This window comes from Enoplosus armatus, chromosome 2 (genome assembly GCF_043641665.1).
Source record: "Enoplosus armatus isolate fEnoArm2 chromosome 2, fEnoArm2.hap1, whole genome shotgun sequence".
Lineage (NCBI taxonomy): Eukaryota > Metazoa > Chordata > Actinopteri > Centrarchiformes > Enoplosidae > Enoplosus > Enoplosus armatus.
Genome location: NC_092181.1, coordinates 18,660,110 through 18,729,613, shown reverse-complemented (window position 1 = coordinate 18,729,613; position 69,504 = coordinate 18,660,110). Strand labels below are relative to the sequence as shown.

Sequence of the window (69,504 nt, the reverse complement as noted above, 5' to 3'; positions counted from 1 at the left end):
TTCATCTTTAGTATAGAACCCCCCGTGTTGTAGGTGTTTTTGGGAAGAGTACTTATTATCAAGTAAATGTTTGATAATTGGCTGCATCTCTGTTAATTTCTAAATGTTTACTCATGTTTTCTTGCTTCCATGCCACTTTGTTTCCATGGCTCGCCCGGCTCCCACCTCACTAGGATGTGAAGAAGTGCCTGGAGGCATTAGACGAGATCGGTGCTCTTCAAGTCACAACCCAGCACCTGCAGAAACACAGTGAACTTATTGCTACGCTCAAAAAGGTGAAATCCATTTAAAGTAACACTGTTTCAAATTGAACAATCGAGCGAACGAGCGAAGGTTGCATTTCAAAGCAGTTTTGTCGAGTGGTGATGTACATTATTTTTATCCGTGTTCTAGATTCGCAGATTCAAGGCCAGCCAGGACATCATGGACAAGGCCACCATGTTGTATAACAAGTTTAAGAGCATGTTTCTGGTTGGAGAAGGCGACTGTGTCCTCAGCCAGGTGCTCAACAAGTCTTTAGCTGAACAGCGGCAGCACGAGGAAGCCAAGAAAGGAGCATTGAAGAGAGTGGAACAAGCCAAGGAAAACAACTCAGGTATTAATTATTATAGATTAGATCATTCTTTCTTCTGTAAAGAAGTCCATCTTTCAGATGGCTGGAACACATACATACAGGCAAGTATTCTTGGTGTACTCATATGATTTGTTCAGTAATTTGTATACAAATGTCTCACACATCTGCAGTTTCTTTTTTAAACCTTTAAATATAGTTTCACCTCCATAGTTTTATCCATTAGAAATGTTAGGAAAACAAAATAGGAAGCAGGCCGAAACTGTATTGACCAATAACACGTCTGAACACGTGCATATAAATGAACACATTATGTTATGAGACATGGAGCTGACATTGATTATTGTCAGATGTTCTGAACCTTTATTTTATGACAGCGCAACAAGCTGGTAGTAATTCTGTTTTTAAACCTTTGGTCATTTAAGGTTTCTCTCTCTCTCTCTCTCTCTCTCTATCTCTCTCTCTCTCTCTCTCTCTCGACTTAGCCTTTTGATCACATGGGTGCGTGGTTCGTTATAAAAGGGATGATTGTAATTCATAGATAAAAGAGCAAAGACTTTGATTGAATATATTACTGGTCAATGCACACATTGGCACGAATCCTTGGGACATTGGCTCCCTCTGTGCAGTTGGGAGAACTGCACCATGAGCAGAGAGGGCGGTTTTTCATATGACGTGCAGTTAAAGGTTGATTAGTCCTGGAGGTTTTGAAGAACTGCTGGAGGTTCAAGTTCATTACCCCCCCGGACCCCCCTAGCAGGTCTGTGTTTTTCTCTGCTCGCGCATCCTTCTCACCTTTTTCACCCCGAACCAGTTCGCATGCCTGATACAAGTTACAAATGTTCAGGATATGTATAGGGATCGTAAAAAAAAAACCGATGACCTATCTTACCTATGAGCTGTTCTGAAGCTGATAGTATAACAGCATAGTTAAGTGAGAGCTGGCTTGATCCAGAGAAAAAGTTGCATCATAAGGCATGTCTGCTGGTTATTGGTAAATCAATTATGACCAGTTAAACCACATATGAAAACCAACCAGGGAACAGAAACATTGAAGCTTTCAGTCAGTTTCTTAGGTCCTTTACAGGAGGACGTCATAGGATCTGTGTGGTTGACATTCTCAGTAAAAAAGGACTAATCAGAGGTCTGCCGCCACATCCTTGCTCTTTTGACTCACTCCATTGATGTACATACTGTACTTCCACCGAAAGAAGTGTCCCTGTGAAAGGTCTCTTTCTAGAGCAAGGCATGCCAAATGGATGGAAAATCGTATTAATCTCAGTAAGGTCTGGAGCTCGGCATGTGTCATCACATGCTGCTGTGAGGTCTCCTCTCCGCGGTGGTTTAGGTTATGTAGCAACCGTCTGTCTAACTGAGTCTGTGTGTGTCTCTGTGCACCGCCTAAAGACAAGATGACCAATGGTGATATCAGCCCTGAAGAGAAGAAGCAGGAGACGGAGAGAGAGAAGCTTCTTGAGGACACCTCAGTGGGAGAGAACCACAGGTAATTTACCCAACACATGCACAGATAACGGAGTATGATTGTGTTGCCTCTTAATAGTCTCAACTGAGAGATAGCATAGCATAGACATAAAGGGAAGGACAAGAAAACAATGCACAAAAAAACTGTATTTGGTGCAGTATAGGTTTGTACTGAGTCAGTGCTATGGGATCCCAAAATGTCAGCAGCATTGACCTTTTGTTTTGTGACGCACATAAAATAAGTTTTCCCTCTGGGCTTTCTGGCAGAAAGGCTTTAAGAAGTCAGGTGATATAGCATAAAGAGCGACAAAGCCCATATAGGAAGCAGGTTGGGGTGGATGAGTGGGTCAGACGAAGGACTTTCAACCAGGAGACTGCTGTTTGTGTCCTGTGTGAAGCTAAAAGTTAACTTTTTATTTTAACCCAAACCATGATCTTTTCCTAAACCTAAACAAGTCGTTTTTTTTAGAAAGCCTTTCTAACACGGGGTCAATATTGTGAAACGGTCGCAGTTTGGTTGGGTTTAGGCATGAAAACTTGGTTTGGCTCTATGGCAGAAACCCAAGGCTGGCGTTATTCTACATTTTTCTCACTGTTTGCAGATCCCATGCTGAAGATCTAAATCTTTAGAAACGAGTTAAAGGACAGTTTAATTTTTCCAAACAGGCTCAGTAATTTCCTACAGCTGGACATTGTAGTTTTCAGTAAATGGGACTGACTCAACTACAGCAACCAAGTTCATTGTACTGAAGGAACGTGTCAGCCAGTGCAACAGTGTGGCTCATGTGTTTGTAATTGACAACAATGGAGGTCCATGGCACAGAGGAAGAAGCTACACCAGACTGCCAATACTGTCTTAACCTACTTGTTTCTTGTCTTTGATTGTAGTGCCCCAAAAGCTCAGGAGGAGTCCACTTGAGTGTCCTACAGGCCTGAAGAAAAGAGAAGACATTTGCTGCTGTACTCGTACAACCTTTGTCCAAACTGGTTCCTTTTTGATGACTGATAACGATCACTGGTTTCCAGTTAACTGACAGTGTTGCTGCTCAAAGGTTTCAGTACATCAAACCACTCCCGAGATAACGACTGACTGACATATTTTATTTTTTTTTTTACTTTGTGTAATCTTTACCTTTCATACTCGTGGTTTTACATGCATTGTCTCATCCGTTTGAGTAATGACAGTGTAATGTTAAGGACGTGTAGATCTGCAGCACTTAGAACTTGGATCTTGTTCACAGAGACAGGGTTAGTACCACCTGGTCCTATTTTTCAATTGGAGTAGATGGTTTTGATTGTACTACATTGTTTTTGACATTTACAGAATCAACAGTTTGTGCTTCAAATAATCTGCAGGCGAAGTTAAGATCAGAGGTTTAGTTGTAGTTTAGAAGCAACATCCCCACGTCTAATAATGTTGGATGTTTTTAACATTTTATAGACGCATACTCACTTCAGATGCACAAACAGAAAATTCAGCGAGTTTGCCAAAGTTTTCACAACCATGTTCAAGTGTCTGTTTTTAAAGTTGTTTTTGTTTTTAACATAGATGTAAATAAGAGTATTTTTGTGCCTGTCTGATGACCTGTTTCAGCATCCAATAATAAAGTAGTACTTAAAATAAAGTACTCCTTTTGTCTTTAATCATATATTCACATTACATTGCTCTTGTGGTTGTATAGAGCAGTGATTCCCAACCAGGGGGATATGTGGACAGATTGATCTAAAGTAATTTGAAAAAGTAGAAATTATCATTTGATTAAAAGAATATATAAACAGTTAATTAATGCACCTGAACACTACTATAGCTGTTGCAATTATGTAAGAGTGTGAAAACTAGTTAGCAAGCAAGCACTAAGTCTAAACAGGTGGATAAAAGTAATGGATAAATGGTTTGAACATTCAGCTTCACTTAAAGTGGTCGTAGTATGATTGCTGACCAAACCAACCTTAACTCCCTTAACTAAAATATTACAATATCCACTTTTATGTCCTCAATAGTGTTATATAGTCAGTACATAATAGGTGGGAATCGATGACTGGGTAGGTGAGTTAAATTGACAGGGCAGCGGAGGTACCTTAGACCAAAAATCTGGACACTCGTCTTCTTTGATTTTCTATTGATGAAGCTTGAAATTAAACTAGACGTTGCCTGTTTCTGCACAGGGGTTATTGTCATGTAACAGATTTATCTGTTGTTCTTTCCCAAACAGGCAGGCTTACATCAATTAAGACAAAGCCAATGTCCTCAGTAAGTAGTTACTACGAATGGTGGGGTCCTACATGAACACACACCTTTCTGCCAGTATCATATATAAATGTGCACCAATCAGGATCTACCAATATTTGAATGAGAGTCTGATGAATGTTGCTTTTGATGCCAGGCAGCTGTCAATCAAATCTGATCAAACCGCACTGAAACAATCTTGATAAAGCAGATTAGCTGAGTATTTGACTGTTAAACTCCTAATGTGACTAAGGATGTTTTTTTTCCCAAACTTCGGTGCATTTAGCAATAAATATTTACAGTACATATCAGTTTTTAATGAATGACTTAAAAATTAAACGATACAAATGAGCTTTCAAATGAAGAAATTCACAGCCCAGTAAAATACATTTTACAGTAAATGTTACCATTTATTTAAAACAAGAAGGCATTATTATAGCATTATTGTCCAAAAACACAAAACCAGTTGTTCTTTTTAAAGAAAATATACGTCAAAACATTTCTTTCTGAAATATAAAACATTTAACTGTATTATACAGCATTAAATCGGTGATCTGAGCAGTTTGCCAAAGGAGAGCATTAGTTAAATGCACCACGGTCCACATAGGGATAGGCCAGGAAATCTCCCAGCTTGTTGCCTTGAGCGTCATAGTGCAGCATCCGGAAGCATTTGTCACAGAAGAGACACGGGTCACTCGGAGCAAACTGGTCATTGGTGGTAAACCATCTGGAAGGAGTCAGGGATGTTAAACTCGTATTTACAGTTTGAAGATGCAGCAAAGCTGTTAATGCATTGCTGATTTTTACACACCTTCCAATGTAGACATGGCAAACGGCACACTTCTGGGTGATGACCCTGTGCTTGTGTGTGAGAAGTGGATACAGCTTCTTGTCCAGGCAGTCGTTCTGATGGGTCAGTCTGGGATGCATAAAAAAAAAAAAAGAGGAAAAAAAAGACCAGGGCCATTTCTCTGAGTGATGAGAACACAGATTTGTCTCACATTTGTGATATTAAAAGCTGCTTTCATGAGGTTACCCTGTTCACGCTAACGATGAAATCAGCTCATAGACGCATCTACTATTACGCATTTCCTAGTGCGATGAAACCAAATTAGCAGTAAAGTCTTGTGAGAGCAGTCAGTTGCTGTCTGACAACGAAGTGCTTTATTTCAAAAGCTTGTAGTGATAACACACAGATTGAGAAAGTGCAGACAAAAAATCACATCTTGTGACATATCTAACCACCATATACAATTGCACAGTAACAGTACAGTGTATTAAGGTAGAGGGTGAGGATGACCAGTCAGGATTAATCCTCTGGGGACCGTGAATGTCTCCACAGAATTTCATTGCAATCCATCTAATAGTTAAAGAGACATTTCAGTCTCGACCAAAAGTGGCGGGCCGACTGACCACACGCCGCTAGTGTGACTAATAACATAGAAGGGCCTGTGATGATGTTGCCTATAGAATTCTGAAGGGAGTTGTTTGAAAGCTTTATATTTATCATGTTCCCTATCAGCTGTTGCAGCCAGGAGATCCAAAGTGAGGCAAAAGAAAGAGCAGAGGCGTGGTAAGCAAGAGTGTGACAGGCTGAGAGGATTTTTGACGTCATTTTGCGAACGTCTATGTTTAAGTGCAACTGCTCCGTTGAGTCGATTGATTATTACTGCTTTTAGTATTGCAAATAGAAACGTGAGGGCATGAGATATATACGCGTGAACTCAAAGTATATTCCACTGGGTGCTGTGTTTCCTGATTTCCTGCTCTGACAAAGTAGGCAACTGTAAATATTCAGTAGTAAGAGTAGTAGAGTAATCCTTATATACTTTTGGTAAATAGCCACAATATAATATATGGTAGTGATTTCTGACGGTAACATTCATACTTATTACACCTTTTAGTAAAGAGGTTGAGTGGGTTTTGAGATGGAGCTGGATCATACAAGTTGAACAGCTGTTGAACAATAATGTACTAACTCGTGATACACTCACCTGACGTCTGTGATGATGACGAGATGTTCGCAGTCTCCCTGGTGACAGTAGAGGTACGGGAAGCCCACCTTCACTTTCAGATCCGCGAATCGTGTGTCCTCCATCTTGGCCTGGGTGTAGGGTGGGAAGTTGTGGGCCTTTGCCCATTCGATGGTCGTCCTGTATTGTAAACACGCCAAAGGTGCATCAATAAAATGTCATTTTAAAAGACATATATGTTACGCATCTCTTAAACAGTTTCTGGTAGCTTCCATGTTTATCTGTTTAATAATTCTCATTATTACATCACACTTAGATGATCATTTTAACTGGATATATGATTCTAGAGAATGACGACTACAAGAGTGTGTGGTTTAAACTTTTATGAGTTTATCATTCATATGTGTAATATGCCTGAGAACTTCACCTCTCCAAGAACTCTTCCCCAGCACAAGTTTTTAGAACATTTCAGATTGTGAATGGAAGCAGGTCAAGTGCAATGTTCTGCCCCAAATATCTGTAACCGCTGACTCTGGTCTGCTAATCAGCGTGATGATGATTATTATTATTAGTAAATGTGGCTGTAAATCCAGTTGGCAAAGACATCTTGATCTGAACAGGAATCACAAGGAGTCAATAAATATCCTCTCAAAACAAGGTGTCCATCATGAAACATTAGCAGCTGATTGCAATTTGCAACATTTCAAATATCATCAGGCTATTAAAAATTGTGGCACATAAAACCACAGAATATCATAATACTCAATTCCCTAATAATAATAATTTATTCTGTTAAACTTGATCAAATCAAATGAAACATTACATACTGCCACAAGGAGAAAATCCTGTAATTTATACTGAATCATAATTTAAAGCTTTGCATGCATAGTTTAACATTTTGGGAAAACACACTTAAAAGAAACAGTTACAGCAGGCACGTCTCACTAAAGTCACAAATTCGTTTGTGTACACATTAAAACACACAAGATGTAACACACTAATTAGTGAACCTGTGGTGTTGGTATCTTTTAACTATGGCTAGCAGTTTCCCCCTGCTTCCAGTCTGTACGCTAAGCTAAGCTAATCACCTCCTGGCTGTGTCTCCTCCTTAAAACTCAGACATCAGAGTCTCATCTCAGAAATAAAGGGAATAACTGAATCTCTCAAAATGTTGGACTATTCCTTTCAATGATCAGTCAAAGACGAGATGATCTTCACCAAATCCTTCAACTAATCAGGTGCTAAAACTTACATGCTGATTTCCTGACACTCTGGGAATCGCATGTCGTTGTAGAACACTCCTTCAAAGAAAAAGAAAGCAGACTTGAAATGATCCTGAAAGAGAAAACATGAAAAATATTACATTTAGAGGTACAATCACAGTAGATGCGTGACAAAATGAATCGTGTTGAGATCTGTGCATACCTTGCTGATGAAGTCTGGAGCCATGTCTGGCGTGTTGCTGAACTCCCCGCACACTTGCAAGTCGCTGACGCAGCAGATGGCATCCCTGAGCTCTGCCAAGCTATGGGAGCCCGTCATCAGCAGGGTCATGTGGGGTCTGATGTAGTTAAACTGAGGGAGGACAGAAGGAAGATGTCAGTACAGAGGGGGATAACGTTTAAGAAGAAATGGCTGGAAAAGACTGTCAGATTTGGAGGGTTTCTGGCACCCTGAGAAAGGCGAACGCTCACTTTCTCAATAACAGCCGGGTAGTAGATGTTGATGGTTAGAATGATTTCTCCTTCAGGGATCATGTCAGCCACTGCTTCTGGTTTCCTACCTACAGTTAAACGCTCCTGAAAATCACACAGAGAACCAAGCCTCATGTCAAGATGCATGAAAGGTTACACATGTCTGGAACCTCCTCTGTCAAACAGAACAATATTTATTCATAAATATTACATGACTGTTCAAATCTACTGTAGTATTCCAGCTTTGTGATCTTACTAACCACCAATACTCCAATGTACCCACCAGTTCATCCGCGTAGAGGTCGTGTCTGTTCTTGGTGACTTTTAGAGTAGCTTTGTAATCTTGTCTCTTTTTTCTTTGTCTGTTAAAAACAAATCGCAGAGCATTGAATTTTCATTTGTTTGCACGCTGTTGGTTTATCCAAGACACAATATAAACTGTAACAGCTGAGGAGGAGTCATACACAAGTGTTTTCAGCGTTGGGTCTGGAGGTACGACGTCTGTATCGGGCTGCTGGTCCTCAGGATGACAACGGAGCGAATCAACACTTGAAAAGAAAAAGAGAAAGTCATGTAACTAGTTTGCAAACATGGTAAACACTGGCAAAACGAAGCCTTTAACACCATTGTGACACTGCATATTTATACTATAAATCATTGTGACACATAAAAGTTGTACTAGTGTCATAGTTGGAGAAACTGAAAATGAATAACTGGTTTCAAAATGCCGAGTTAGTGCCTAACTTTGTGACTCATACACCTGTTGTCTAGGTGGTGTTATCGTCGTGGTCTTAAGTATCAATACACAGTACATTCTGTACAGTCAGTTTTTTCTGAGATAATGGTGACAGCTACGGTGTGAAATAACAACCAACATGCTCTCTCTTCATAGTCATCAGAGGAAACCAGCTTTACGCCACGAGTCCTGTGCAACAACCCTGCGACACCAAAACATCTACGCTTCTTACATATCATATATATTACAGCTAGATATATACACTGTGCAGTAACTGTACACTCTATCCATGTGCATGCATCCATCGATCGAGGCACATAAACCACCTGTGTTTTGCATGTAAATAACAGTGTTTGTGCTTATCATTTTGTTTGGTTATGTCTTCATGCTGTTTTTTTAATTCTTTTTTAATTCATCTGTTTAACAATTTCCTGGTTTCCTTGTGGTATTGCATTTCATCTGAGCCTGTGAAGCACCTTGTATATTCCTGTACGTTTGTTCTTGGCACAAAATGGAGTCATGTTCTTTGTATGTTTATACATAATTGCCCTATAAAGTTGATTCTGGCATAACATTAACTGTATTTTAGTCGACTGCTTCAGTGCAGTAATGTTTTATGTACATTGTTCCGTGCAGAGAGACAGAAAAAGGAAAGACTTTCATGAGACACAATTGACAATTGAGTTTACTGTTAGCAAACTGGGAAAATTGTTAGCAACCGTTAGCTAGGCTGAACGTTGGGTCTCCGTTGGTGTGACTACCTGCAGATTGTTTTCAGTTCTGCCATGGTCGCCGCTCCGACCCCCATCTGTTTCGCAAAGTTCGCATCAAACGTGTCCTCGTCCTCCGGCTGGTAGGAGTAATGGCTCGGCGACAGTCTGTTCAGCCACTCGTGTCTGAAAGAGCCGATATGAAACGGTTTGGTGTTCACATCAGTGTATTCGTAATCTGGTATGTTTGTGTTTGGGTCTGTCGACAGCTTGGACGCCGCCATGTTTTCCTGAGTTAACGACGCTGTGCGTGGAGGATCATGGGTAATGTCGTTTTGACGACTAGTGGCAACTGGTCATTTTTGGGGCGACGAAGATAAAGGATAAACCACCAAGCAATTAAAAAATAAAATAAAATAAATATATATAATATAAAGGGTGAAAATGTGATCAATGTTGTCATTGTTCAGCAGTAGGAAGTTGCTGGACATTCAAGACCTTCTGGCTGCAAGACAGGTGTGAGTAAGGTAGCTAAGGAAAGGGCCTAAATATGTGTTGGAATTGCAGAAAACTTGACCTGGTGGTAGCATGCAGGCTATACACAGAACAGGGCCAAGAATAGACCCTTGGGGAACGTCACAGGTGATGATTGAATATCTGGAGGAGACATTCCCAACTGATACAGAGAAGGTTCTGTCACCCAAGACTTAAACCAGCCGAGAGCAGTCCCAGTCACGCCTACCCAGTTTTTTAGTCGATCAATTAATATGCCATGATCAACTGTATCAAACGCAGCAGAGAGGTTAAGCAACACCAAAATAGTCAGCCAGCATTTGAGTGAAGCAGGAGAAATGACAAAACCACCAGAAATAATGCGTTAGGCAGGGACATCACATGCATTCAGATAACCTGAAGTGGTAACCAAAGTCTCAGTAAGACACCCCTTGTGCTGTCAGAGTGGAGTTTTAACAATCATTGACTGAACATGGAGCAGCTCGAGGGATTTGTCCCTAGATGACTCCCCCAGATTTATCTTGTGACAAATGGAAGAGGCCTGGACTAAACTATCAAACTGTATCCAAAGTAGATAAACTAGCCACACCTCGACCAGTTACAGAAATGAAACGCTACTTAGGCTTTGTTGCATAAGCGCAAGAATACTTGAATGCAGGAGTTGTGTTGGTATTTTTACCTAAGTAAAATATCTTGAGTACTTGGTTGACCAGTCAGCTACCACTGGGGATACCTGGTGGACCAGTTCACCAGGTATCCCCAGTTTACACTCCTATTTTGCACACCTATTTTCATGTCAGCACTCTTGACCTGCTGCCCTCTGCAGCTGCATCTCCATCTCATTAGTCTCTCAGTTTCATGCCACCTCGACAGATGCATTGTCTTTCTTGGTCTTGCGTTTTCAATTCAATGAAAGTTCCCTCACGCACTTGCAGTTGCGCCAGCTTGTTTAATTATTAATAATTATACTATTTCTTGTAAAGGTTGCTCATAAAGTGCAATGGGACTGCTTGTTAGAGATGACAAATCTGTCAGTAAGTACAATGACGTCCTGTGACATGACGAGACAAGCCTGTGGGCTGGATTTAGCAGATGCAGGCCCCTCCCGGCCCCCCACTTTATAAATACAAATGACCGAGTTTATCTGCAAGTGAGGAGAGAGCGCGTTTCTCACCAAGGCTGCTTCATTTCTGACAAGGAAAGACGTAAACGCTCCTGCCCCGAGACGTCTAGTTTCACTTCTTGTTCTCCGACTCAATTAACAACATCAAATGGAGGCGAACGACAACTTACTTCAACAGGTGGGTTGTGTTTTGCTGCAGCTGCAGGTGTTTTCTAACGAGCGTGTTTAATTTATTTCAGCAATTTTTTAAAAAAAAAGAAGAAGCTGTTTCTGTCTCTTCGTTTTAATTCCATTTTTGGAGTGTGAGAGGAAGGAATTTAAGCTGTTAAAAGTTGTTATCCCCTCAATGCATCGCCTCATGTTAACTCACCTGCACAGGTTTGCTCTTGCTGGGCACGTACGTAGTATAATGTGCATTTTGCAGATAATACTTCTATCTACTTGTAATGGAGCATTTTTACATCGCTGTGTTGGTTCTTTCACCTTAGTGAAACATCTGAGTACTTGGGGGACCGGTAGACTGTGCTGCAGCCCGCGAGCTCGCAGAGGTCTGATCTTAACTCAGATCTCGCATTTTGCTGTTCTTTAAATTAATAAAATAAGCTAAATAAATTACATGTTTAGGCAGGTTACACTGCTCTCTCACCGCACAGTTGGAACATCACAAGGGTCCAGCTTCACTTGAAAAACTGACTTAAAGTTTGTTTTAAAGATTTGTCTTTGTCCCCCCCCCCCCCCCCCCCCCTTTTCAGGTGGACCTAAGCCATCCCAGAGAGGATGCAGTGTAAGTGAAATTATTTTATTTTATGGGTTTTATAGGAATTTGTAATAATCAGGCATATGTAGTTACGAATCAGAGCAAATCCTGCAGAGATATCCTTTATCGCTGCAAATGTGATGAAATCTTCTCATTGCAATGCACTACTAATACACTAGAGGTCAGCAGATACATTTTACTGACACTTATTATTCCTAATTCATTCTTCAAACCCCCTCATTTCACACACTCAACTCGCTGATGTGCTTTTAAATTGTATGTCTCATCCGGGAAGACATTAGGAAAGCAAGAGGGAATGTAGAGTTTGTTTGTTTGTTTGTTTGTTTGTTTAACCCATTATTACAGATGTTGTCTGGGCTTGTTGGCTTTGACACTCCTGCTCTCCCAGATGCTTATGTATGACTTGTTGTCAGATGTGTTGCAAGTCTGTCGGGATGTAGAAGCCTAAATTAATTTGCCAATCTTTCATTCAGGTCACCTACAATGGATTTAGAGACGGCACTGAAGGAATGCGCCACCGCCCTCAATCTCTTTCTGAACAACAGGTTTTCTGATGCTTTGGCTCTCTTAAAGCCCTGGTAGGTCACGGACACTCTTATAACAATCTCCAGCTGACTCACACTGCTGGTTGTACTCTAATTTTTATGTTATAGGCATATGCATTTGAAAAACAACCTCTGAATTTGTCCACTTCAGGAAGAATCAGAGCATGTACCACTCGATGGGCTACAGCAGCATCTTGGTGATGCAGGCAGGCATGACCTTTGACCCAAAGGACATGGAGGCTGCCATGACGTCACTCAGAGAATCGCTGCAGACATGCCAAAGGTATGTCCTAAGAGTTGGAACAATTTCCTAAAAGTTTAGGATGTTAAGTTCCCTCCTCAACATTGGGACATGTGAGCGAGGAAATTAGTCACATACTGTGCACAGATGAATTCATGACTGATCATCTTTTTGAAATTGTCTTTAATAAATCGTCACCCTACACTGTGTTCCTTAACGTAGTTTTCGGAAGAAAACTGGAATAGTGGAGACTTTAACCAGCCTATGGTATAAACAACCTGCTGACAACCTGACAGAAGGTAAGTGGGACTGTACGTTTCACTATCACCTTTATGATGTGATCGCCATGTTGACATGCAGTATATTCAAAGGAATTTGGATAGCAAATGAAGCAATAACAAATTACCAGAATTGACCAACATCTGGATAAATGCCATTGATCCAATATGACAATTTGTGATGTTTTAATTCTTGTTAACAGAAGAGATGCATGCAGAGCTGTGCTATGCGGAAGTTCTGCTGCAGAAAGCAGCTCTCACATTCCTAGATGAGAGTATAATCGGTTTCATCAAAGGAGGGATGAGAATCCGAAACAGTTACCAGATTTACAAGTAAGAAACCTGAAGAGGGCTTTTGTTGGGGACAAAATATGACATTATGTCCCCAGCCAGACTTTCAGAAAGGAAAAAAACATGATCATATTTAAGTATATTTTAAAATGATATGTTGTCTCCCCTACCAGGGATTGCCAGGCCTTGGCAAACATCACAAAAGCCACGGAAAAACAGAAGAGCACACACGTGCATTTTAGGGGTGGTGTCTGCATGGGCATCGGATCCTTTAATCTGGTGAGAGCTATAGAAAGCATTGCAGTCATACAGTAGGCCTCATAAAAATGTATTTATGCCAAATCTTATGGCCATGTTATGCACTTTCTTTTTTTTTTTTAACAAATCTATGCACTTCTAAAAACATTTCAGAAAGCTTTGCTGTTAAGTTGTATCATAATTACCATTTTTTCCCCCCTTTTTGCTATCAGATGCTGTCTCTGCTCCCATCCAGAGTCCTCAGACTGATGGAGTTTTTGGGCTTCTCAGGAGACAGGGTAGGTGCCACCAGTCTATATGTAAAGATGGGGCCCATGTCCTTTTTTTTTCTTTCATAATATACTGATAGTGTTTCTATAGTAAAGGTTAAATCAAAGTCAAATCAAAGAATTGTTTGCTAATTATCTCACAGGAAATGGGTTTGTCAGAGTTGAGAGAGGGAGCAACCACAAACAACCTGCGCTCCATCCTCAGCACCATGACTCTGCTGATGTTTCACCTCTACATCACAGTGATTCTGGGTGAGAACTATTTAATCTAAATTAAATTAAATCCTTCACTTAGTTATTTGTAAATAAACTGCATTTTCTCGTTATGTTGGGATTTTTAATGGTGAGAAAAGTTCTTATTTACTTGATTCTTTTCTTCCTGCAGGTACTGGTGAAGGAAACCTTACTGAGGCTGAAGCTCTGCTGGAGCCCTACACTGAAAAGTTCCCTAATGTGAGCAGTTTTTTTTTTTTTTTTTTTGCTGATTCTTATGTCACTATTTTAGTGCCCCTCTGTGAAATGGCATTATTTTGAATTAATTTGTTTGCATCTTGTCCACAGGGAGCCCTCATTCTTTTTTACACTGCAAGAATTGCTGTGCTCAAAGGAAACTTCACATTTGTGAGTACTGGTAATGTGTCTACAGTAGCCCAGTATTTTCTAAAATGCAATCTCGGCTCATGTTGTCGTAGTTAAAGAACGAAAGCCCATGAGTCTGGGTTTCTCCGCAGGCCCAGGAGAAGTTCCTGGCGTGTATAGCAGCACAGGAAGAGTGGCGTCAGATTCACCATCTGTGTTACTGGGAGCTGATGTGGGCCTACTCCTTCGAGCTAAACTGGAGGGAGGCGTATCGATACGCTGACCTGCTCTGCAAAGAGAGCAAGTGGTCGCAGGTACCTAAAGTCACCTTTTCTCCCTTTTCTGTTTTAAAACTGTACATGTATTAAGATTTTTAACCTCTTATGACAAGCGTATTGCTCTCCTCCTGCAGGCTGTCTATGCATTCCAGAAAGGGGCCATCTTGAGCATGCTACCAGAGGAAGAAGTGACTGAACTGGGAGAAGATGTGGTCGAAATATTCAGGTGTGCTAGAGAGAACCACTATTTGTGCATACAATTGTAAGGTTGTAAGTTCTGTAATCATTATAACTGTGAAACATGTGGTTTGTAGGCAGGTTGATGGTCTCAGACTGAGGATTGCCGGGAAGTCGATTCCAACAGAGAAGTTTGCAGCAAAGAAGGCACAGCGATACTCTTCTTCTAACCCTGTGAAGCTAGTCGTGCCTGCTTTGGTGAGGACGCATGCACACTCCTACTTTCAGTGAATCGACATTTTTATCAAGTCAGTAGTCCTTTTCAAACAACTGTCTCTTCTCCACAGGAAATGATGTACGTATGGAATGGTTTCACAGTAGTTGGCAAAAGACCCGAGTTGACTGAAAGCATCTTGACCGTCTTGGAGAAAGCAGATGAGCAGCTCAGAGATGATCCAAGTGAGAGAAATGGCAGAACTTAAAACACTGACCAATATGTATGTCTAACCCTTTTTTTTTTAGCACCAACATAAAACTAACAGCATTTTATTTCCTGTGAAGACCCATCAGAGTATCACATGGATGACCAATGTGTTGTCCAGCTGCTGAAGGGCCTGTGTCTACGACAGTTGGGGCGTCTGGTCCAGGCTGAGCTCTGCTTTAATCACGTCATTTCCAGGTGCGGCCATCTTAACGCCCCGCACACGTTGATGCAGAACTGAATTAGATTTGGCCAGTGTTATTTATTTAACACTACTGAAGAGACGCACTGAACAGACTCTTTTATATATATTTTTTTTTCAGTGAAAAGGATATTAAGCATGACGACTACCTGGTACCATTTACCATGTTTGAGCTGGGCCTGTTGCATAAGCAGAAAGGTGACATCAACACGGCCATCACCGTGATAGAAAATGCCAAGTAAGTGTTTTTAGCCAATCCACAGTCCTGGGTTGCATTTGGTTTCATGTTTTGTTTGTGTGTGTGTGTGTGTGTGTGGGGGGGGGGGGTGGTTGGTTTGGTTCTAAGTTATATGAGCAAGCAATATATTGTGTAAAGAATATATATATATATTTCTTCCAGCATGAAGTGTATCCCACAATTCACTGCAAGAAGATGGTTGGGCAGGTTGGATGTTATTTTTCCACTATTGCAAACCCTGCCTTTTTATATAAAAAAAACAAAACAACTTGACATACTAACATTTGCCATTCTTCTGCTTTTATTGTGTATTATGCACTGTTCTACAGTGCAGACAATTGCTGTCAAAATGGCAAAAACCTTGTTCTTAATGAGGCAACATTTCCTTTTATTGGTTGAGGGTCTTTAGATTTCATCTTCAGTTGATCCCTTGCTCTTGTAGGGAACACATTTTCCTAACATGGAGCCAAATGCACATGCAAATAAATAGCAGCTACCGTTTTAGTTTGAGTAGCGTCTATGCCACCATATTGAAAAACGAGCTAATAAGTGATCCTTTATTTGTAGGATGAACTACAAAGACTACAGCATGGAGTCGAGGCTACACTTCCGCATCCATGCAGCACTCAACACCATGGGCACTTTTTCAGCCAAACTTCCCCCTTCACGTACGCCAGCTTAAAAGACCTCATGGCTGGAAGCTCAACAAAAAACAAAGCGGTAAACTTGACACAGTCTCTCAACCTCATTTGCTGCCTTCAACTCTGAGACTGTACTTGAAATCCCCCAGATGGGCATCTTGCCATCAGCCCCTTGATGATGCTATACGTCCATACTTGCTGTGTTAGTATGGCACAACACAGCTGAGTTGCAACCCTGTGTAGTTTTCCAACAATTCTAAAATGTGTTTTTTAAGCAAGAACAGTGAAGTAGACTATGCAGGCGGCTATGAATGATTTGGGGATTTCCATTGTGTTACACTACAGCTTGTCAGAAATAGGGCAATGTAAACCCCAGGAAGAGTCTTTTGACTAGAAAAATGTTATATAAATGCATGGGTCAAGAAGGAAAACATCTTGGATTTTAACACCTTTTGCTCTTTGACGTTTCCAATGTAATATAAGTTTCAGACTATTTCACTTGTCGTTTGTTTGTTTTTTTTAGATTAAAGTCAATATTTACAGGATTTTATAAACTATGTCCTGGTACAGTTCAGCCATGTTCTATGGCTAACAATTGTAAATAATCATCAGTGACGATCTAAATAATAATCTGTGCCGTATGAATCTGTGTGGTGTTTCCTGAATAAAAATAACAAATTATGTTCTATTTGTGTGTGTGTGTGTGACACATTTCTCAAAAGGCCCATCAGTACTATGTGATAAATTAATATTCTTCAAGCCGTTCCATACAAGCCTTGATTCAAAATTCCTGTGATCATAAGGAGATATACACTAATAAAGGATAGTAATTATCCCTTTTTGGTTATGAAAACTGGGGACTGTAATGGGGAGTTAGACTGGCTGTCTAATATTTACCTTGGCACTTGGATTTGTATCATTCTGAAACATCGCCACTGTATTTTGAGTGAATGCGGACATCTTTGGTGATTGCAACTTGTTTTTCCATCTTGCCCAGTGTCCATCGCTGTCTGCTTGCTAGTGAGGATATGCAATGGTTCATGGAGGTCTTGCCAGATTAGTTCTCCTTCTCTGGTTAAAGGTGTGCACTGTGTTGAAATTGCATAGTAGTATTTGATTTGGATAAACACCTGAGGATAGTGGATAAAGGGTAAAATCTTGCATCAGTCCATGTTACTGATTTTAGACGGAGCATGGTTTTACTCAGCACGGCTCTCCAGATAATAAACCTGCTTTTTGGAGCAGGGTCCTGCAGCCTGGTCAGTCAGAAAGGAAACACCTGTAACAATAATATGCTGCCGGACTACACAGCAACCATAAAGCAATAAGAATTGTATAAAGAGGGAAATACTGTACTTTTTACTCTTTTACTCTACATTTGTCACAGCTATAGGTAGTTAGGTACTTTCAGATTAAGATTTTACGTTACCCCTTTCACAAAAGTTAGCTGGTCTAGTTGGGACCCCTGGTTTTGTTCCTGTTGTTAGCAGTTCCACCAAAAAGTGACTTTCTCCTCTAAACCTTTCAAATGTTTTATTTTAAATAACCGTTTGAAGACCAAAAAACCCAGAGAAATCCCAACAAATTAATACAGATTTGTGTAGCACAACTTTTTTTGTCTTTACTATTCCATTTGTCTTCTTCCAGGTGTATCTTGTGACTCTTTGGCCCGACCCCTAGGTTGAGAACCACTGGACTAAACTACAAATACTACTTTATGTAAAGTCATTAAAACTAGCTCTACCCTGACCAGCACAAACAGTAGAATACTACTTACACATGGATGCATCAGTATTAACAATTTAATAATGTAATATGTAATAATACATCAATCACAGGGGGCATAGTAGTTTTTGCTGCTCATACTTTAGTTTACTTACTTACTTTTACTTGTAATTGAGTATTTTTACCCCGTTATGCCAGTAGTTTTACTTACTTAAGTAAAGGATCTGGGGATCTTTTTCCATTTATTTAAAACAATCAAACACACACAAAGTAATATATACTGTATAACAGCAAGAAGAGGTAACACTGGAGGGGTTTTAATATGTATCACTGCTGTCAGTGCTGGTGACCACGTGGTGTGTGAGATGATCAGCTGACTCTGCCGGAGGAGGAAGGGAAATGAAGATGGAAGGGAACAGGGACGAGGCAGAAAAATGTATAAATATAGCGACGAAAGCCTTCGAAGCCGGAGATAAAGAGAAAGCGGTGAAGTTTCTCAACAAAGCAGAGAAGCTGTACCCAACAGGCAGAGCCAAAGGTGAGGCCGTTTGTGGTTGACTTGTCTGTTTGGCCGGCCAGGGCTAATCTAGCGAAGTGTTAAGCTAGCTAGTAGCTGACGTTGGTTAACATCACTCACGGTTTAAGCTTACCTGTTAACCATTGTATAACGGCTACACATATTTCTATCATTAGTTGGCGTTAGACAAGACTATGGCTTAACGTTAAGTACAGGAAATCAAGCAACACACATCCGAGTCAGCGTTAGCTAAGTTGTGGGCCTAGCGTTATGTTAGCTAACCTAGCTAGCGCTTCGTTGTAACGTTAGTGGACTTGCTCCATCAAATTGGGGTAATAGATGGTGACGTTAAGTGAATAAGTGTTAGCCTGTACTTATGATAGCTGCCAGTGAAGCACTGTAATGCTTCAGAATACCCATAACTGAACGTCAACCCATAATCAAGCCATCATTCATTCAGTAGGTAATGCTAGCTGTCACTCATTGTAACGTCTCGATTAACTGACCTTCAAAGCTTTTTTGTTAGCTGTAATTTTACTGTCACTTCATGTAATAGATTCTGGCCTACGTTATTAATGCTGCTGTGTAAAGACCGTGGATTTGTATGGATTTCGATGAGGGGGGGGCAGGCAAGTGGAGCCTGGAGAAGGATGTGGCGTTCGCTGAGGATAGTCCTTTCTAGTCCAATCCTTTAATTGAATGACTGACCCGGAGTGAGCCTCGAAGTATAGGCTAATCCGGGACGCACAACTGTCTGTTAACAGGTGTTAAGTAAGGATGGCACTGACAAAAGTGTTTTGAATGGTAGTTCTAAAGGGCTCTTTAATATACAAGTGAGTGGCTGTATAATAGGGTAGATACACTTTGACATCGATGACCTGTAGCTGCACAGCTGTTAAATTGTAACTTGTCAGTAGAGATGGAGTGTAGTTAAATGTCCTAGTGTCTGCATAATTATGTCCCTGCACAGGTTTAATTGTGTGTGTGTGTGTGTGTGTGTGTGTGTGTGTACAAAGTGCTAATGACAGTTCCCAAGCTTCCCACAGGAATCTAGTAGATAACTTGCTGTCCACAGCCAGACCTTGAAAGAATTCAGTAGCACAATTATGGCCACCAATTTGCAGTTAAGATAAGCAAATTCCACTTATCAGTTTTCAGTTATTTGAGCCAATTGTCAAGGAACGTTCAAGGATTTCTACCATCCACATGCACATCACAGAATGTGCACTGAAGAGTGTTCAATAACAAACATTTAAATTAACATTTAAATAAGTACTATATTGGCACTGGTACATTAAGTGTGTATTTAAAGGAGCAAAGGAGTAAAGGGACTGTGGGGGAGTTTGTAACTGTTAATACCTTTGCAGATATCTTGCTAACAGACTGATGAAAAAATAACCTTGTTGGCAGAATTAATCATTGGGTTTCCTACTGATACAAGAGGAAAAAACAATTTGCTTTTAATATTAAAGGATATATACTGATAAAGAAAACATAAAAAAGACTCCTTTGACTGAAGTTCCAACCTTTATTGAGCAGGTAAATAAGCTGTGAAAACAGTAGCAGGAAAACGAGACCTGAACATTAACACCAGTGCCATCAGTACCTCTGGCACTTAAAAGTCAGGGAGTCTCTGAATCTGCAGTCGTGAGATGTCTCCCCATTCCTGCGGAGCACTTGACAAGGTTGCAGAGGGTTTACATGTGCACAGGTCTGGCATTGAGTGACTAGGGAGTGTGTCACATCCCCTGATGTTGCAATCCGGGACATCGCACGTTAAGGGTTGACAGAAGCAGGCAGGCCAAGGCAGCACCTGTACACCAGCATTCCTCATAGCAGTTAAGGTCACAGCAGCCACATGCGGGCTGTGTCTGTATCAAAAAGCATTTTGACTTATCTGGCCTTGGTAAGCTGGTTATCAGCTGACTTGGTTGATCCAGCATTTTCCAGTCTGCTGGGAATATGTTCACATCAAAAATTGTAACAAGTTGTTAATACAATAACATGAAAATACAGAGGAGAGGAGTGAATTTGATCAAATTAGTAGATTAAACAATAAATTAATAGATTAAACTATTGATCACTATGGGGAAATTAGGTCGTTGCAGCTGTAAAAATATACAATTCAGAATGGAAAAAGCTGTAGAGTATTAAGTAGTCAGCTAGAATACAAAGCAGAACAATATCATGCAATATTTGTAGGAAAAAAACATGACATTGTTGTCTTTCTCAACATGTTAAGTAGCCTAGCGTGGTATGGGATAGAGAGATTATGGTTGTGCAAGAGGCAATGGTTGTGTGCTTATGTTACATGAGAACAAACTGTATAATGATGAATAATGCATTGACAAACAATAAGGAACATTAGAACAGTTAAAAGCATTTCTGCTGCCAAGCCAGAGATGATCAGGCTACGTTACTGTTGCTGTACTGTCTTGTTGTGCGTATGTATTTTTGCAAACTTGAATGAGAACTAAACTGAAGAACTGATCTACTGGAGGGACACTGCAAATAGTGTGAATGAGTGAATATAAAGGCTTGAAGAAAAGAGAAGTTTAATCAAGGTCTCTGTGACACACCATGAAATCAGGGGGCACATTTCAAGTTTGGCCGTAGTTTGTATTTATACAATCTTCATCTCAATGAGTCTATACAAAGGGTCTTCCCTCGTGCAGTAATTTAGATTATACTAGTTACTGTCAAAGAATTGCAGTGGAGTTAATATGTAACAGTAATGTTACTGATCATTGACAACTTGGTTATGGTCAACTAGCTTCCCTCTAGTTAGGAATTGGCAACTGGATTTAAGTGATTTTGATTATGGAGGGCAAAACTGGGTCTGTAAACAAAATTCACCGTACACTTGATCACTGTAGTCACTTTTAAAGGTTCAACCTGTGATTAGTGTACAACAATGCTTGTTAGGATGATGAAACTATTTGTTTCGGGAGATGTGGTTGGTGGGAAGGTAAGTTTAAGATAAGAAAGAACTGTATGTATCCTGAGGGAAATTGCTGTACAGCAGTTGCAGTATAAAGTAGGAAAGACTACTTAAACTACCTACCTGATGTAGTCAATCTTAACTTGACTTAGCAACATAGACTAATGTGGTGATCTACTCTGGTTATAAGTGAGCTGCTGCTATGACACAGTAATGGCAGGTTGCATCCAAAGTTAACTTGTTTACTCACTAATTTCACTTCAGTGGGAACCCCTCTGGCTTTGCCCTGTTGCACATTTGTATCATGTTGCATCACATACTGATGATGCATGATTTGCTGCATAATCTTGCCTCTATAACACTTATCGTAGTGATAATGAAATGATAATCTAAATGAAATCAAGTTTATTTATCATTTGCACAGAAAGAATGGCAAGTTTGGCTTTAGTTGCTGCAGTGTCACCTGGAACAATGTTTTTAAAGTTTTAGTACGACTTCTGTCCTTGTTTCTCGCAAGCTTCTTCGTTAGATGATTGATGCAAGTACTGCCTTGTACACTTGCCAAATTTGATTTTGTCGGCTGTTTTTTTTTTTTTTGGCTTAAGTGCGGCCTTTTCATTTATTGACTGAGCTTTAAATGAAGAGCTTTTTAAAGGTCTAAATGGGCATCGCTCCAACTGGACCATGTTAGGTAAAAGTGCACCTAACAACACATCATGACACTTTGCCGAAGTGCTGTCTTTCTATCTTGGGCCACTTGAACATCTTTCAACTGCGAGAAACTGTTGTACTTTGTGTTTTTCTGAGCAAAGCTGTGCTGTTATATAATCTAGAGCAGTGTATCGACATTTTATTTAATCACGATCTTAAAAAAAATCATCAAACTGTGTCATTACAGAAATGTACGTTGTAAACAAACCATCTCATCTAAAAGCTTGGACACCTGTAAGATACTGAAGGTAATCATTTGTCTCTTCTTCAGCTTTGTTGGACGCATTAACGAAGAATGGGAGCTCAGCGGGTAATGGGGCATATCGTAGGAGACCAGCAGAAAGCTCAGAAAGCACCGATGCTCAGCCAGAAAGGGAAAGCCAAGAGTCTGGAGGAGGTGACTCTACCAAAGGCTTCACCAAAGAGCAGGTCGAAGGTGTGCAAAGGTGAGAATTTTAGCATTCACCAAGTCTTCCCCTTAATGCTGTGTTTCTTTTTCCACCAGTTGACGCTGTAATCTGTCCCACTTCAGTTGTCTATTTTGGTGCTTTCCTACAATTGGCCCTGTGACAGCAGTACTGTTTCTATTATTCTTGATTAGACCTTTCATCTGTGGCTGCAGTGTTGTGCACACACGGCTGTTGCCATGGGAACCTCTTTAGCTTGATGTCATGCCCATGAGGGGAGAAAGTGAGAGACATGTAGCGGTGTGAACTAGATACCAGGTAACCACTACATGCTCTAATTTTAGACCACGAGATAGGACCGCAGAGAGAGAGAGGTGGGCAGTCAGTGCATTTAATCCACTTCCAGCCTCCAATCAGGTCATAGAAAGTTGCAAATGGCAACTTGAGTTCATTTATGGCTTACTGCTCGTCATTACGCAATCTTACCAGTGTATTGCACAAACGTAGGTGGTCCCTTGTGTTTTTTATACTAAATGCTTTGGGGAAGCTTCAGTGGGTTCATGTCTTCTAAGAAAAAGTACTAGCGGATGTGCACAATGTTTACATTAAAAATGTCTCCCGTGAGACCTCATCAGTGTTACCCCAGTCATGATTCAATGATGGGTAGACTGGGTGAGAGCTCAATATTATCGACTTTAGGTATATCAAGATGATTTGATCATATCATTAACGTTTAATAGCATTCTGGTGTCCAAATTAATGATTACATTTTTATGGAAAGAATCGTCATTCCTCCGAAAGAAACGCGGATATAGAGACCCCCTGTTTCTCCTTTGAATAATGTCAAGTGTTGGAAATAGAATATCCTAAATACAGTGTGTACAGTCTTAAGTCTTTCACTGGGTCTTGCTAAATGCATTAGTAGAACATATGCATGGTAAATGGAACAAATTAAACTTCAAATTAGTAAACCACAGGGGATGTAAAGATTGGTAACCTTGGTAAAGCTATGAACTAATTTTCTCTGGGAGATGTGGTTGAAAGTCACTCATCTGTGTGACTAAGACCAGGACCATCAACATGTTACTTCCAACGGCTGCCTTTCTGTCAGAGTAGGAGAGGTCAAAGAACGATGCACTTGTTTTCAGATGTTCCACTCTCTGTCCCTGTCTTTCAGAATAAAGCGGTGTAAGGACTACTACGAAGTGCTGGGAGTCAGTAAAGAAGTCGGTGAGGACGAGCTAAAGAAAGCCTACAGGAAACTAGCGCTCAAGTTCCACCCAGACAAAAACCATGCACCTGGAGCGACAGAGGCCTTTAAAAGTAACTTTACTCAATTATAATTCGATTTGTTTTAAGCTTATTGAAATGTGGCACGCATGTGATGTGAAATACTGTACATAATGTAAACTTTGAATATCTAAAGCATTGTATTTGAACACCTAGAACAAAAACAGTTTGAAATGGTGTTTGGTTTATGTCCATAGCTTTCCCCCCCCTCCTTTGATACACCAACTGTGTTCTCCTTCAGAGATTGGTAATGCATATGCAGTGCTGAGCAACCCAGACAAAAGACGGCAGTATGACCTGACAGGAGGAGAGGAGCCGAGCAGCCCGGGTCACTCACACGGAGGAGGCTTTGACTTCCACAGAGGCTTTGAGGCTGACATCACTCCTGAGGACCTCTTCAACATGTTCTTCGGAGGCGGCTTCCCCTCCTGTAAGTGAGCACACAGACTCAAACACATAAAGTTTATGGTTACTCATTCATCATTACCCACTTAGATTTGATTTTTTTTTTTTAGTGTTTAAGTGAGAAATATAATCACATTAACTTGGCTTTTTGGTGACTCTTGAGATCTTAAGATAACAACTTTTATGGGTTCAGTCAATGGACTACGTCATGTGGTAGAAAAAATTCACTCATCAAATGCGCTTGAATGTGGCTCTCTAAATTATGCCACCATAAGTCCAACCAGTAGATAGTTTGTTTGTGAATGACTGGTGCACCATTTTCTTTTCCCCTTACCTTAAATTGCACACCAGGTCTGATTTCCTGCACAGTGTTGAACACGATGAACGTATAATTTTGAATACTGATCTTTGAGAGTAGGTGCAATTGGTGACATATTCCATAACTTTGTCTCTGACCTAAGTCATAATATTTTTGTCTACAGCAAGTGCACACACCTTCACCAACAGCAGAACGAGCTACAGCCATCAGACGGATTACCGACAAGAGAGAACAGAAGAAAGGGGAGATGTACGTTGATGGGTTCGGATTTTGTATCTTATATTTAAAAAAAAAGATTTATTAACATTTTATTTGTAAATGTACGTTTAGAATTTGAATTGATGTGCACCTATAGACACAACATGCTTTGACTACATTGTCATAGGTGTGTTTGTTGTTGAAAAGTACTCATTGTACTGTGTTTGCCTCTAGGGTGGTTTCTCAATGTTTATCCAGCTGATGCCCATCGTGGTCCTGATTTTGGTGTCAATACTGAGCCAGATGATGGTGTCCCCACCACCCTACAGCCTCTACTCGAGACTGTACGTGCACACACAGACACACAGACACGCACATTTTCTATTTTTCATTGCTGAGGCAAACTTGTAGGTAGCTAATCGCATCTTTTCTATGTCCGTTCTGATTGATAACCTGCCAAAGAGGCTGGTTGACAACTAGAAAGTATTTAGTCTTTTAACCTTCTACCTTTTTAACACGTACTGTGAAATGTTGGCACAAACAGCTCATCCTGGTGTGTCAGTAAACTGTTCCATACGTTGTTTTTAGGGTATTCTTATTCCATCTTTATCTAACCTTTCTTTCACACTTGTTTTCACTGACAATTTGGTCTTTTCACACTTGTTTTCTATGTGATCTGCAATTTTAAATACCTTCAGGATTCTTGTCACCATTTTCCTCCATCTCTTCCAGGTCCACAGGTCAGACTGTAAAACGGCAGACAGAAAACCTGCATGTCGACTACTACGTCACTAGAGATTTCAAGTCGGAGTTTAAGGGCTCAGCGCTGCAGCAGATTGAGAAAAATGTGGAGGAGGACTATGTATCTAATGTCAGAAATAACTGTTGGAAGGAGAGACAGACAAGTGAGTAACCATGGTTATAATACACCCTCAGAACTAGCTTACTGAATTGACTCTTTTGTTTTATTAGTCACATTGTTTTTCTGCTTGCCTCATCCAGAAACAGACCTGCTGTATGCTGCTAAGGTATACAGGGACGACCGAATGCGCAAGAAGGCAGAACTCATGACCATGGATAACTGCAGGGAGCTGGACAGACTAAATAACCTATTCAGAGGCGGATGAGTTGGACGCTTTTAGGTCATGTAAATGTACATGAATAGATGTGTATGTTCATGTTTTTTTTAAGGAAGAGTCTTTACACTAGGAGCAAAAAACGTACAGAAATAATTTAGCTCTATCGTTGAAGTTTTAAAATGTCCCTCTCCTCATACCCCCCTGCCAACTCCTCTCCTTCCTCACTCCAGCCTGACCCCAGGAATCGCCTTGTTGCATCTTAATGAACCAATCTACACACACTGTAGGAAGCCCCAGACCTTTTCCTTTTTTTTTTTTACACTGCTTTTCTTGTGTTATCCTGGAAACAAGAAGGACAAGGACGCTTGATTGTAAAGGCATGTACTTCGAGTAGTGAGAACCCAAGAGACATTCTGCACAAGCAAATCACTGTCAAGAGATCAACAAAGATCAACAAACGGCTTTTGGCGTCATCTGCTTGATTCTGTAGGTTCATCTGGAGGTGCTGTCCTCCACCCAAATCCATTTCTTGAAGAACACAGGAACAAAAGATGGAAATAAAATAACATAAATGCTTCTTCTAGCTTCCTGCTCACCTCCAAGTGTGGATGAAGATCAATGGATCATGAAGCGATACCTGTCATTTTGCTACTAGAGAACATTTATGTTGTTCAAAGCCCCCTGAGGCAAATTTGTGATTTGTGATATTGGGCTATATAAATGAAATTGACTTGACACTTCATAATGTGAAGTTGGTTGGGACTAAACATGGAAGGACATTGAAACAGTTATTCATAAATGGTTGTACATTTTCATTTTTGAATGTTTGAAGTTTATGCAGTTATTTAAGTAACTATGGAAGAAACAAAGTTTTTCTTCAATGCTCGCCTAATCATTTAAATAAAGTAAAATTATTACCATAGGCTGGATGTATTTGTGTCTCTCATTCAGATGTCAAAGAGTCAATTCATCAAAATTACAAAGAAAATATACAAGTTTTCTCACTTATATTTATTGGTATGTAGCCATGCAGATAGTTTGGGCTTTATTTGCCCAAGTTTTTTGTCATTTCTGACTGGAATTTTTCATGCAGGACTTTTATTTGTAATTAAATATTTTTAGACTAAAATAGATAGAAACAGGACTCATGGCCATTTATTTTGTAACAATGATTCTTTTATTGCTGTAGCAGTAACTAGCGCTGATTTGAAAACGCTGGTTGCCTAGCAACAGTTCGCTGAAGTCTGTGGCTTTTTGGGGGCGGGGTTCAGTGGACAGATCTCTGACATCACATTCTAGAATGCCTTTTATGAATGATGTAAGAATCACCGGAATACATACAGAAAGGTATAAGAGGGCTTCAACCTGCCAAGACATTCTTCAAATCTTCATTGCTGAGTTAAATTGACCGACCAGTACGTGACAATTAAGCCATTGCATTCATTGCTGTGTTAAATTGACAGACCAGTACGTGAAAATTAAGCTAAGTATAGAATCGAATCGATCAAAATACAAAAGCATTTACTATGGGTGTTACAGTAGGTTCATCGACAGAGGAGGTACCGGAGGTTAAAGTAGATGCTATTCGGCCTCTCATCGAATCCTTTTTTCAAGCCTTGACAACGGAACAGTGGAGTGGGTTGAAGAGAGGTACCCCTGATGATGCCACAAAAGATCTGTTGTCAGAATTACTTTTGGACTTAATAGCATTAGTGTCAAACTTCTTGTTGATGAGTCTTAGTGGCATGACAGTATACATGTCTGAGGCGTGTGTTCGGTCCAGTCTGAGCGACACACTCCCTCAGAGTTTTGCACAGGTTCTGAGCGTTAAAGACCAAGTCCACTGTGACAGCTCAGAAAGGTTGACAAATATGGTTGTCAAAGAGGTTGCAGAAAATATTAACTCTGCCCTCTCCGCTTGTGTAGAGCATGAAATGCCGCCACGCATCATTCCCCCGCACAGACTTTACATTATGGTCTGTCATGTCTGCGAAATGTCAAAAGCATTCACAGGCAAGATGAAAGATTTGGGCGCTCCTCAACCACATATGCAGAGACCAAGTACGACTGCCGCCGTACAGGTGGACGCTGACGGACACCTGGAGACGGCAGATCTGGAGGTGACGGAAAATGATCAGTCACCAGCAACATCTGTGGAGCCACAGGCCCCGGAGAAGGGCCAAGGAGAATCAAAGGACAGCTTTAAGATTCCAACAACTGTAGTTGTCCAGGAAATAGATAGCAAAGCCGTCCCTGAAATCCCAGAACCTCTATTGGACAATATGACAGACTCTAAGAACGAGTTGCTGCAATCTGACACCTCTCTGGAGATTCAAGTTATTGCAGATGACATCCCTCAGTTAATCGCTGAAGAAGTTAAGAGTTTGGAAGAAAGAGATGTTACACACCCAGCATCAGAACAGAAGAGTGAACTGCACAGTGACGGGGCGACGCTCGCTTTAAACGACAAGGAGTCCGTGTCACTGACACAGTCACCACAGGTCACCGAGGAGAGTGTACCTTTGGCAACTCAGTCCAAACTTGTGCAGGATGCAACAGCACAGGCAAAGGACAAAGAAATTTCTGTCAGGATACTTGTGGAGAAGGTATTTTTACGAATCCGCAACTTTGGAAAGCCTGAAACCCTCATTGATCACTACTTCAAAAAAATATGGGCCCAAGTCAAGGATGTAGATTTTCACATCACCCCAGACACTCTTAAAAAACTCAACAAGGCCATTTTCAAGGACCTGTGCAAGAAGTGTGGCAATGCAGAGATCTTGCTGGTTTCCATGAATCTAGGGGAACCAGTAATTGATGATTTTATTGTGTCCTCTTTCAAACATCGTCTGATGACACCACCAAAGCGTTCCATCATCCGCAGATTCTTCTCCTCCTTGGGAAAATTCATCTCAGAGCCCTTCACAGAAACCTTTAAATACAATAGTGGAATGACTGGAATTCACTTTGTATGCTGATTGATGAAAAATGTAATCATAAAATTTTAGATTACATATATATGCATTCATCTTGAAGTAACAAATTGTCTGGGGTTTCTCCTTTTTCCCTCAAGATGAATGCAATAGAGAGTTCAAGTCCAAGAGCTCTCAGGGCCACCTCAGCAGGACCAACTCAGAAGGGCATGTTGCCTGCTTTGGTGGCGTGGGTTTACTCCGGGTGCTCCGGTTTCCTCCCACATTTCTCAAAACCATGCAGCAAATGGACACCATATATAAGTTTAATTATTATAAAAAATATTATAAAAATCAATAAAAGTTTAAAAAATGTAATTTCTGCTTATCTCTCTTATCATTTGCAGTCTGAGCTGTAAATATTCAACTCAGGCTTCTGCTAATTCACTTTCAGTCAGGTCAAACGTTTTGTGTAGAAAATACGAGGGAAACTTGCAACTTGCTTTTGTAACAGTGTTCCTTCATGTGAAAACCACTTGCCCTAGCATTACAGTAGTAGTCATGATAAAATAGTTTGTAGGTGAGTCAGGGTTAGGGGTGTTAAGCTAAAATATGTTTGCAATGCTTAGGTGCATCACCCAATTCATGTGTACATCAACAATTAAAGTTCTCCAGCTCATTTTCTCTAATATTATGGTTTTATTGTTAGAAAGTCACTCTAACAGTTGCATTCAAACAAATATATATAGTTCTGATGGTGGTGCTACAGCAACTGTCAAAAGTTTAAAACTTTGAAAATTCATAACAAATCAGTCGTACGTGCTACCACTTTGTAACTTTCACCAAATGTCGGCCCAAGTGAGCAGAAATGTTCAGATACTTCAAGCTGGCAGGAATTATGAAGGCCATCACTCTGTTTTTCTCAAAAATTGTAAAACTAATTAAACCTATTTCCTCCCATATTTTTGACTAACACTAAAGTTGTTACACTGCGTCTTCAGACTGTCCTGAGCCGGCAGTGCATCAAAATGTTTTACTGTAAACAGATCCTGCAAATTCTCGCTAAATAAATCTCCAATGTTCATGAAAATAAGTGAAACTTTTGATGATATTTGTTTTATTATTAGCCTACTGGTGCCTTAACCTTAAAGCAATGTTGCAGCTGGTGAAGGTGGAGGTATTTTAACAACTACATATTTTGTTTTGTAGTTTAATTTACAATAAATCATATTCTTTTTCATGTAAAATCTTAATCTGCAGAGTAAGCAGGAACTGCAGCTGTCAAAGTAGTGTGGTGGACTAAAAAGCACTGTATTTGCTTTTGAAATGTTGTGGACTATAAAGTAATATAAAGTACTGATAAGAACAAGTAGCTCAATTTTGTACTTGAATATAGACTTGGTATGCACCAATCATAACTACAAGCCGTTTTGAGCAAGGGCACTACAAAGATATGCCTTTTTTCATTACATGAAATGTTTTAGCTGTTTGAGCCTGAATCTTGTTCTAAAAGATGTTATAGCTCAACTCATTGAAATGTAGTCAACACAACAGGGACCCTCACATCCTACATGGGCTCCTTTCATGGATCACTAGTATACATATAATCTGATTTATATTAGAAAGACTTTCAAAAAATAGAGGTTTTTAAAAATGTATCTGCATGCCAAACTTCATTTTACGACTGATGATGGTCTGGGGCCCCGGGGGATCTGTGCCTTGTAGCTACTGTGGGTAATGAGCTGGTGAGCAATGTCGAATAAATTACTGATTTTTGATGTTCTGATTTACAAGAAAGAAAGTTTTCAAACTTCTATCATACATTGAAATACCGTGAAATTAATCTTTAAAATATCACGGACTTTTTGTTCACTTGTATCATGGGGGTTTCATGATATTATTATAACACGTCTTATTATACATCCATGGCTTGTTAGTCAAGTATTTTTCTTTACTGACAATGCGACTTGTGACATCATCTTCATTGGTTTATCAGCGGTCACATGACGGCGTCAAACCCGGAAACAATATCTACACCCGGGGCAGGTCGGCAGGCAGGCTCGTGCCTCCAAGGTGTAAGTAGTGAAATGAAAACAACCACAAGTGAAACTTGAGATGCCATCGAGACAACATTTTGAGGAATAAATCAGCCTAAATGAAACCAATGTGCCGGGAAACGCTGCTTTCTGGCGCTGACGTTAGGTGGACTATGCACTACCACAGCTACATCTGTGTTTTTCTCTTGGCTTTGTACTCTTGTGCATGCCTTCCATATGTGTCTGCTTGTAAACATGAGCCAGAGACTCCAGACTGGAGGATGACTCTGAAAACCATCCGTAACGGAATACACAAGATTGACACGTACCTGAACGCAGCACTGGATTTGTTTGGCGGCGACGACGGGCTGTGCCATTACAGGTGTAGTGATGGTAAGTTAAGCTAGCTTCTTTCTTCTTTCAAGCCTAACTACAGATAAGTCGTAGGAGACACATTTAATGAATGCTGAACCTTTGCAACACGCAAGAAGATATACATTGTCGCCCCTTGAGTGTCACAGTAAGCCATTAAGTCGTCTGTACTGATGTGCTTATCTCTGACAGCAAGATAACTGACTGTGGCAGAACAAGGAACATCTTCACCTTTGCTCCTCTCGCACAGGTTACAAGCCGATGCCCCGTCCCGGGTACAAGCAGCCACCACCCAACGGATGTGGCTCCCCGCTGTTTGGATTTCAGGTAGTCTGACAGTTTTGGGTGGTTGGAGGTTTCATATATGTCTGGGACAAGCAACATTGGTCACCATGTGATTACTGACGCACACAGCAACCCAAACTGCGTTATTCTTGTACACTGAATGTTGCCTAATATTTTAGCTTTATAGTTTGATGTGTAATAAGTATGTAAATCCTCCTTTGGACAAACAGCATGTAGAATTCCTTACCTACAGAACTCAAACTGGATCCTGACTGGGATCATTGTAAACTTCAACTGAACAGTTTGGAGAGGCATCAGTCTCTCATGTAGTCATGAATGATCTGGTGCTTCTTGTTTTATGGTGCTTTATTATATTAGTTTTTGTCTGTACTTTTTTTAATGTACGTACCTATTGTTGAGTTTGTGTTTCGTACTGTCTCTTGTGTATTTGTTGTTGAGTTTTATGTATTTTAAAGGCCCATCTCGGGACGGGCATTGCATGAATAAATGTGTACACACACTATACAATATGTTTAGTCCGTATTACAACAAGGTACTTTGTGGATATAAAATAGAGCCTGACGGATAAATTGTCGCCAGCCTATATTTGGTTATTGCATATATATTGGTATCGGCATATATGATAAGTAACAAGAAATTAAACTACAGACATTCCAAATATATGTTCGAGATAATTTACAAACAGTGTCAACCTTCTATAGATAGTCCCCCCCAAGGGTATTGTAAGTAACTCTAATATGTACCACTTAGTGCATATGTTACAACTCTTGAATAACCATATTTAAGGGATACTTATCAAAAACATTAAGCTATGTTATGCATTAACATTAAAAGAACAAATATCTGCCCACATATACCTCAAATATTGATATCGGTATGGTGCTCCAAAATCCAGCATCAGTCGGTTTTCGTTAATAGATACTAAAAGATACCCAATGCTAAACAAATAGCATCCTTTATTTTACTAATTTTCTTCACACACTTGAGAATATGAAGGGCTCTCTTTTTGTTACTGAGTTATGTTTTATAAAAAGACTTGGACCATTGTATTGTCATTGCGTTTTGTCATTGCTGAAAGTTTTTTTTCCCAGATTTTACAAACCAACCACTGAACCATTATCACATCTTTTGCATCAGGGGAAGTTCATGTCTCCTGCAGGCAGTATCATTTGAATGTCAGTCGAAAATACAGCATAAAGAGTGACAAACCTGTTTTTTCCAGTTTGACATAGGCATCCCGTCCATGACAAAATGTTGTAACCAACATGACCGCTGCTATGACACCTGCGGCCGTGAGAAGCACGACTGCGATGAGCAGTTCCAGGACTGTCTCGAGACCATCTGCAGGAATGTGCAAAGGACTCTGGGATTGGCCCAGAGTGTCCAAGGTAAGATGCTGAGCCAATGTGTTCAAATTAGATGCAGATGGAGTTGTATCCTATACCACGGTCTGTAGATGATTGTAGATTGTAAGGCTGCACAGTGAATTTAAGAGTAGATGAGCTTTCAACATTCAGTTAAGAAGTTCCCTTCTTAAATTGTTGTTTTTTTTGTCCTGATGTCAGTGAGTGTTGTTTTAAAGGTGTTACCATTTGGTTGTTGTATTTTAAAAATTGAAATCCTGGTGCAAATCTGAATTAAATCAAATTCTAAACATACAAATGAACAATGAAATTTCATTGTTTTATTACTTTGTGCGTCTGGAATATAATCAGCACCTCATTCCTAATGGTGACCAGTAATGTAAAAATCTAAAACAACCCTAAACTAAACTAACCCTAACCCTCCCTTGAGATTCCTGTACTGAGTCAGTGTTAGCACTCAATCAGCAGGGCCAGTTTTTGAAGTATTTAGATAATGTATATTTACAATTAGTGTTCCACAATAGCATACAATATAATCTGATGTAGTACAGGTGCACCTGAGAAAGCAATCTACATAAAAAAGTGGTTGACTATGGAATACTTTTAGGACAACATTTAGAAAAGAAGCTATGCTTCAGTGCTAGATATGTGTAAAATACATTTACATCTTATTAAATGAACAAATCCATTTCTACTGTGTGAGTGTAAAACACAGTATTTCCAGCAGAGGGCAAGATAAAGCTAATTTTAAAAGTTTTTTTAAAAGTCAATTTTAATTGATTCACTTATAGTCACATGATAGCAGGTACCTGTTTTTAAACCAACTCACCTTTCCGCTGTTGTGTATTTATGTTCTTCTTGGCAGCTTGTGAGTCAGCAGTGACTCTGCTGTTTGACGCTGTTATGCACTTGGGATGTAAGCCATACCTGGACAGCCAGCGAGAGTCTTGTGTGTGTCAGTATGAAGTGAAGAAGGAACTGTGACGCCACCGCAGGATCAACGCCGTGGAACAGACTGATTCACAAGCACAACACTGACAGAAGGATGGCAGCAATAAACTTCTTTCACATTTTCTCAGGGATAGAGCCTCTTTGGCCTACACTGACTTGTGTCTCTCGCCTCCCTTTATTGGAGTTTTGAAATGTAGACATCTATTAGACAAAGTGAGTGTGAAAATACAGTTTTTAGAGTGAACAATTAATATCTTTCCTGTCAGTTAATTATTTATATTTTGTTATACTGTGTAATGCATTTTTCCCGTAATGGACTGGAAACAGATTTTGGATGCTTGGATAGCGCCCAACACTTTATTTTATGGGTATGTAATTTCCAAATCCTTGACTAAGAAGTTTCATGGTAAAACAAAACCTGATGTAATTTTGCATTGATTATAGGTAAAACAGGACAGTGTTCAATAGGTACAATTAAATGCTAAACTAGCTAAACCAGGAGTTTTATATTTAATGCACAGCAGGTCAGCTGAACATTCATGTACATATATACATTCATCAACATATATGAAGAATAATTGTTCCAATAATAAATTAATGATGAATAACTATTTACTTGGGTGTAAATGGAGCTGTTTTTTTTCAAGGATGTTCCTCTGGAAATCAGCAACTGCTTTTAAGAACTAAACTAACTAAACAGTCTCAGAACTTCGTCTTTATTTTCCCTGTAATTACCTCCAAATTGACGTAGTTAATTCTAGGAAACTTTCAACAAATTATTAAGAAAATATGGCCGCAAGCGTCAATGATCAGGGTCCAAGCAGATTGCAAGCATTTGGATGCTTGTTTGTTATGTAATTGACAACAAGCAAAACTCTGAACATGGAATCAGAGTGGGCCCGAGAGGCTGCCGCTAGGAGTTTTGACCAGAAGGTTGTCGGTGCCTGTCGAGGCAGCTACCTGGTGGACATAAGTGGAAAAGGAGGCCATCAAGCTGAAGGAGGAGGCCTTTCGGGCTTGGTTGGCCTAGCCGGTGTCCTACAGCAGCAGACAGAACAGAAGGGCTGCGGTTTTTGTGGTCACCAAAGAAAAAAACCTGGGTGTAGGAAGAGTTTGGGGAGGCTATGGAGAAGGACTTTCAGCTGGCCTCAAGCATGTTCTGGCAAACAGTCAGACGACTCAGGAAGAGTAAGCAGGGGAGAACTGCTGACCCTGACTGAGGAAATTGTAGAGCAATACAGTTTAAAGCCTCTGGAGAAGTCCCTCAGCAATGCTGATTCCAACAACCAGCTCCTTACCCTCGCAGGGTAGTTTGGGGGGTCATGGGAGTATGCTGGGGAGATGTACGTCTGGACTACCTTGCTTAGCCTGCTGCCACCACAATGCAGCAGAAAATGGATGGATGGATAAATGGATGTTGCCCTTTGACTGACAGAGGTGAGAGCCTATCATGTTGTCACACTCAGCCAATATGATTGAGGGGGAGGAGCTAAATCCTGGTTTATCGCTGTTGGATTGACAGAGCAAATTAATCCGTCAATTGTGTCAGTTTAAGTGAAGTCAACCTGTGAACATGTCGACTACGGCAGAAGACAGTTGTGGAGGTAACAACTTTACATGTATGCTTAAATGTAGACGTAAGTTGTGGACTTTTTCAAAGTTGGAAAAATAAATGCAATGACTTTAAATTTCCAGTGTAATTTAAGTATCATCAGTCAAGCTCTGTTTACTATTGTTTACTATGTTCTTACATAAGTGCTTTCAAGCCTTTACTCCAAGTCTTCTTGGGCACAAGACAAACAGTAACCAACTGTAAAGTTGTAAAGAAATCTGGTTTTATTGTCAGTAAAGCCAAAGTACAACCAACTCAAATAGGCTGCTATTAATCATCAACTGACTTGAGTTGGCTTGATTATTACTTTATATCATGTACACTGTACTTTCGCTTCACTGGCAATACATAATACAGTGTCCAAAATGATCACCTTTATGAAATCATATTTTTGATATTGAAAAAAAGCTGTAAAGCCAGACCTTTCAGTGCATTATTGTTCTGTGATTATACATTGTTGCATGGGTTATTCATGTGTGTGTTGTTTGATGCCTGATGCCTAGTTTGTGTGGTTGGATCAGCTGAAAATTCTCACTCACAGAATTAACCTTATTGACAACATCAAGCTCATCCTGTCTGTCATATGAAATTAGAATATCTGTATTGTTCTGATCTTAATCAAAGTTTAAATAAGTAAGAGAAATTGAATTATTTATATTTTGTTAACACTGTGTAATGTGTTAGGGTTAGGGTTAGCGATGGACTGGAAACAGGGCGTTTCAGGGTTTTCCTGGCTGTTGGATGCTTGGGTAGCACCCGACACTTTATTTTATGGGTTTGTAAATTCCTTATTACATGCTAGTAAGTTAAAAAAATATATGTAATTTGGCATTGATTACACTGGGGAACACAATTTTTGTTGAGTTAGGTCTGACAGCTGTTTTTAACTAATTTTTGGGTGCGGAATCCAAAACTGATCTCAGTTTTTCTCTATCACGTCAAGTTTTTGAACTATAGGATCCCCGTTTTCTTAAGAAATATGAAAAATACTGTACTTAACAGATATGTGTGTGATAGTACTGACCTATTGGGAGCTGCACACACCTCTCACCGCATTGTCTCAATTGTGACTGCACAAACAAGTTGCCACGTAGCTGTAGATGAGTCCAATTGTAATCAGCTGGCAAGTCTTACTACAGCTGATCAGTGGAATTTTGCTTATCTGGAGGGTAAGCTGTGGAGAAAAAACTTGACGTGCCAGAAAAAAACTGATTTTGGAATCAGCATGCCAATTTTAGTTTTAATCAGCATAAAAATCTAACTCTACAGAATTTTTTTTTCAAATTGTTCCCCAGTGTTATAGGTAAAACAGAGACAGTGTTCAATTGGGTAACTTCAAATTTATTAATTCCAATTAACTGTTTAGCTAAACTAGCTAAACGAGGAGATTTTTATTTACTGTACAGCAGGTCAGCTGAACAGTCATGAAAGCATACAATTCAACATATATGAAAAACAATGTTTCCAAAAATAAATTCGTTATGAATAATGTTTTACTTAGGTGTAAATGAAACTGGTTTTCAAGGACATTCTTCTGGAAATCAGCAACTGTTTGACTAAATTAATGGTCTCAGAACTTTGGCTTTATTTTCCCCGTAATTACCGCCAAATTTTTGTAGCTCTTTTCAGGAAAGTTTCAAGAAATTATTAGGAAATAATGGACTGTAAAATTAAACATTACTGCCCAGTCCTCCCTCCCATAACGCGAATAGGAAACATGTGATAAATAAGTAAGTCAACAATGTGTTTCTACAGCATTTAAAACATTTTAGTTTTCCCTTTATAATATTTGTAAATTGTTTGTAACATATCACTTGGAGGGGAATACAATGGTGCACTTAACTGATGTCAATGTGTTAACACTGTGGAAAAAACGTATGTTAAACTGTCATAAAAATAAAGACACGTTTTTATTGATAGTTGTCATCATTGACATTTTTGTAAAAAACAATTTATCTTGTAAGCAGCCTCCTCTAACACAGAGGCTCAGTCTCGGGACAACTGAGGATCTGTGACTGGGCTCCCATTGATTCTTCATCTAAAAGATGAAACATAGTTTTTCAATCACGTATTTGAAGTTGTTGTTGTAAGAAAAGGCCACCGAATTAAAGTCTGGATTAGATGTTTATCTCTCCTAATCTTCGGCTGTGCCAACCCTAATCTCACTTTTATTGTTTGTGATTTATGAAATCCCTGTTCTTAGAGTTGCGGTTGCAATGTGGCAAACACGGAAGTCCTCGCGGTTGACCTTTGACTGACAGACGCGAGAGCCAATCGTGTTCTCCAGTTGTCACAAGCAGCCAATGAGATCGAGGGGGAGGGGCTAAATCCTTTCTCGTCGGTGTTGGATTGACGAAGCAAATTTCATTTGTCAGTTCTGTAAGTCGGAGTGAAGTCAACCTGTGAACATGTCGACTACGGCAGAAGACAGATGTGGAGGTAACAACTTTACATTTATGTTTTTAATTAAAAGTCGGCACAAGTTGTGGACTCCTTGCGTATGGCATTTTAAACTTTAGAAAAATAGATGCAATGACTTTAAATGTCCGATGTAACTTGAGTATCATCAGTAAAGCTCTGTTTACTATCCCGTACTATGTTTTACACAAGCGCTGACACGCCTTTACTCCAAGTCTTCTTTCTCTGAAGTCAGTCACCAACTTAGCACAACACGTGAGGCAGGTTTTTAATGTCATTAAACCATTCTCAATGTCAGGATTTAATTACTCTTTGTCTCACCTTCCCAGGAAGTGTCGCTAAAGACAGCAGGACAGCAACAGACCGGGCAGGTGAGTGCTTTACACTAAGTTACATACTAAAGCTTGTGTAGTATAAACGTTTCTTGTGAATCTTCAAAACAGGAGAGGAGAAAAGGTTTTCTTTTATCAAAGCAAAAGTGAAACAGAGTCAAGCTGTAAAGAAATCAGGTTTTATTGTCAGTAAAGTCAAAGTACAGCCAATTTACATAACGAGGACATCCTTTTCCCACATTTCCTCTCACCCTTTGTTAGGAGGCTGTGTTTGTGGTGCTGTTGAGTTGTATCGTGTTAAACTGAGAGGTGATTCTGATATTGTGTTCACCCAGTTTGACCGTAAAGTTAAATCTACACCTCTATGAAACGGTTTGAAAAGAGACTGAACCGTATAACCTTCATTACTGCAGGACTGTAGTAAACCGGCAACTGAGTGTATGAACAAACAAATGCAACACAAGCAAAGATACTATGTATATACTGATTTACATTACAACTGGCCAGATAATACTTAACCCCTAGGCTGCTGCCTTTAGCACACACAGCCTAACCTACATATCTGTAGGGTGGGGTATGGAGGTGTCACTTTTGGCCTCTGTTCTTTTAGCAGCCTTTGCCATCTTTCTCCACCTGTCACACAGCTATTGAAGGCCGTGAGGACTCTAAGCTGATGGAACAATGGCTGCTTGACCCCATGCCAGCAGCAGTGGAGTAATTCATGCACCTGTAGTTGTACTGCTTAACAAAGAAGCAAAAGCTTGAAAAGCTCAATCCTTTCCTATGTATTTTTTGCAACTTCACATCAACAATCACATATTCAGAGTATTTTTGATGTTGAGAAAAGCTGTTCAGCGCATTATTGTTTAGTAATGAAATTCTACATTGTTGCATTGGTTATTCATGTATGTGCTGTTTCCTACAGCATGCACGGAGAACCTAACAGAGACCGATTCCTTCATCAGCAGGTAAACTCTTCTTATTTGCGTGGTAATCAGCTGGAAATTGTCACTTTCCTCCGGTCCAGTTTTCCACCTAATATTGTCTTTGTTTCTGTGCTCTTTTTAATCATACAGCTCTTTAGCTTTGGATCCTGCAGAGGAGTACAAGATGGACAACAAACGACGAGGCCTTGCACTCATCTTTAACCAGGAGCGCTTCTTCTGGCGCCTAGGGTTGAATGACAGGCATGGAACCAATGCTGACCGCGCCAACTTGGAGAGAAGGTATCACTTCCCAGCCAGCTGCTGGAGAGGGAACGCTAGATTTTGTGTGCTTAAGAACTTGTCTGTACTTGTTCAGCGACTGTAAGTCTTTCCTGTGGTTTTGTAAGAATTTCCCTCGTGTGTCATTACATGCTGAACTTTTTATCACTTCTCTTTTAGACTGAAGGAGCTAAACTTCGAGGTGAAGACTTATGAAAACTACAAACAGGCAGAAGTCTTAGATAAAATCAGTGAAGGTAAGCACATGCAGGATCAGAATCAGAAACTGTTTATTGCCAAGTAACATACATTACAAGGAATTTGATCATTACTGTAGTTTAAATTCGTACCCATTTCCTTGTTGTCTTGTGTATGCAAAGATAACATATCCAAAGTGTTCAGTAGCGAGTTTAACAAATACCTGATGTCCCACCAGCTGCAGAGGCCAACCATTCAGACGCAGACTGCTTTTTGCTCGTCTTCCTGAGCCATGGCGAGAATGACCACGTCTACACCTACGATGGCAAGATCAGCGTTCAGGATATCACATCCCTGTTCAAAGGAGACAAGTGCAAGAGCCTTGTGGGAAAGCCAAAAGTCTTTATATTACAGGTAAATGCAGGCAAAAAACAAAACCCAGTCAAATCCAACAGAACATGAAGTATTAGCTGTTTTTAATGCTTTATTTGGAAATCCGTAGTCCTAAAAAATACTAAGTGAACGTGGCTGTGTCCGTCACTAGGCGTGCCGCGGAGACAAGCATGATGATCCAGTGACTGCCTGTGATGCCGTGGACAGTGAGTTGGAGATGAATGAGGTGGTGGTGGACGCCAGCGCCGTACACACCCTCCCTGCTGGGGCTGATTTCATCATGTGCTACTCTGTGGCTGAAGGTGAGTCGGCCGGGATGTTTAATCTTAATCTGCTCTTCTCCCAGCATGACGGGTAGAGTCATACTTCATTTGACTCAGTTGATACTTTGAAGATATAACAGTAATTCTACTTAGACACTATTATTTAAGACATATAATTAATTTTAAGTGTCATTTTTGCTGTTCAGTCAATAACCATCTTGTCCTGTCCCCTGTGTTGTTTGTTAAGGGTACTATTCCCACCGGGAGACCATCAACGGCTCCTGGTATGTCCAAGATCTGTGCGAGCTGCTTCAAAAGTACGGGAACTCCCTTGAATTCACAGAATTACTTACGCTGGTAAACAGGAAAGTGTCGATGAGGAGTGTTGGGAACAGTAGTGACCGGAATGCCATTGGGAAGAAGCAAGTACCTTGCTTTGCTTCAATGCTCACCAAGAAACTCCACTTCAGACCAAAAAAGTAATGGTTTCAGACCTCAGTCACAAAATGAGCTGGTTTTATATTAATGCTTGGGAAACAGGGTCTCCTCGAGGGAGAATTCTTTCTTTCTAGTCCTCCAATGTATGTTTCTCATGAACACTGTTATTCACATATGCATTAAACAGTCCGTTAATTGGCAGCCGTAGAATTTACAGTAAAGTCAGTGGTAATAAAATAACAGGAACAACTCGTATTCACACAGTGAAGAACTATGAATATTCTTGGCCTTAGGCAATAACGTCATTCCTCCTCATGCCATTTAAAATTGTGGTCCCCATTTCTTCTGAAACCAGATTTCTTGGCAGGGTGAAACCTTGTCTTGGTTTATAAAGGGTTTTTAAGGTTTTTGCATTCGCATGACAGAGAATCAAGACAGGGGTAGTATCTGTGGCAGCAGTGAGGAGGATGGAGGAGAAATCTGCTAGTAAACATATTACAGTATCTGATTTACTGGTTTATGTGACCCATCTGCACCTGATTTCTCACACTAATCTGGCTTCTTGTGTGAAAGCAAACATACAGTAGACATTATAATGCAATCTAATACAACAGCCGTGCAGTAATTCAAAGTTAGAAAGGTACATTAGAGGGCATCACAGCTACATGTATGAATTGACATGTGGTGAAAAAGGTAAAAGCATCTGAGGTATCAACACAGCAGAGTACAATATCACAGATTGAGCAGTCTTTAAAAAGCAGTTAATTTATAATTCGACTGTAAAATATCTTCCTTCTAGTATATATTTGTCACAACTCGATGATAACCAAATGCGAGGGATCCCTGCAAAAAACACTAGGGTTTCACCACAGCAGAGGTGGGCCAAAAACAAACAAACCCACCTCTTTAACAGAGTAAAAGTTTATATACTTTTCTGAAATATAATATAAACCTTTAGGGAAAAGAGCAGAGGCACTATTTTATTTTTATTTTTACAGCAAATATCTGCTGCGGTAATATTTAATACTGACTTAATGTGAATTCTTTGCTCATTTGTCACAGAAATGTGTTGACTCAAAGGAAAGATCATTTTTGAGGGCATAATTTATGGTCTTGTTTTATTGGATTGCATTATGTTTTAAGGTGTTCCTGTTATTTTGTCCAACTCTGTTGATGATTACACATTTTGCACTTTCAAGAAATCGATTTTAAAATGCAGGATTATTATGGACCACATTCTGTGTTAGCTACTTTTCTTAGCCTTTTGTCACATTTTTTTGCTTGCTTGTTTAATCCAGTTTTACCAATTGTACCACACAAATGTTTCTTAACAAGCCAAGAAGACCGTAGTAGTCGACATTTCCGATGGCCTTGCACAGGGAAGCTTTCCTCAGACTTAACATTGTCTCTGAGGAAGATGGAAATGTCAGGTGAGTCTTTTCTTGACTGTAAAGTCAGTTGCAGGTCTATAAGCCATACAAATACTTTCCAACTTACTGTATCTTGTGAGGCAGGTGACATAACAGCATGACAACCAGGTACTTCTAATGACATAAGAGTTTAACACTTAATTATCTCTCTGTAAACACCAATGATCAAGTAATATCATTAGATTAGAGTAGATTATCCAGGCACCATGTTTGTCTTCAAGCTTGCTCCATCAAAAAGGGAATTCATGTTTGTGCTGTTCTTTGTGTTGTAGCAGTGTACAGGACTAAATTTAATGATGCGTATTTGCACCCAAAATGGTAAGAAACACTAAAGCACCTCAGGGAGGAGGGATGTTTTTAAAGCTGTACTGTGGACCTAAACACTTCTAGCTGTGTCACATGATCTATGACTCAGGAAAAACAAAGCTACCAGCATACACTGATCCTGTATTCTTATGGTCTTACTGTTGTGACTTTGTGTAATAAATCTGTGTGACATTTTACTAACTGTTCTCTCTCCATAGAGTGATTGTTTTATTTCACCTGAAACTGTTGACAAGTCTCCATCCTCTAAAAGAACTCAGGGATATTATTTATTTACCAGCAGTGAGTACAATCGCAACCAGATTTCCATAATGAGACATCAGGCAGACAGGAGATTCTCCCAATGTCCGGGAAATACTTTTTATTTCAATAGTCCTCAGTGTTTATACTTATACTTCTCAAAGATATAATTAGCATCGTTATCAAGACTGTAAACAAAACACAGAATGATGTGGATTCCTGGTTAAAAAGGCGCCATTATCAAAATAAAGCCAAAGATTTGTTTTTGCTCTGGAGTGTGTAAGTGTTGGTGACAGTTATTCATGGCTTGTCTTCGTTCATGGCTTTGGCTGGATCTGTTCAAGTGGTAGCTGAAGTTGAGTTGGATCTCTCAGACGCCTCAGGTCCTCCTCCACCTGACAAAGAAAACCGTCACACAGACCTCTTATTACCAACGACGAATTCAACAGGATTTCCAGAAGGCAGTGGATCATAATTGTTAGTGTCTTGAAACAATGAATGAATGAGTGCAATTTTCTTAAACTCTTAATCTTGTTTTAAGCCCGCTAGCGGCACGATGCTCTGACTTTTCCTCTAGTGCCAGTACTTTGGTGCATGACCGAATACCTAATGACATTCCCATCAGCCTCACCACTACTTTGTGATTAGTGCTAATTAACAAATGTTAGCATGCTGATACGCAAAACTACGATGACTAACATGGTTAACATTATATCCACGTGTTAGTATTGTCATAGAGAGCAAGTGTGTTATTTGATTTAAATACTGGATAGTGGGTCACTGGCATTTCAAAATTACATAATTCATATTTGTACGTAAATAGTTCAATTGTAGCACATGCAGTTTTCTTTACTTCTTCCTACATTTTTATGTGTCCAAAACATGTTGGTGAGGTAGATTGTGACTATAAAGCGTCTGTACCGTGTGGCTAAGGATTTAGCTAATGTAAAAAGTGAAATCAATCAACCAACCTGACTCAGTTCATCCTTCAGTTCATTGTATTTATTCACGTTGAATTTATTTTTGCTGGCCCCCCTATAAAAGTAATGCAGGAACTGTCTGTCTTTAACATCTGGGTATATATAATCCTGAGGGAAAGAATAAAGCGGGGTTGCTATTAATGTGGGGAGGAAAAACACATCTGCACACATATGCATGACTTTGTACAACTGAGATAGAAATTTAAATAACTTTGTTAAAGGAATAGTTTGACATGTTGGGAAAGGCACTAATTTGCTTTCTTGGTGAGAGTTAGATGAGAAGAAGATTGATATCATTGTCATATCTATGTGTTAAATATGAGCTAGCTAGCAGTTAGCTTAGGATAGGGACTGGAAACGGTTAGCCTGGCTCTGTCTGTAGATAAAAAAAACAACAATTTGTAGTTTTATGGTCTGCGGATACATGCCAAGGTACTTCTTGGACTAGTGCGGTGACTTCCTGGAGTCTCACCGTGAGGCCAGTGTGGCCGGCCAATGAATAGTCCAGCACATAACCCCACATAAAACCACAAAATTGTCTGGTGCTGTTAACCCGCTTTTGTTATCTTCAGACAGCCAGACTAGCGGTATTCAGTCTTTATGCTAAGCTAAGCTAACTGCTGCTGGCTGCAGATTACTATTTAATGGATGAACATGAAAGTGATATCGATCTTCTCATCTAACTTTCTGCAAAAAAGTCAAAATGTCAAACTATTCCTTTATATTAAATCAGTTCATGTCAACAACAGGAAAAGAACAAAACTCATGTTTTTTGTCTTATGTCGACTTGCCTGTTTGGTAAGGACATAATAGGCAAATGCTCCAATGCTGGTGGCGTAGGTGATGAAGTAAGTGACGGGCTCCATGACATCCCATGAATACACCCACCAGGTGAGCCAAGCCAGAGCGCCACCCTGCACAGATAGCAGCGCCATGCCGGTCCAGATAACCCTGGAGGTGTGGAACTCTGCTGTATGGGACAGCTGTGCCTTCATCTGTCAGGCAGCAACAAAAGGAGAGATGAGTTACCAGCCAATTCGTAGAAGCCTGTCCAGCATAACTAACAGGACACAAATGTAATCTGTCACTTTTAAAACTTCAAAAATAGACTGTGAAGGGGATGTAACGAGGGAGAAAGAGAGGTTTAATGGCAAACAGATGTTGAGACACATATACTACCTTCTCCAGAGGTGACAGCTCCTGTTTGAGGATGTCCAGTCTCTCCAGCAGATGCCTCTCTTTCAGCAGGTGGTGTTCAGGCAGGTGCAGCGCTGTGTGCAGCAGATGCACAACATGCTTCATGTCCTCCAGCCCCATGGCATGCTCACTGGACGTACACACTGCAACAGAGGGCACAACAAGGTGGATGAGGATGAGAAGGTGAGATGAAATGTGCGATGAGTCACGCCTGCAGAGATAATAACTGCTATTTATCAGCAGGCCTAAGTTGTAATTGCGAAGCAGACAAAATGAGGAACGTTTATGACTGGAGAGAAATATGTTTGTACCCTTTTCAGGAGAGCAGACGTTATGAACTGCATCATTGATGACGAGCTGGAAGTCCTTGTCCAGCAGAGCGTCTATCAGCGTGGTGTTGGCTACACGCTCTCCGTCTGTCAGAAGACAATCACATAACTTCATTTTTATAGCCCAGCAAAAAGGGTTTTCTGACAGACTGCCCAAATGAACACAATAAAAACACAAAATACAGACAAAGAAAATCCATTAAAACATAATGAAGTGCTAGACAGGTCACCCCTGCATACATTGCATAAATCACCTGAGAGGGAGTCAGTAATTTACAGCCTAAACAAAGTTACTCATCACTGCAGAATTACAGTTCTTGGTATGAGATACATGGGGAACACAACACTACAATGGTGTAGAATACAAACATCTGTGCACCTCAGTTCTATTTCCTGGATTAATAGATAATGCCCGTCAACCTGCACCAGTTAATGATTTCAGGATACTTTTTCAGCGTGTTCTGAACAATGTGCCTGCATGTGTTGCATTTGGGTGGTGCAGATGGACAGAGCGATTGCTACAGAAAAAAAAGCACATTTTTCCAGTCAGGAGAATGTGAGTCACAGTCGTACTTAAAATGCACTGCGGGAGTGCTGCATTATGGACCAACAAGGACAGCTGAAGTACTTGACTTCATTGTAACTGCCGTGGAGAAATACTGGACACTTTTACCTCTTCAGGCCTCTAGAAATCCTTCAATTTGACAATGCAAGGTACATTTCCTATCACTGTTTTGAGGTTAGGGCTGATCCCTTAGTTATGCAGGCCAAGACTGCTGAGAGACTTCCTATGATGCACTGAGCTCCTCTCTCCTCCTGTCCCTCTCCATCTGTTTCTATCATTGTTATTATTACTATTATTATATCAATATTAATATTATTATCACTACCGTTACTATTACTATACATCTCTATGTGGAACTTGCATCGTGAAAACTGTAGATTTTCTCTCTCCGACCACCAAGAGCCTGATATCGCCAAGTGCTTTCTTCATGGTGGGAATTGTGGGGTCTCTAAATAATATCATAAAGAGTACGGTCCAGACCTGCTCTATGAAAAGTGCCCTGAGATAACTTCTGTTATGATTCGGCACTATATAAATTAAACTGAATTGTATTAAAAGCATGCTACAAGGAATTACTGCTCTTTCTCTACTACTCAGAGCGGATTAACCTTTTAAAGCCTTTAGGGTGGATGTTAAAGCAATGCAGCAACAGGAAAATTAGTTAATGGTTTGTAAAGTGATATTCTGCTGGCATCATTCCAAACTATTAACTGTGTTGCTCTTCGGCTTTCACTCCTGACAACCTGCCAAACCAGTCTGCAACAAAAATGTTTAAACCAGACTGACTGAAACTCAAGAATGTGATTGGTCTGGTTTGTAAATGGCTAACACATATCGTGTCCTACCCTTGGAGAAAACGGAGGCAGTGGCTCCGGGGTCCTCTCTCTGCAGATCTGTGATCAGGTCTCCCACACTCATCAGCATGGGCCGGAGGAAGAACAGACACTGCTCATTCCTGGACGGCAGCGGGACCTCCAGAACCAAGCGGCCATATTTGTACTTCAGAGACACATCTGCAACGCAATGAAGGGGAAATCTGCTTTCAGAGGGTTGAGCAGGAGTAAAGTCACAAACTGGGGGCAGCCATGTGACATACAGCAGTGTGTTATCATGTGGATGTAGTAACTGTATATTACCACTGGAGGGTAGGAGTGTACTGTAGAAAAGAGCATGACAATTTCCAAGTACAGGCAGCCTCTGTTGAACCTGAAAAAGAAAAGCAAAGAAGAAGAGCATTACCAGCTTATTCACCGAGTTCTTTGTATTCAAAAGTTCATCCCTCCCTTGGTAAACCGTCATATCAGGTGACACTGGAGAATAAACAGATCCACAGCATCCTGAGAAGAAGGATCTGGAAAAAGATCCACTCAACAACAGTCTGCCAAGAACTATATCAATTGAGTTTTCTGGGTTTTGGCTTTGCTCTCAGAATGCTTTTACGCTAACATGAATTTATTCGCTGACAATCGCTGGCTTTTGAACTGCTTTTCTAAACGGTGTGTGTAATCTGAACAGCTGATTCCTCTGATTAAACCAGCTCCTTTTTGCTGATGCACGACTTAAAGTTAATTAAATTTTAGGCTGCCACCTTTAATGCTTAACAGAATGCCAGTGTGCCTCTCAATAAAACGTACAATCACTCTGCAAGGCCTCAACTCTCTCCCACGCTCCTGATAATAAAGAGTGCATCTGTAAGAAACAGTTCATTATTCTAGTCTACAGGTGTACTTCTCTGTCCTGGGTTTCACATTCTGTGGGCGTTGTCTTTTTTAGTTTACATGCAACTCATTTTTCTACTCAATGTTTAAAGCCTCTGGGACGCATGACGCCACAAGCAGTAAGAACATCAAACCTAACTTACACGAATGTACAAAATGTAATCCGTATAACAGCATTAACAGCAATGATATGTTCCGATTCAGAATAGAAATCATTGATTCATGATATTATGTCCTGCAGTTTCCTACTGAAAGCTCTGAACACCAGTTTCCTGGTGTACTCCTCCACAGTATGTCCTATTTAGCTGAGAGTCACAGGGGTCCCACTTGAATACATCTTTGTCCAACTGGCATTTAGGGATGTGGCAGCCACTCTCTCCCACCCTTTTGTCCTCCCGTTCATTCAATCAATATCACATTAAAGAGGGACAAGGGAACCGTCTATTTTCATGGGCTGAGAAGCCAAACAAGCCTTGAGGCACAGTGATGGAGCAGAGGCCAGATGTGCAGAAGACCCTCACGCTCCACTGGTTAGGAGATGGGGCTTTAACAGGACAACATTCGTATGCACATGCAATGAGTAACTGTCTACATGGCCAGAGGCTTTAGTGTGTGGTAATATGAACCATGAAGACAAAAACACAGAATGGACTACAGTGGCTAGAACCAGAGAGTGAAACAGAAAGAAGCATTATTAAGGGCAGCTTGAAAAAGCTTTTGTTATCTGGAGATTACATAAAAATGTTTGTTAGCTAGCTCGCTAATGAAGTAGTGCAACACTCTGTGACGGAAAATGTGATTTTATAAATATGGCCCAAAGAGAGCCAAACAAAGTGACCCCAATGAGACGAGATTTAGCTGATCAGCTTGTGTGAGATCTCCAGATGTTATCATACAGTTGAAAGCTGTCACAGAGCTTCACCACCTACGCATCAGCACACCAGCTCTCCATGAAAGATTGTTTTAAGTGATGATACATACAGTGCAGTATAGAGTGGGTGATGTGGATAAAATCCTCTATCCCTGTGTATGTGTAATTTCATATTTTCCTATAGTAGCTACATTTTCTGGAAATGACTTAAGAAACCATTTCTGGCTAATAGAGCAAATTAAATATCCGACAGCCCAAGTACTTCATCACATTGACTCATGCAGTGGTTTCACCGGATGATTAAACACGTAAGATTGAACATTATGTAATGTATTTTTCTGCCTTTTCTCAAATTTTTGCTTTTCTTATGCAATACTATATGCTTACGGCGTCTAAAAATCTTTTAAATATAACAATCTCAGAAGGATTTGGTTGAACTGCTCACAACTCACGTACACACAGACTGCAACAAGGGTTGCAAGTAGACATTGCTTTGTTTTAAGGGGTGACAAGTCCAAAAGGTTGGGAACCACTGGCCTAACACAACCAGAGAAATTAAATGGACAGTTGACAAATTAGTAATATTTCAGTGTCATCATACCGCTCATCTGTAGTACAGCTGTACATAACCATGCTGTCCCTGAAACCTAAAAGAGTCTTGTTATTCTGTGACTCCTCATACTAACCTCAGACAGCAAACACATTACCAGTATGTTAAACAGCCTGGAAAAGTGTTTTATAAGCTGCCCCTACTGCCGCAGCCACAGCGCTTCATTAAACTGAGTGGTGCAGGCACTGACTGCCAACACATACAGTTCGTGTATGAGAATAAAAGGCTTATAACATGTCACTCTCATTAGCAAAAACTTAATGTAAAAATTGTTTAACAGGGCAGTGAGTCTGAGCTCACATTGCATGTTGGTGCCCTGCGAATGTGAAAACAGCAGATCTGGAGCTAAGCATCGAGGGTGATGCGGGGCTATTTGTCTCTTTACTGAATGGTAGTGTGTGTGTGTGTGTGTGTGTGTGTGTGTGTGAGATCATTGACCAGAGTCAATTCAACAGCTGACTGACTCCAGGCAGTTTGTATGCTATACGCACACATACCAATCCCGTTCTAAATCAACAGAACGTGGCTACTGTGGCAGATAATGCATCTTGAAAGCTGTGTGATGAATAATAGTCCATTTCCAAAGCCATGCTCCTCGCCCCATGTTATTACAGTCTGTAGCACACTGCATTATAAATACTGACCCTTTTAGTTCTCTCACCTACATGTGGCAGTTACAAATGCTCTTACGCAGCAGTGCGATAACATTAAGGAACCATTTGGCAACAGTATGTTATATATTTATGGTGAACACAGTCTATATACATTTAAGGGGGGGGGGGGGGGGGGGTTATGTAACAGATGACCCCTAATGTTCATTTTTTGTAACAGACTATTGAAAAGCAGCGGACGAGCCCCCTGGCTTCCTTACACTCAGTGACAGACACATAAGGAGTGAGTGCAATAATGCTTTATGTGCCTGGCGGGGGTCATCTGACTGCTGCTGAAAATTCCCTCGAAGCCATTGGAGAATCTTTTAGTCATTTATCCCGAGGGAAATTGTTGTGCACCAGTTGCAGTACAAAGTAAGACAGAGTGCAAATATACTATATATATATACATATACATACAGTATATACACATATATACATATACATGTATACATACATATATACATATATACACATATATACATACATATATATATACACACACACACATATATATATATATATATATATATATATATATATGGCGCAAGTATATAAACATCAATAAGCAAATATCCAAAATCCACTAAATCCAAAATATAAAAAATGCCAAAAAAATAAAGTAAGAATCATAAGTCAATACCTCAAGTTGGTTCTTGATGAGCTGCATATAGACATGTATGAGAATTGCCATATAGCTATGCAAGTACAATATCAAATCTATAGGTAAAGTATAGGTAAGTATGTATGGTTAATTCAAAATGTTAAAAGATTATGTTCATGATATTGCACATTAACAAGCATGCCAACATGCTCACAATTACATACTGGTGTTTAGCAGATAATGTTAATAGTGTACAGCTAAGCTGAATGTTATTAGTTTTGCAGGTATTTGGTCATAAACCAAAGTAATAGAAAAATTAACATTTTAACCTAATGATGGCGCTAGTAGAAAATTCAGGGAATCAGCAATAGTTGTCAAGATATTTCACTTAAAACCAAAAATGTCAACTTCATGTTGGTGCTAGAGGAAAAGTGAGGGGATCACAAAAGTCACACAAAATTTCATGGACAGATCTATCCATTGTGTATTGAAATATTTCAGTCTGGACTAAGGTGGTAAAGCAAAATGAACCGAGATGCTAATTAACCTCCATAACACTTACCAACACAGGCACTGGACAAGTTAAGATAAAATCTGGAAAAATGAACAAACTGCTTTATGTTTTATGCAATATGGCAGATGTTGAAGAAAAAAAAGACAGTGGCCATTGACACTATTACATGACTTACATTGATGTGAATTTAGTTGGTTTTTTTTTAACCTGTTTAGACATGCAAGATCTCACAAACAGAGATTACAAGAAAGGTCAGCTTGTGTGTTGAAGGGCTACCAACTACTGGAGTAGTTCTAAATCAAAAATGACCAACCTCAGTGCTATACATGATCTATTGTTACATTGGGGCAACTCCCATGCACGGAGACAGACACACCCGTAGATTATAAAACACATAACAAAGGGCTTTAAGAGACTGCAGGTTAAAGACTGTACTGCCTGAACAAGCCCACAACCAGCAAACACATGAGTAACATCAATCACGCCCATGCATGTCACAAGACACGCATACAGCCTGCAGAGAGGAGTGGAGCCCTTCTACTCCACATGATGACTAATGTCACCATTGGCTTCTCAATTGAACATTTGTCTGCTTATCAAAACAAAACACACTTCCCAATTACACAATAAATCAATATTTAGAGTGCAGGGTGGTCGCAGTCTATTCATTGTCCTTCACACATTCCGGGAGTCAAATTGGAGCTGCAGGGATCAACGCTGCACACCTGCTCCTCATCGCCAAATCATTTCCTCCAACTGTTCTTTCTCAAAACAATCAGCTGAAGGTATATTTACCCCCTGAGCTATGCGTTTCTTATTTATGCCATGCCAACAGGGAGAAGACGGGTAGTGAAAACCGAGCAATGTGGTGATGAACTGCCAGGTCCCTCCTCTGCAGTGAAGCAGGCTGGGGCTCGAGCAATGAACAGGGTTATCATGGAGACAAGCAGCATCATTTTCCCTGCAGTCTCCCAGCTGGTCGCTCCATTATGAATCCTGTCACAACTGAGCTACGGCTTGTTGCATCGAGACTTCCTGAAGGTATCTCCTCCCACTCTCGTCGAGGGTTTGATACCACTAAGCAAAGGGAAAGTGACTTTTCCTGCATACACACACGTGATCACACTGTGATGACAGTATGATTACAGTATCTTGCGGGCATGACTTGAAGCAGGAGGAAAGGAAATTGTGTGAGAGTGATAAACGGCCAAAAAACGACAGCTGTCAAGATGAGAAATTGAATTACTCCCTGTTGCCAGCACTGTACCATGAAAATGATTTGCATTGAAGCATTTGTCTTCCGTTACACAGTTAATGATCCGGTCGAGTTAGAAGGACGAAGAGGAAATACAGTGAAGGTGACTGCAGTGCGAAGGCATGAAGGTGGTGGAAAGGCAAGGTTTGTGTTTGTACAGCTCTTATAAAATGTTTGGTAACACTGTGACAAATATGTAAAAATCAAAAAATAATAATTCATGAAGGGATAAAATGAATTTAATGCATGCTGGAGATGTGAAGTTGGCCTTTAGTCAAGCAGGTCCAACAAGCAGAGCCTTTAAGTTTCTGACAGCTTTTCAAATAGTTATTCTGCCATGTGAAGAGGGTCTGTTTGAAAGAACTTCTCATCTGTGTCTTCACTGTAGCCAGGATGGGTGGTGCTGGATAACAAGGAGGCAAGACTTGACCCTGCAGACTAGCATAACACCATGGAGGAGCTGAATACTGACAAGAGGGGGACAAAAAGAGGGACACTGATTTAAGAATTCATGTGGTGTTCGCAAAGGTCCAGAACCTGCCAGATGTAAAAGGAGCTAATTTAAAAAAGGAGAAAAAACAACTCTTCCGAAGCAAAATCCAACTTCCCTCCCCGATTTAAAATTCAAAACTGCCACAAAAAACTTATTTTTTTGCCTTTGCCAACTTGAGTGAGTCACATTTCCCCTTTGGTCACACATAGCCTAGCAATGCATCATCACAAGGTCACTGTGGGACAAGACGTGCACTCAGTCGATAACTACTTTGTTGGATTAAAACTACCTTGAACTGGCTTTAAAAACTGTTAGTGAGCCAAATCTCAGGTTAACATTAGCAAATTAATTCACTTGTGTTGTTTCACTGTTAAGAGTCTCTGGGATTCCTTTGTCCAGTGAACACACTTAAAACTTTCAGTATATAAAATGTGAAAAAAATTTATCACAATTTTCCAGAGCCTAAAGTGACGTCTTAAAATTGCTTCTTTTGTCCACCCTGCAGTCCAAAACTCAAAGACTCTTCATTTACTATCATAAATGACAAAGAAAAGCAGCAAATCCTCACATGTAAGCATGCAAACAGTTTGTAAACTAGAACATCAACGCATATTAAACGCCCAATGTTGTCAACATGATCACACTTACTTGTTCTAATAGTTAATGATAACTAATCAGAGGCCATTGTATTTACCTCTGGTACTAATACGCGTTCTTGTTATTTCAATATGCAATTTGTGGACTGACTTGCTGATCGAAATATGCAAATTAGGTAGGTTGGGCTGGTTGAGTGTCCCAGGTCAAAGGAAGCAATGCTGCTGTATTGACTCTACTTATTTTTGCAGAGGAAGAGCTTTTTTTTTTAGCTTGTTGCCAGTCCTGCTTGAGACGGGAGGAAGAGGCAGAGTTCGGTCATCTTTCAACTTGTGCAGATTTTTTTATTTAAGAACGTGGTTAAACGTTCTGCATGCATATACACCTTTTCCCTTATTCACATTAGATATCCCGATACAGATTGCATGTTCTTTTCTGCATTTTTCCTCTTTACTGGAGTGTCAGTACAGAAGCAGACAGGAAACAAGGGGGGAGAAAGGGGTATATGACATGCAAACAAAGTCCCCAGCTGGAATCAACCTGGGGACGCTGCAGTTATAGATATATGCGTCTTAATCCAGATCCCAGATCACACGTTAATACGAGGTGTAAATAGAGTCTAACACTATTTCTCTTACTAAAGCTCTGTGGAGGAATTTTCCACACTGAGCAGCACTGGTCCTGAATTCAGCACCTTGATATCTACTGAGTGAAACACAAGTCTGAAAGAGTCCCTACGGGTGATGCTTTTTCCAAGAGTCCAGTCCTATTCTATTTCTGTGGATGCTGCCCTAATAAAGAGCAGCCTCTATGCCTAGCAGGGCAAGAGAAACAGGCAGTCAGGCTTGCTGGAATGAAACCTCTTCCAATTTACAGTATAATGCCAGTCCACACGATGAAAGGTGCAAGACAGCAGATGGAGCCAGCTGTCAGACAAAAATGTCAACTCTTTCGGTGACAAAATGATGCTCATTTCAGTTATCTTGACGTTTTGGGGTTTTATGGTTTCTGTGGAACAGCAGACATTTGTCTCTATTTCAGGCACAAATGTTCAGCACACTCAAACTATAAATGTGACAGAATGACCATAACAACAAAACAGTTTCCTCCTGATGTGTTCCTGTATAAGACTGGGAGCAGGAGGAACTGTTACCCCACCTCTGTGGAAGTGAAAAAAATACATATTTCAACAACTCCTGAGCTTTTTTTCCCCCACATGTTGAGACTTGTTAGCTATACAGGTAGTCACCAACATATCCAGCAGTCACAGAAATTTGTTCAGAGCAGAGTTATGACAAACCTGGCAACCCACTATGAAAACAGGACTTTAAATATCATGTGTGCAGTCATTGTGCCCAGCGATTTTCAGAAAGAAGCCGCAAATTAGAACTGCTCCTTAAACAATGGCAAATAATTTTAGGAGATACTGCATATGTTGAATACTCAGAAGATACTGTCAAAAGAGATTTATACTTCAGATGGAGCTACGCTTGTAGTCTCCCTCTTCGTCATCCTGTTTAACCTCCTGAACCTTTCATTTCTGGATGCACAGCAGCAAAGCAGATAATGATCTTCTCATCTGGCTCTGATAAAAAAATTGCAAACATGCATTTCCAATAATGTCAAACTGTTCCTTTTATGTGTAACCGTAAATACAGGAATGAACAATGACTGAATGCTGCAGAACAAACTATCACTTATTTGCATTGAGTGTACTGCAAGCAGTCACATTTCTCTCAGCTCTCCTGCCCTGCTTAGTAATATTTCAAGCTTCGTCATAGTATTGTTTACCTGTAAAGCATCACAGTATTTACCGTAGAAACAAAACAAATTATCTGACAACAGCCTCACTTACAGACATAAAAGCCAAACTCCATAAAGCTTCTCTCATAAAAGTGAAAGTGTCTGCCTTGATAATATTTTCCCAGCGGCAAACCTTTGCTGAGGGCAGTACAAAAGTAACAGCAGATGTTAGAGTGTTGTTAGAAGTTTTATCTCCTGTGGAGCCTTTGTGGATGACGGCTCATTTTACAATTTCTTTAAGGAAATGTGACAGAAAAAGACACTTTCCCTGACCACATGAGAATGGGTCTCAGGCCCAAACAGTGCACGCTCACACAGCTCGATACTAATTCATTCAAATGAATTAGCAAAGAAGGAAAAGTCAAGAAAATCCATTTTCATTTTCTAATCTACATTCTGGAGTGATCCCTGTCTCTTTCACTGGCTAATGCCGATTATCTGAATTCAGTCTCTTTACTATTTATTGGAAACAGTCTCGTATAAAATGGACAACCTGCCATCTGGATTCCTAAAACTGGTTTTGTGTGCAGCAGTATTCTCTGCCTTGTCAACGGCTCTCTTATAACAGAAGCCTATTCAAAACAAGCTGTTGTGCAGCCACTCCTGAGAGTTTAAAATGTTATCACAGGCTTTTGGGAGGGAAAGTCATTGAGAATACTCTCGCAGCTTGTACAGTACTGAGTACACAATACAGTCTTTTAGATAAATTGCACTGAATCAGCCTTGATTTTCCACCCAAAATCAATCATTTGAGTATCAGCCAGTCACCCCGCCTGTATGTATGCATGTATTAAGGTGAAATATGACTTGTTTGGACCATACTGAGCATACCAATGAGTAAGATGAGGTCTAAATGGGGTTTGCTGTAGGAACACTTTTCCTACAGCATGTCATTTGAAAATAGGAAAGCTGCAGCTCCGATTTTATATATGATTCAGCCTAAAAATAGAACTCATCTTGGTCATTCTCGCATGCAGGAGTGACTCATGACAGCTTGCCCATCTTATGGAAATAATGGGTTATTCCTCAATCGCCCAAACTGTACGTCAATATTCACTCAGTATGGAGACCGTCATGGCATTTAGCAATACAGCATGCCCTGTTCCCCCTGCACTGGCCGAGTCTGAGGCGTCCACTTGGGAGCTGTTTGCTCATGACTTAGCTGACCTCTGCAATTTCTTGCAATGGATGATAAAATGGATAATAAAAGAAGGCCCAATTAACAGATGAGCCACACAATAAAAAGTCTCTTGGTGATGCTCTGATGCAATGTGGGGTTTCACTTTATGCAGAATTTCCCACCTGCACTAAGACACTTACCGACATGATGAACTATAGATACAGACAAGCACCTGATGATGCACAGTACTGACATATGATACAATAAGCTATCGACCTTTATGGTGAACACGCTGTAAGTTAGGTTGCAGAGTAAAGCAATATTAGTGGTGTCTCTAGGGATTGTGCAGGGCAAGGCCCTACTTAAAGTTTAGAAGTATATTTAGCAGCCTAATCATGGTCTCTTTCTCCAAATGGATGCCTGAACAGCGTCCTCAGAGGAGTAATTGAATGAGCACAGCTTTAGTGATGAGATAATGTACAGTAATGCTCAGTTATACACACAATTCACAGCTTGATCAGTCACGTAAACATGTTTAGACTACCTCAACCCCTGTGGAGTTAGGTAATGTATAATTGAATAATTTATTTGTTGTTCTGTAAGTCCTGAATGAAAATTACAGGGCACAGAAATAGAGAGCAGATAGTGACTCACAGACAGAGGCAGAAAGAGAGATGCCTGTCATAAAAACCTTCATCAGAGAGAAACTGATCATGTTGAGGACCTCCAGCGTTTAGCTACAAGCAAAAACAACCAACGTTTGATCTCAGATCGGTCGAGAAACTTGGCCTGATGTTACAGGACATGAAGAGTTGGAAACTGTGCCCTCAAATGACTGAAGTTAGCTATTCAAACCGACCGCAGTTAACCAAAGTACACTGGGTTGTGTTCAAAAAGCAGGAAACCAGTTACGACTTAATTAGTTGTACGGTGGTGTAACAGTTCACAAACCTACGACGAATTAAATTAATTAGCTAAATGATTCATTTACCTGGTGTAGAAATGTAACCGGACGAGTAGTTTTGAGACCGTAGTGAAGAGGCTGAATACTTCCCAAAAGTCTCGCCGTAACTTTGCCGACCATCCGCACCGAAGCCATCTTCAGCCGTTAACCGTGTTAGTTGTGCTGTTGGGGCATACCGGGTAGAGATACTTCCACAATATGTCCCTAGGAGCCCGGTTTTCCGGTTGAAAACGGGCTGTGGTCTGTGTAAACAACAACAGATGAGATGATAGCTGCGGGACAGAGGGAGGCACAGCCCAGCCTCAGCTGCATACCATTTCCTCCTGACGACCGTGCCAGACTCCGCTTCCCTTTTCGCCTTTTTTTTTTCTCTCGTTGGTCTGTTTTGCATGAACCGTCCAGCAGGGAAGCTGAAGCAACTGAACGTTACGTGCCGTCCCAACCCAAGTGAACGTGAGCTCCATGCACGGCATACAAGGCACCACACTCCTTGTTAGCCAAAGGTGTGCTAATCGGCAAAACAGCAGCTGGTGTGTAGCATTTATTTGATTGCATGTGAAGAAGTACCACCAACTATAAAGTGCTAATATACATGATGCACTAGACAGGTAGTTGTGAAAATGAGGCTCGACGACCATCAGGGGTCGTGCAGGACTCAAAAGCTCCAGTCACCCACCAATCTACCTGTTGGTTTCTCTTTATGCCAAATTAGCCTTCAAGATAGGTTTACTATCATGTGCCTGAAACCCGAAGAGATAAATGTCTGAGCGGTGTGTTGTAGTGTTAAAACATGGTAGAATAAACAAACAGAACATTATTTCCGCCATCTTGGATTTTGCATGGATGTGTAGAGTTTTGATGGGATTAACCTCCATCAAAGTGGAGTGTTTCCATTTTCTATATTCGCTCAATTAGCAACTTTATTTAATGGAATGTCCTCAACTGGTGCTCACAAGCATTATTGGGCAAATTACTTGAAAAATTACATTGTTATTATTAATTACAATAAAACAATTACATTGCTTTACTCATTATGCAGCAGAAATTGCATTACTTCTGTTAACATTACTCTCACGTCCAGCCTCCATATGTGACCTCGGCACTCTGTACACTCTTTCACACAGGCTTCTCAGAGCACATCTTTTTTTTTTTAACCTGTTAACTGGCAGCGATTTATATCTTGCAAGGTATTTTCGTATTCGTAAAGTATTTACTGTCTGCCCAGGATGAGGGCCTGATTCTCAGGGCGAAACCAACGTTAAAGTCCCGTATTTCCACAAACTGTGCCCAGTTTTTTAGAAACGGAACTACAAACATGGCCCCACTGTACTTCTTCTTCTTCTTCTTCTTCTTCGTCTTCTTCTTCTTCTAATGTATTTCTCGCAGGCTGTACACTGAAAAGCGCAGTGCTGCCCCCCACGGATGAGGTTTTGCTGTTTTTTCTATATTCTCACATACAGCCCAGTTGGGTGGAGACATTTTAAGATTACTTACCAATAGGTTGAAAAATTCATTTCAGATGCAAAAATAGACTTGAAAGAGAAAGCTGAAAGATCCAGATCGGACAACCCCCTGAATAACTGCTGCCTTTCACTTCTGTATTTGTTACATGAGAACACAACATGGCTAGACCACAATGCCCCAATCTCAGCCTAGTTGAGACAACATCATCCCTTCTCCCAGATTTTATCATCCACCTCTTACTTTTAACAGATGACTGCAGACAGAAATAATGCCTACCCCTTCGTTCTTTTGCCACTGAAGCTCTAATTTTTCTTTGCAAATGCTAAAGCAATCACATTTTCCCAACTGAACCTTCAGATCAATAGTTTCCTTCAACAGAGATCCAATTTGTCAGAGATTTCATTTCTCTCAACCCCCGAGTGTCAAGGTACTCACAAAAAACCCACATGGCAGCCCATATTCTTGATAAACTAAACTAGCAGCATAATATCTCCAGGAGCAGGTCCAGTCAGGCCCTTGATGTCCCATCTCTCAAAGCTAACAAGGCAGCCGCAGAATCTGAGCAGATGACACTTTTAGGGGGTTTGACCCGCTCTACCCACCACATGGCCCATCAAACTGCCGGTATGTCAGCAGAAAAAAACAGACATAGAACTAGACTGACCTTACCTGATTAACACAATGATGAGTTCATTTGGTAAATGTGTGTCTTCATTTGTGTGAGAAGGAGCTGAATTGCTCATTTTTTTTCTGATGTTAAAGACCACAGCACGGGGAACATGCATGCTTTTTTAATTTTAAACAGGCTTTTAGTTAAATAAAGGTTATAAATATATAATATTTGACTGAGAATGATGTACAACTGCCTGTAAAAAGAGGAAGCACTTTAATTATCAAGTAGTTTTAATTAAAAAACATATACTGTGCATGCGTCATTACATTTAATCAGTCTGATTGATGACTTGAGTTTTGACCCAAACCAAACCCTTCCCTGATTCATGCGTCTGGACCTATTTGTAGTTATTTGCCTCCAAACTAATCAATGCTGTGTGGTCAATAAAGGAGCAATTTGCTTGTGGCTCTCATTCCAAAGACTGACATCATGTGGTGGACAAAATGCCAGTCTAGAAAATCACATTTAAGATACCATTGATTCTGGTGACTGCAGTTTGCACATTAATACTTGAGCATATTATAGATAAGCTGAGAAGATGCACTTGGCAGCTGAGCCTGGTTAATAAGGTCTGTGTAACTGAGCTCAACAGACAGCACGATATCTAAGTTTGTCTTTTTGCCTACAGACTTTTAAGCCCAACAAAACTATACAACTCCTTTGAGCACGTTCTTCACAAATATGTCTAACTATGTCTACATCTACGTTGGAGACTCTTCTCTAGCTTACATACAATACACTGCAATAAGATCTGTTGTTTGTATGGTATGTTGTGATGGGAAGTTACTGTGGACCTGTGTTTATGTTAATAATAAGTGCCCTTAAGTGCCCTTAAAGAGCGATAAGTGCCCTTAAAGAGCGTGTTTCTTAGACTCAAATGAGTTGTAACACAATGAACGGACGCAAATTGAGACCTTCTCATAAAATACATTTTCTACTAAAACATATTAGATTCAAAGGAGAAGAGGTATTATTCATGAAAGCAAATTGTCAGACTTCCTTTCCATATGTCGTACCCTACAGACCAGTGCACTGAATCCTGTAAGTCATCAATACTCCCCGAGTGAAGACAGGGAGGGATGACAGAGCGGCTGGATGCAATCAATATGCTTTTGGCAAGACGGTTGTTTATTTCCTTTCGAAACAAACAGTTTCACAGAGAAAGAAAATGTTGCCTCATTGTTGAACACAATAAAGTCAGCATTTATCCATCACCCGCTGCTAGATTTATCCTTTCATATTGGCCATAAGCTGACTCAGAAGGACTGCATTCAGCTCTCCTGCTCAATTAAGTTATTTATGGGATATGTGCCAAGTTTCTTTTTCCAATGAGTTGGCTTGTGTGCTTTAGGCCATTGAGACAAGCTGTACTTTAATAACAAAATCTGCTTGCACAGACATTTGTCTGCAGGTTAATTATTGAATAGCAAGGTGATGCATGCAGTAATTCTATATTTGAGATGACAGAACCCTTTAAATGTAAATTATATCGCCACATCTGTCTTTTCTGTAGACTTTAATGTTAATAACGTAATTATAATGATTAAGAATCAGAAAGAAACTCTTAAATGTTCTTTCATACTTCGTGGGAGATTGTAGACAGTATACTACACTATAGTGTGGAATTGTTGTGACTTTCATGAGGTTCTTACAGTATATTAATTCTTCCACTGGTCTGTATTACAGGTTGGGTGGTTCAGTAATATGGACTTGGAGAACCTGTTCGGCGACATGGTTGCTGGGATTGACAGACAAACAACAGACACAAACAAACAGCTTGAAAGGTGAGTTTGTAAGTTTCACGTCATCTTCTGGGTGGTCTAACTTGTTCAACAGACAAAAGCTCCCACCTTGTGCTTTTGGATTAGAGTTACAAAACTATAATGAATAATACCATCACAGAAATAAATGGTCTGTACAGCTACTATAGAGGTGCTGAACTCATACAAATAAGAAGCAGGACTCACTACTTTATCATAAAAGTCTTTATTTAAGCATACCTTGTTGAGGTCGTGCTGTTTAAATTGATGGAAAGGATTAAAGAGTAACATCACAGTACTCTGCATAAGGCTTACACTTTGTGGATATTTGGCACCATCTTGTGGTATCAAACAGTCAGATGCCCTGAATATGTTGGACTCAAGTAGCAGATCGAAAATGACATATCAATGTCTGCAACACCCGGTAAGCTAAGTGCATGTCTGTGTAAAACAGTATGGATTTACATCACTCACAAGCACTGCTCAATATATTGTATTATATATTATATCCTCAGCAGCATGAACAGTTTCAAATGATTTGATTAATTACATATGCTATAAAAAGGAGGATATGTGTCAAAACAATTTACAGTTTCTTGATAATGATAAAAAAGAAATAACTAAAATCTTCACAAAAGTTTCCTGCCGTTCTGTCTGCATATCACATCAAACCCAAACCCCTGTGTTGAGAGACTGTTGCACACACACAGGCACACAGGCTTAGAGACAAGTTAACCCTGAATCTTTTATACCTGCAGACTGCATATGAAAGGCCTGTGGAAACTTCTAGAAGACCCATAACAAGTCAAATCCATTTGAGTTAATTAGACAGAAAGACAGAGAGAAATCCAGAAGACCTCTGTAAAACCTGTACCGATTTTTCTTTAACTCAGAGTATACTGTACCTACACTATATCAAGTTAATAGATGTAACATTACAGGACTTCATCGATGGTATGTGTATAGTCTCAATCCACTCTTTACAGATTGTTTGTAGTCAGTGTTAACTCCTGTAACACAGGATGAAGTGTTGTTGCTGTAGTTTACTATAGTTTAATGTATAGTGCCTGTAAAAAGTATTCAACCCCCCCCCCCTGCTTGGAAGTGTTCATGTTTTCTTGTCTTGATACATTAAATGAAAGCAGAGTTTGTTTTTTTGTCACTGATCAACAGAAAAAGGCCCTTTTCTCAGAGTGGCTTCCAGTGTTCATTTGTCTTCATGGTGCAGCTTTTGATGCCACAATACTGACTCACCAGAGGTTGGACCTTTCAGATAAATGTGTATTCATATTGCAATCAGTTGAAACTCTTAACTACACACAGGTCATATAGGCCTGCCGTGAAAGGTTTTCGTTATGTTGATCTGTGTCAAAAAAGCCACATAAAATTCCCTTTTATTCAATGTTGTAAATCAATAAAACATGAAGACTTACAAGAATACTTTTTTATAGACACTGTACCTTCAGCTATTGACCTGAGCTGCTGCTTGTTTGAGGTGATGATTTTAGCATTTTTTTTTGTTGTTGCGGCAATGTTTAAATATATGATTAATATCCAAGCTTGTGATGTAGTTGGAGAATGTGTATTGTGTGTGTGTGTGTGTATGTGTGTTGAGTGGAGCAGAGGCAGTAGAAAGTGGAGGGCTGTCAGAGGCAGAAGGACGGGCTGTTGTTTGAAGTGCCGGGGAGCTCGGAGCCGAGGTAATTGTGTCTGACGGGCGGCGATAATGATGAGGCGCGGATCAGATCAGCTGCAGATCCCCTGCCTCCAACCCCCCGCTGCTCGCCTTCACTTTTCCCTTCTCTCCTAATTGACCGGGCCGCGTCTCCCCGGAGCCCCTTTGTTATTATTTATTAATAATTCATCGCTAAATAATTCACACCCTTGGACCCGCAGAGTTAATTGAGCCGGGTGGGGTGGCAGTGCTGGTGGGTGTGTGAATGTGTGTGTGTGTGTGTGTGTGGGGGTAGAAGGGGAGGGGGGGGGGGCTTAAAAAGTAGGGAGGAAATGGGAAGTGGGCCTTCCACAACTTGTAAAGCAACAAAAAGGGAAAAGGTTTGTTTTGTTGTCCGCAGGGATGAGGGACTGGACATTACAGTTGTACCTGTTGTGCTTTGTGGGTGTGTGTGTGTGTGTGTGTGTGTGTGTGTGTGTGTGTGTGTGTGTGTGTGTGTGTGTGTGTGTGTGTGTGTGTGTGTGTGTGTGTGTGGGTGTGTGTGTGTGTGTGTGTGTGGGTGTGTTTGTGAGAGTGAGAGAGATGAGTCAATAAAATTCATCATGAATGGAAGTAAGGCGCTGAAAAGCACTTGCATCTTAATTCTCACATACTGAGGCTCACTAATAACATTAAGGTTCTCATTCTCCTGTTTTGCAAATGGCATGAAGGGCGGTAAATAAATACATTTTTAATATTTAACTGACACTGCATTTGAGCTCTGAGGCTGCTGAGTCTTCATCGTCTCACACATGAATACTCGACTGTTTGGAATTTACTCGACAGTAGAGCAAGAGCTGAAACAAGTAGTTGATTTATCGATTTTACCAATGGACAGAAAAGTTATCAGCAACTATTTTTGATAATCAATTAATTAATCGTTTTAGTCATTTTTCAACCTAAGAATACCACACATTTGCTTTTTCCAGCTTCTCAGATAGTTTCCACTCTGATTTATTTTTGGTTGGACAAAACTTGATGACGACACCTTGCACTCTGGAAAACTGTGATGGGCATTTTCATTATTTTCTAACTTGTATAGATAAAATGGTAAATAATAATAATAAAAATAAGTGCTAGTTTCAGCCCTACTGGAAAGCACAGATAAGGTGAAACATATAAAGACCCTGTAGAGACCGATAAGTGAATATAAAGCAGCTAATAAGTTAATATGACAATATTAACTTATTGCAGATGTATCGTATAGGCATATATGTAATCCAGTAAATAACTGCGGTACAAAAATGCCAAATGTTTGAGGTAATGTAGAAACAGAAGATAGTTGATCCACCAGAGGGCAAAAAGTGCAGTAAAATGTTCCTCTCAGTACACATCTTAGTCACAATTCTTTGACAAACAACTTTAAGGAATCCTCAGCAAAAATGTTTGTTTATGTTATTCTTGTGCAAAGAAATATGAATACTGACCACTACAGTGTTTCTTTAACTCTCAAATATCAGTAGCGGCCTCAAAGGTCCAGTGTCTGTGGAGCTATAATATGAGAGCCGTCCAGTAGAGGTCAGCATCAGACCAGCGGAACATCTGCCGCGTGTGGTGGAGCTGCTTCGTGTATTTGCAGAGCTGCACTTAATTTGGAATTGCATGCTTTGTTTATGTTAAATTATTCATGCAACCTTTCATTAACACCCTAAACAAATACAAATTGTACAGCATAGAGGGAATCATAGCAGTCACACTGTGCCAAGGAATGTTTTCTTAAGAAAATGCCTGCTTGCTGATTTGTAAACCTGCTTACTGTATATTATTACTGAGAATCACACATCCTCGCCAAAAAGACCCACTGGCCGGCTCTTTCGCTTTCTGCTTGCTGACTAGTTTGCAAGTGATTAGAATACATACAAAATGAAAAGGTCAGACTTGAGACTTTTTGTTGCCTCTGGCTGAATAGCTCATCACACTGAATCCAATGTTTAAAATTTAAGATGAATTTAAAATTGAAAATGCTGACTATTTCATAACAAGTTACAAAATCATTCTCTCTGTCTTTTCTTCCTCCTCTCTCCCACTCAGTCTTCCTCAGACTCAAACACTGGCACTGTGTCGAGTCGCTTGGGCAATGCTCGTCTTCAGAGCATTGCCTAGTTGCTAAATCTCTTTTAAGCAGAGCAATATATCAAAAAAAAAGAAAAAAAATCAAAGCAACTGTGAACCCAGTCTTTTAAAAGTTTAGATTTTTTTTTGTTGGGGGAAATTTCTGGGTTGGGGGAAAAAAAACAAGTTTGTGAAAAAAAAAGAACTCTCCAGTTTGTGTTTCTTTGGGGAATGGTTCATCTGAAGCTGTCGACAAGGTCCATACAAGTCTCCTGCTGCCATGGAGCACACAGACTGTCTTTCATGCTGTGGTGGTTTGGGACCAGAGAAGAAGGGCCAGCAGAGAGGAATCTGTCTAGCAGAGCTCAGTGTATACGCTGCATGTATTTTTGTAGACATCGCCGTAGACTTCACTTAATCTAAGAGTACATCAAAGCATCCTCTGCTCCTCTTCTTCAGCTAAATCCTTCTCTGGTCCTTATTACCAAAGTGCTCATAAACGCCTTTGGGGAGTTGAGAAGAGGAAAAAACACAAACAAAAAACAAACATGTTTGCTTTTATCTTTCAAATAACTATTTATGCTCGTACAAATGAGCATTCTGAGAGGGGATCATATTGTATCATAGTGGGTGAAGATGTAAAGATTCATGCTGACTGAAAAAGAACAAAAGGAAGACAGTGTACAACAGAGCAAATTGTGTCTGTGACGTTTTGCCAGAATGTCATCATCGTTGGTAGACGATAAAGTGCGCTGCCAATCTCAAAAATGATGCTTTTTGATTCAGCAAGTGGTTTCAAAAAGTGCCAGCGAACATGAGATTAACAAATGGCTTGCACCAATGTGTTTTTGATTTATTTTTGATGGCTCTGATGTGAGCATGGAAGTGAAGGGACTGGTTGTATACTCCAGCGGACCGCGGGGCCGGGGAGTAAACAGGCTCTCAGCGGCGCAGGAGTCTTTCCATCAGGATAGAGAGTGTAACCCCATGGAGATCCTAGAGAGTTCTGAAGCCAGAGATGGTGAATAATAGAACAAAGTGAGGATGAGTCTTCTGAGGTTCCACTGCTCTTCAACATCCCTCCATCGCAGGGAGAACGTGTGTGTGTGTGTGTGTGTGTATGTGTGTGTGTGTGTATGTGTGTGTGCGAGAGAGAGAAAGATGGAGAGAGCGCTGATAGCTGCAACTTTTCCGTCCATCCTCACTAAACTATGAAGAAAAGTTACCTGACATGTTTGTCTCTCACCAAGTAAAACACACCACCAAAACTTTGCTCAGAAAACAACTGTAATTGTAAAGTGGCATAATGACAGCTATACATAGAGACAAAGTCTGCATTCATATGACAGCATCCAAACCTGATCCCATGGGACTGTGGGCCCCCTTCTCCTTTTTTTTTTTCTCTTTTCTCTTATGAAAAATTCACCACAGCCACCCCCCTATGTCTCTCTTCTGTGCGTCTCCAACACCGAGAACTGACATGCGGTAAACGGAGAAATATTCAAAGGCAGGCCGGGGCTGGCTGTCTCCCACAGGGGTCTCCTTTCCCGCCCCCCTCACCACTGCTGAGAAATCAAAACTCTTTGGACGTCACACAGGCCGATTGAAGTTCGGTGCCTACTCTGGAGCGGTCCCTTGCCCGACGATGGCAGGCTTCATTAGAGCTGTCAGTCAGGCCCTGGCGACGGGGCAGCGCCGCAGGGCACCCTCAGGGCGCCCTCAGGGCCCAATCAATGTTGGGGTCCCCAGGAAAGGGCCATCAAACGACCCTGTAAGACGATGCTGTAACTCTGCATCGCCGAGCTTTGCGTCCATCCCCCATTGATCACATGATTAATAGCACAGCTTCACACTTTCAGCCCTATGTTTTTGAACTCTGATGCAAAGCTGTGGTCTTGTATTTTTAATCATTGACTTCCCATTGGCTCGGCTATGGAAATGTGCACCCTGGAAGTCTATATAGGAAGAGCCTTATTGAAACTCTAATGATGAAGGAGAATGAAACTTCTCTCACAAACAGCACCCCAGTAGCAGCAGTGGGAAACAGGAGCCAGTTGTTATTTTTTGCATCATTTCAGCCTGCTTTTCCCAGTGTGTTGCAATTACAATGAGTCACATGATGCAATGAAAATAAATGAGCCAGTGGGTGCTTCTCTGTCCAACAATCTCAAATCCTGGAACAATGAGATATCCACGAAATCACGGTACACAATTCAAATACAGGAGCAAACAAAACCCAAAACAAAACAAAGCAACCATCTTTGAAGAGCGAAAAACTCAGACTGCCTAAGTTCCTTTCAACAATATACAGAGTGCAATATTCTCAGTACCAGCATGTTATTCAGAGCGTTCCTCCAAATATTTGGAGAGAAGGAGGGGAGATGAAACGGGGATAGAACAATGGGACTTTGGCTGTGTTATGGCGTTCGTGCACCTCGCCCCGCCAGCCCTTTGTAGTGTGTGTTGTGTAGTGTCCACGTCCCCAGTCGGTCCCCCGCTTGTTCTGAGTCCAGGTGGGGTCTCAACCCCCCCCCCCCACACACCCTCACACACTCTTCCCCCTGCTCCCCCTCCCTCCTATCTGCCTATCTTGCACACACCTGCTCCATCACTCTCTCTCTCACACACACCTTTATGTTTCCAGGCATCCAAACACAGATTAAAGAGTCAGTAAGGGCTGCTTTGCTGTTAAATTATAGTTATTTTCCAGCATTTTCCAAATTAGCTGTTAAATATCCATCTTGGATCAGGATTGGTGCCTGTAATCCAAATGTGACTTTGGCCATAAAATAATTTACCCCTCTATAGTGTTAATAACAGTGTAAAATATTCTGTTTGATCTGTTCTGTTCAATTCAGTGACATATGAGAAGGTGTTTTGAGGATATAAAAGTCTCTTTACAAAGAATATTAATAAAAACTTGATTATATAAAAAAATGTAGCTGTATTTAATATATACGCACATATTATATATACATGTTAATTTAATCATATATTATTGATTACACACAAGCTAGCTGCTGTCAAGTGCTGTGGATAGATGAAGAAGGATAAAGGCTGTTGCTAATTTATTCAGGCTCTCTTCTAATGGAAATGGGTAAAATATTCTCTCTGGACTGTAACAGTGAACAACTCCTGAAAGTTGGGCAGAAAGTTTCCCTCATTTCAAATGCATTTCATATGTAAAAAGTTGCCCTTAAAATGCCCAAAAGCAACACATTTAAAAGTGGTAAGATATCAGTTTCATTTTATCTCACACTCACATCAAATCCATGAGATAAACCCTTCACTGCATGCCACCCCCCACCCCCCTTCCCCCTCCCAGTGTGCAGTACCCCAACAGACCACTGGGTGATGCTGAGATGTGCGCCGCAGGAAAATGAAGTTGTTGAGTCTGGAACAAAGAAAATAAAGTAATGATTTCTCTGTCAGATATTTGGCTTTGGGTACAGAGCGTTGCTCGTGTTCTTAGTAAAGGGTGATCATTAGCAAGTAGCGGGGACTGTAGACACCTTTTTATCCAGCAATCAAAGGCAAATAACAACAAAAATGAGGTCTGACCTATATACACTCTGCAGCAGCATCCCAAAGGAACGACAGGTACCCAGGCATCATGCACCCCAGCAATACATTAACTCCTTACAGCATGGGGCTCAAACGAACACGATTGTAATCTTTCTACTTTTGTAAACATGGATTGATAAAAAGAAACACCTTCCAACACATGATCAATACATTTAACTATTCAATATTACATTTAAATGGGGCCCCCTCCCTCTCTCCCTCTCCCTATGGGGGAGTTGAGGGGGTGTCTATGGTCAACGTGTAGAGGCTGTGCATGGTGGAGGTAATCCTTGGTGATCTGCCCTAATCTGTCACAGATACGCAGCTGAAGCGCAGAGAAGCTGTTAGAGGATAGCGGAGAGGGGGGATGAGAGTCAGAAGGGGGGGGGGGGGACTGGATTATGGCAGTACGTCTGCATTAACTCACTGGCCTTATCTCTTAAATGCTCTGCAAAAACAGCTTTGGCTTGTACACAGGGACTGGTGCGGTGCTCGAGCTCGGATGTATGTGTCTGTGTGTACATAGGCGTGTGTGTGTGTGTGTGTGTCATGAGAGCTGAGCTTATTTCATGCCAGCCATACAGGCCTGAGAAATAAGTGTCCTTATTATAGAGAGGAGCACGCCCAGTGCCACCTTGTGATGGTTCACATCCCAGCCTCCCTAGCTCCATGTAAAGCTTGACAGCCATTCCCAGGTGACTCAGTTTCCATTTTTCCCTCTTTGGTTGGGGCGCAGCAACCAATTTGCTTCTCAGTATACAGTTTTCTCGATTGCCAGACAGATATCAAATCTCTCCTTGTCCCCATATCTCAGAATGATGTGCCTTTGACATCATTTTTTCCTGTTGAAACCACACGCAATTATGGTTTACGCGGCTATTGTGGAAAAATAACTAATTGTCGGTTGTTGCGGATGAAACTGTCTCACATGTCGAGTCGCGCCCTGCTTTGGAGCCTGATTTACCCAACAGCACAGGAACACACACATGCAGTCATAAACACGTACACACACACTCTCAAAACGTGTTCACAAACAACTGATATGTCGATTGATACAGTCGGAGCAGCTCTCCCTAACACAAACAGTCAGACAGCCGGAAGCACGCACAGTCCTGCGCTCGTGCTGTCCCTCATCTCCAGTCATGGGAGGGTCACCCCTTGGCCCTGAGAGAGAGAAAGAGACTGTGTGGATGCTCTCATGTTTATGTTTGGGAGATTAGCAATGATGAAAGAATGCCTTTTCAAGTCTGGGCTAGTGGGAACTCTGTTCAATGCCCCACCCTTTCACCATACGCACACACACGCACTCCCTCTCACGCACGCACACACACACACACAC

The 69,504-nt window shown here is 40.5% G+C and overlaps 7 protein-coding genes across 9 annotated transcripts in view; 5 read left to right on the top strand and 2 right to left on the bottom strand.

The window, feature by feature from the left end:
• The window catches only part of psip1a (PC4 and SFRS1 interacting protein 1a), a 10,537-nt gene extending 6,859 nt beyond the window's left edge, over window positions 1-3,678 (top strand). The window contains exons 14-17 of the mRNA XM_070920136.1: window positions 174-275; window positions 394-595; window positions 1,979-2,075; window positions 2,942-3,678. Coding sequence (XP_070776237.1) covers window positions 174-275; window positions 394-595; window positions 1,979-2,075; window positions 2,942-2,972 — 432 coding nt within the window. The 3' untranslated portion in view covers window positions 2,973-3,678. The remainder of the gene's footprint in view (window positions 1-173; window positions 276-393; window positions 596-1,978; window positions 2,076-2,941) is intronic.
• A 1,016-nt stretch (window positions 3,679-4,694) lies between these two features.
• On the bottom strand, window positions 4,695-9,677 carry snapc3 (small nuclear RNA activating complex, polypeptide 3). Its single transcript, XM_070923513.1, has 9 exons — window positions 9,445-9,677; window positions 8,412-8,495; window positions 8,231-8,309; window positions 7,948-8,052; window positions 7,679-7,828; window positions 7,506-7,588; window positions 6,275-6,433; window positions 5,092-5,199; window positions 4,695-5,007 (listed from the first exon to the last, which is right to left on the bottom strand). Exons 1-9 carry the CDS (start codon window positions 9,675-9,677, stop codon window positions 4,860-4,862), a joined length of 1,149 nt encoding a protein of 382 aa, XP_070779614.1. The 3' UTR covers window positions 4,695-4,859.
• Window positions 9,678-12,266: 2,589 nt separating this feature from the next.
• Window positions 12,267-16,326, top strand: LOC139294872 (tetratricopeptide repeat protein 39B-like). Its single transcript, XM_070916850.1, has 16 exons — window positions 12,267-12,385; window positions 12,504-12,635; window positions 12,816-12,892; window positions 13,075-13,204; window positions 13,336-13,441; window positions 13,633-13,698; window positions 13,833-13,941; window positions 14,075-14,142; window positions 14,251-14,310; window positions 14,421-14,582; window positions 14,681-14,772; window positions 14,861-14,981; window positions 15,071-15,182; window positions 15,285-15,402; window positions 15,528-15,644; window positions 16,212-16,326. The coding sequence occupies exons 1-16, from the start codon at window positions 12,291-12,293 to the stop codon at window positions 16,324-16,326; spliced, it is 1,680 nt and encodes a 559-aa protein (XP_070772951.1). The 5' UTR covers window positions 12,267-12,290.
• Window positions 16,327-18,409: 2,083 nt separating this feature from the next.
• dnajb14 (DnaJ heat shock protein family (Hsp40) member B14) lies at window positions 18,410-26,799 on the top strand. The gene is made up of 8 exons (XM_070916331.1): window positions 18,410-18,548; window positions 22,451-22,625; window positions 23,764-23,909; window positions 24,118-24,306; window positions 24,764-24,849; window positions 25,033-25,142; window positions 25,531-25,703; window positions 25,801-26,799. The coding sequence occupies exons 1-8, from the start codon at window positions 18,410-18,412 to the stop codon at window positions 25,923-25,925; spliced, it is 1,143 nt and encodes a 380-aa protein (XP_070772432.1). The 3' UTR covers window positions 25,926-26,799.
• A 4,043-nt stretch (window positions 26,800-30,842) lies between these two features.
• Window positions 30,843-34,384, top strand: pla2g12a (phospholipase A2, group XIIA). Its single transcript, XM_070921380.1, has 4 exons — window positions 30,843-31,218; window positions 31,448-31,524; window positions 32,726-32,891; window positions 33,733-34,384. Exons 1-4 carry the CDS (start codon window positions 30,945-30,947, stop codon window positions 33,849-33,851), a joined length of 636 nt encoding a protein of 211 aa, XP_070777481.1. The 5' UTR covers window positions 30,843-30,944; the 3' UTR covers window positions 33,852-34,384.
• A 1,007-nt stretch (window positions 34,385-35,391) lies between these two features.
• Window positions 35,392-42,610, top strand: LOC139294332 (caspase-6-like). Of its 3 annotated transcripts, none has more exons than XM_070916208.1 (8): window positions 35,392-35,422; window positions 38,178-38,219; window positions 39,106-39,148; window positions 39,257-39,406; window positions 39,566-39,642; window positions 39,822-39,997; window positions 40,128-40,278; window positions 40,487-42,610. In XM_070916208.1, the coding sequence occupies exons 1-8, from the start codon at window positions 35,392-35,394 to the stop codon at window positions 40,720-40,722; spliced, it is 906 nt and encodes a 301-aa protein (XP_070772309.1). In that variant the 3' UTR covers window positions 40,723-42,610. The 3 variants fall into 3 exon arrangements, with proteins under 3 accessions (XP_070772309.1, XP_070772301.1, XP_070772292.1); XM_070916200.1 differs by lacking the exon at window positions 35,392-35,422 and adding an exon at window positions 37,815-37,869 and having other exon boundaries at window positions 39,828-39,997; XM_070916191.1 differs by lacking the exon at window positions 35,392-35,422 and adding an exon at window positions 37,815-37,869.
• A 151-nt stretch (window positions 42,611-42,761) lies between these two features.
• Window positions 42,762-57,283, bottom strand: LOC139294322 (calcium uniporter protein, mitochondrial-like). Its single transcript, XM_070916180.1, has 8 exons — window positions 56,966-57,283; window positions 46,879-46,948; window positions 46,588-46,755; window positions 45,160-45,264; window positions 44,831-44,991; window positions 44,443-44,646; window positions 43,643-43,759; window positions 42,762-43,066 (listed from the first exon to the last, which is right to left on the bottom strand). The coding sequence occupies exons 1-8, from the start codon at window positions 57,071-57,073 to the stop codon at window positions 42,989-42,991; spliced, it is 1,011 nt and encodes a 336-aa protein (XP_070772281.1). The 5' UTR covers window positions 57,074-57,283; the 3' UTR covers window positions 42,762-42,988.
• Between the last annotated feature and the right edge of the window lie 12,221 nt (window positions 57,284-69,504).

What these genes read in the sequence shown, in the direction of transcription:
- pla2g12a (XM_070921380.1), top strand. Translation starts at nt 30,945, where the DNA reads ATGAAACCAATGTGCCGGGAAACGCTGCTTTCTGGCGCTGACGTTAGG. An exon ending in CCATTACAGGTGTAGTGATG is followed by an intron (nt 31,219 to 31,447) that starts GTAAGTTAAGCT and finishes CCTCTCGCACAG; the next exon opens with GTTACAAGCCGATGCCCCGT. An exon ending in CCCCGCTGTTTGGATTTCAG is followed by an intron (nt 31,525 to 32,725) that starts GTAGTCTGACAG and finishes TGTTTTTTCCAG; the next exon opens with TTTGACATAGGCATCCCGTC.
- LOC139294872 (XM_070916850.1), top strand. Translation starts at nt 12,291, where the DNA reads ATGGATTTAGAGACGGCACTGAAGGAATGCGCCACCGCCCTCAATCTC. An exon ending in TCAAAGGAAACTTCACATTT is followed by an intron (nt 14,311 to 14,420) that starts GTGAGTACTGGT and finishes GTTTCTCCGCAG; the next exon opens with GCCCAGGAGAAGTTCCTGGC. An exon ending in ACCGTGATAGAAAATGCCAA is followed by an intron (nt 15,645 to 16,211) that starts GTAAGTGTTTTT and finishes CTTTATTTGTAG; the next exon opens with GATGAACTACAAAGACTACA.
- LOC139294332 (XM_070916208.1), top strand. Translation starts at nt 35,392, where the DNA reads ATGTCGACTACGGCAGAAGACAGTTGTGGAG. An exon ending in CGCGCCAACTTGGAGAGAAG is followed by an intron (nt 39,407 to 39,565) that starts GTATCACTTCCC and finishes CTTCTCTTTTAG; the next exon opens with ACTGAAGGAGCTAAACTTCG. An exon ending in CAAAAGTCTTTATATTACAG is followed by an intron (nt 39,998 to 40,127) that starts GTAAATGCAGGC and finishes GTCCGTCACTAG; the next exon opens with GCGTGCCGCGGAGACAAGCA.
- snapc3 (XM_070923513.1), bottom strand. Translation starts at nt 9,677, where the DNA reads ATGGCGGCGTCCAAGCTGTCGACAGACCCAAACACAAACATACCAGAT. An exon ending in ACCTCTACGCGGATGAACTG is followed by an intron (nt 8,053 to 8,230) that starts GTGGGTACATTG and finishes TGTGATTTTCAG; the next exon opens with GAGCGTTTAACTGTAGGTAG. An exon ending in ACCCGGCTGTTATTGAGAAA is followed by an intron (nt 7,829 to 7,947) that starts GTGAGCGTTCGC and finishes GTCCTCCCTCAG; the next exon opens with TTTAACTACATCAGACCCCA.
- LOC139294322 (XM_070916180.1), bottom strand. Translation starts at nt 57,073, where the DNA reads ATGGCTTCGGTGCGGATGGTCGGCAAAGTTACGGCGAGACTTTTGGGA. An exon ending in TGCCTCCGTTTTCTCCAAGG is followed by an intron (nt 45,265 to 46,587) that starts GTAGGACACGAT and finishes GTCTTCTGACAG; the next exon opens with ACGGAGAGCGTGTAGCCAAC. An exon ending in ATTATGTCCTTACCAAACAG is followed by an intron (nt 43,760 to 44,442) that starts GCAAGTCGACAT and finishes TCTTTCCCTCAG; the next exon opens with GATTATATATACCCAGATGT.
- dnajb14 (XM_070916331.1), top strand. Translation starts at nt 18,410, where the DNA reads ATGAAGATGGAAGGGAACAGGGACGAGGCAGAAAAATGTATAAATATA. An exon ending in CAGGTCGAAGGTGTGCAAAG is followed by an intron (nt 22,626 to 23,763) that starts GTGAGAATTTTA and finishes CCTGTCTTTCAG; the next exon opens with AATAAAGCGGTGTAAGGACT. An exon ending in GAACAGAAGAAAGGGGAGAT is followed by an intron (nt 24,850 to 25,032) that starts GTACGTTGATGG and finishes GTTTGCCTCTAG; the next exon opens with GGTGGTTTCTCAATGTTTAT.